The sequence below is a fragment of the Varanus komodoensis genome, unplaced genomic scaffold (genome assembly GCF_004798865.1).
Source record: "Varanus komodoensis strain SLA01 unplaced genomic scaffold, ASM479886v1 scaffold18_3, whole genome shotgun sequence".
In the NCBI taxonomy this organism is placed as follows: domain Eukaryota; kingdom Metazoa; phylum Chordata; class Lepidosauria; order Squamata; family Varanidae; genus Varanus; species Varanus komodoensis.
Genome location: NW_025335549.1, coordinates 1,375,820 through 1,447,908, shown reverse-complemented (window position 1 = coordinate 1,447,908; position 72,089 = coordinate 1,375,820). Strand labels below are relative to the sequence as shown.

The 72,089-nt window shown below is 42.8% G+C and overlaps 1 protein-coding gene across 9 annotated transcripts; it reads right to left on the bottom strand.

Annotated features, from left to right (window-relative positions):
- Window positions 1-46,576: 46,576 nt before the first annotated feature.
- FMR1 (FMRP translational regulator 1) lies at window positions 46,577-66,067 on the bottom strand. Of its 9 annotated transcripts, none has more exons than XM_044427308.1 (16): window positions 65,598-66,067; window positions 61,455-61,507; window positions 59,157-59,250; window positions 58,085-58,156; window positions 57,696-57,844; window positions 57,001-57,094; window positions 56,799-56,915; window positions 55,890-56,060; window positions 55,721-55,799; window positions 54,590-54,699; window positions 52,482-52,544; window positions 51,824-51,910; window positions 51,355-51,550; window positions 49,970-50,149; window positions 49,067-49,149; window positions 46,577-48,497 (listed from the first exon to the last, which is right to left on the bottom strand). In XM_044427308.1, exons 1-16 carry the CDS (start codon window positions 65,649-65,651, stop codon window positions 48,336-48,338), a joined length of 1,764 nt encoding a protein of 587 aa, XP_044283243.1. In that variant the 5' UTR covers window positions 65,652-66,067; the 3' UTR covers window positions 46,577-48,335. The 9 variants fall into 9 exon arrangements, with proteins under 9 accessions (XP_044283243.1, XP_044283245.1, XP_044283244.1 ...); XM_044427310.1 differs by having other exon boundaries at window positions 46,577-48,446; XM_044427309.1 differs by having other exon boundaries at window positions 49,970-50,113.
- Between the last annotated feature and the right edge of the window lie 6,022 nt (window positions 66,068-72,089).

The window sequence follows — 72,089 nt, the reverse complement described above, 5'->3', positions numbered from 1 at the left end:
TATTCTCTAAAGGTGTCAGCATGGAGCATTCTGAAGAGGGAGGAGGAGAGGTGGCTTCATCAACAAAATAAAGGCATCTCACATTTTTCCACTTAACTGATTCAGTGGAACTTCTCTTCCTCGGAGCAGAGGCGGGGTGGGCCACTTTGCTTCTGCATTCAGCAGGAGAGCTGCAGCTCAGCTGCCCTTTGGCACTTTCATAATCAGAGGTGCTGTGCAGAAAAGTCAAGGAGGGAGGTGATGAGGAACTAAAGTTCAGAGAATGGAGGTGGGGAATAATCCTGACAATGGCCTCACTTAGTGCTTTCAGGCAACCCAGACTTAAATCCAAGGAGAGAAATGTTAATGCCAGTGTGGTGTAGTGGTGAAGAGCATGGGACTGGGACTCAGGCAATCCGGGTTCTAGTCCCCGCTCAGCCATGGAGCCAACTGGGTGACTTTGGGCCAGTCACAGACTCTCAGCCCAACCTACCTCACAGGGTTGTTGTTGTGGGGATAAGATGGAGGAGGAGAATGATGTAAGCTGCCTTGAACCCTTTGTAGGAAAAAGGCAGGATATAAATTGAAAAATAAGTAAATAAATAAAAATAAATAATAGTGTCAATACTATGAATGGCTGCAAAAAGATAGAAAGAGGGACACAAATTTCAAACCATTGATATTTCACAACAAAAATTCAAGTGCATATAACTCATCACAGTCTCCATGGGACTTCTAGATGGGCATGCAAGTACTCATCATCTGTATCCTCATTTTAAATCTGTAACCTGACTGGATAACAATTGGTGCCCAGCACAACACAGTAGTAAAATTCAAAATAGAATAATAAATTGTCAAAATATTATAAAGACAGGAAAAATCGATCATTGAAATCAGCTGATGGAGCACATGTCTCATTCTCTTCGAGTAGGGCTGGGAAAGATCTTTGTTGACACCTTAGAGCAGGGAGTCAAAGGATCTTTCTGGGCCTGTGGATGCATTTCTTGTTTTGGCCTGTGAATTCTCTTTCAGGATCCCTATTTCTCTCCTCCTTTCTTCTCCCTGCTTCTGCCACTTACCATTACTTTCTTTCCTTGAATTCCTCCCATTTGCAACCTCTCTGTTTTCCTACTCCTCTCACACTCCCCATCTGCACTGCCTATCTCCGTTAGGTCCTGCTGAAGCCCCAGGAAGGAAGCAAAGAGTTGGCATTTTGGAACCTGAGTCACTGACCTCCTGCTTCCTCACTAGGATGCCATCACTGCTGTGGTGAAGTCGTGTTGGTACTGGATTCCCCTTTATCTGAGTCAAGCACAGCCTGTCTGTTTGCAAAATAGCTCTTTATTTCCACTTCACAGCTAGCGAACTATAGCCATAAGAAGACAAGTCTCTGTGCATGAGCGAAATGATTGGTTGAACCCAAACTCAAAACTACTTCCAAAAACTCTCCTTCCCAGTCATCCTGGACTCCACCCCTCTGGGTGGGTCCCTCTGGAAAAGGGCCAGCCCCCTAGATCTATGCAGGCCCTCCAAATGGATAGCCCCCTATCCTAATGTTGCATATGGGGTCGGGAAGGGACTGGGCATGTACTCATCTTCCTCCTCTCCCGTGTTCCCTCCCTTCCCTTCCAAATGTGGTCTGTTCCTATGGTCTGCCTGAGCACCTGGAGGCAACAGCCTTGAGATAACCTCACCCTCCTGCACCATCTTGATCCCCACACTTCCCCTTTCCCAGCTGTCCTCATATGGAAAGTCAGAGCAACCCTGACCCTGGAAGGCATGCCAGGAATCACTGACACTTCTATTCCCTGGTAGGTTGTGTGTGTTGAGGGTGTAATGTGGGACTGTATGAGGAGCAGTGCAATGGGGACTTGCTGGGTGCTGTTGGTGGACCCCTCATTCCCGAACGCCTGGCATAGAAAGCCGCTGCTACAGCTGAGTGCAGGCTAACTCTTCCCAGTCTCCATATGTGTTTGGTGCAGCTCCTCTCGTTCCCAGGCAGGACACTCAAGATGGGGGCTGCAACCCAAAACATCAGGTTGAGTAAGGATGGGGTACAAAATACCAAGCAAGATGGACTGGCAGTTTGTTGATCTAAGGCCACTTCCTTGGTTCAAAATGGGAAGGAGTCCAAAGTCAGAGGGAAAGCACCATCGTTCTATCCAGAAGATAATGAGAACACGGTAGCATTTCTGGACCTGATGCAAACTTTGGAGAAGTGTGGAAATTGTAAAATTGGTAGCGGACAGATAGCCCATTTAAAACATAAGACTCAGCCTTAACTTGAGTCAGACCATTGACAATGGAAGCTGAGGGCAATCCATAGTGCTGAGCCCATTTTGGTGCCATGTGCTTCAGTTAGACTCTCTAGTGCTTAAGTTATTTGTGTGTCATCTGGAACAGCCAGAGCAAAAGGATGATGAAATACCAAACAACACACGCTACCAAATGACTGATACAAAATCTGTGCCATGCAAAATGATGAACCTAGCAGTCTTAGGCTAGCTCCTTCTCCATTGCTTGACCATACAGCAGCAAAAACACTGCCCAAAAGCGGCATGCTTAGGACTGCATCCAAGTCCCACCTAAGAACAGCATGGACAAAGCTTTCTGCCCTGAATGCTACAGCTGAAAAATGCAGTAAAGCCACCGTGTCTTTAAAAGAAAGCAAAAGAAAAGGTTTTCCCTTCACTGCAGACTAGACCAGCCCAGATATGTTCAGCTTCTACTTCTATCAGCCCCAGCAACTATACCCCAAGTTCAGGAATACTGGGACATGTAGTCCAAATCATCTGGAGGACAACAGATTGGGGAAAGCTCTACCAGTTGTCAAGACCAGAGTTTGCTCCCACAACTCCTCCTGCTTCACTCAACAGCAGGAAGGAAACAATTAATCTTTTTCTTCGGCAAACAGAAACCTAGAATCGCTAATATTCTTTTCTGATAGCAAAGATGTATCTTATAATTAAGTTTTCTCCACCACCACCCTTCCACCAGGCTCATTTAACTGATGGATCCTGCAGTGAGATTATTACAAGATTATAACCTACTGTCACTCAAAATGATCAATTTGGGTCTGATGAAGCTCAACATTTTGGCAATGCAGAAGTGGATTCTGGGTGGGGAAGTGTGAGTGTGTGGAGGGGGTGATACAGAATGACAAGAGGTTGTCAGTTCTTGATTAGGATTAATTGGCACCGAGGAGAAGAAAAGTTGGGAAAGAAAAAGGCCATGAATGTAAGGTCTCCTGCATTTTGAACAGAAGGAGCAACTCATTTGATGTTGAGCACAAAACTGCAATATTTGAGTATGGCTCGTTTACATTTTAGAAACCATGAAAAGAAACAACAGTCTGCCTTATGGTTTCCATGCTTCACCATGGTTTCTCTCTCCAAATGCAGCATTGTTGTTTTCATGGTCCCGGTATGCAGAGCCCTGGAAAGAGCTGCAGAAACTGCTCCAAACCATCCAGTGTGGGACTGAACCTCAGGTGTGGTGTATGATGGGATATGTGCCAAAAGCAGGAGGGCTGAGCAAGGAGGGTGGAAATCGTGCTAGCATAATCTTCACTTAATCATCTGTAAGGTTTATCTGGGGCAACCAAGCCATGATGTGCGAAGACCTTTTTATTTAATCAATATTTTAATATGTTTTAATATTGAATTTTATTGTTGTATTTTATGTTGCAGCCAGTGTGGATGGTCAATTTATTTATGTCGTAAGCCATCCAGAGATGCAAGTAATTGGACGGCATACACATTTTATAAATAAATAAAGAAACAAACCAAACCATTTTCTCTAAGTCTAAGGCATGTCATTCTGAAAGTGATTTAAGCTACCTTCCAATGCATGTTTATGCAGAGAAAAGGCAAACTGGGTCATTCTGGGAAATGTAGGTCTTTTCTCTTTTTAAACATGCTTAGGGTTGGCAGAATAAATTTTGGTAGAATAAGTTTGCCACGAGCAATCCCATGGGATGATCAGTGGTAACTCCAGCATCTTTGACCTACCTGGGGCCAGCATCCTCACCTGACTTGCATGGCCAGCAGGAAGACAAAATGGACTTCAAGGATGATGGAGTGACATGAAGTGAGTGGGCCCTGAGGACCCCTCTTGTGCCTGCCCCCCTGCACTAGTTGGCTTTTTGCTCACATGGGATTCCCTGCTGTTGCCTGCCCAACTGGATCCTTTATTTAGTTATTTACTTAGTTATTTAAAGCTTTTGCATGCCGTCCTATTATACAAGATCTCAGGATGGCTTACAATATTTAAAAAGACAATTAAAACAACAATTTCAATAAATAATAAAACAGAACCAAACAATAAATCACAAAACAAACAGAGTGACTAAACTTAAAAACTATTAAATTTTAAGATACTGTTTAAATAAAAAGGTTTTGGCCTGGTGCCAAAAAGAGTATAAGCTCAGCACCAAGCGTACCTTTCTGGGAAGTACATTCCAGAGTCTGGGCGCCACAGCAGAGAAAGCCATACTCCGAGCTGATGACCTTTTTACCTCTCTTAGAGAGGGTTCCCAGAGCAGGACTTCTCCCGCAGGTCTTAAAGAGCGTGAGGGCATGTAAGGAAGGAGACGTTCCTTCAGGCATCCTGGTCCCAAGCCAATCAGGGCTTTATAGGTCAAAACCAGCACCTTGAATTGGGCCCGGACTTCAACTGGAAGCCAGTGGAGCTGGTAGAGGACCGGCGTAATGTGAGAGTAACGGCCGGTCCCCATCAGCAGCCTGGTAGCTCTGTTCTGTACCAGCTGAAGTATCTGGACAGTTTTCAAGGGCAGCCCCACGTAGAGTGCATTGCGGTAATCCAAGCGGGAAGTTACCAGAGCATGTATCACTGTTGCTAGGGAGTGCTCATCCAGGCAAGGACGCAGCTGATGAATCAGTCGAAGTTGTAGGAAAGCACTCCTTGCCACCGCCGCCACCTGGATTCATTATGTCTGATGGATTAAAAAAAAAAACTCCTCTCCCCTATCTGTACATCCCTTTTCCTAAATAGGAAGTTCTTAGAAGACCAGGTGCTTTAAGCACAGAAACCTTACAGCATATGCAAAGAGCATTTTCTTTTGTCCTGAGCTCCCCATATGCTTTCTGTACATCAGAGTGCCCCTGCTAGCCTCATTTGGTGGCCCATCAGGGGATTGGGGAACCTTCAGTGTCCTGAAACCTTCAGGACAACAAGCTCACTGCAAGCCCAACTCCAGAACTTGTCCTGTGCGGGCAGCTTGCCCAGTTATCCAGAACTGTTACTAACACATGTCACAGCCTGCTTAAGCATGCCCTTCCTTCCTAGCAGCAAGTCCTCACAGCAATCCTCTTTTTTCCAAATAGCCACACCATTCTGTAAATTATTGGTTGTAAATGTTTTAAAGCAAATCATAAAAGGGGAAATACAATAAACATCACTGTATCCCGCTGCAATGCTCAGATTATTGACTCTGGAGCAATCTCGTGGAGCAGAACGGGAATCTCCTAAGTGAACAACCTATGAATTGCAACCCATTTAACACCCTCTGCCTTGTGCTTCTGCAACTAATAATATTGATTTTGTTTTTGTTTAAACTGTATGTTAAAATGCAATGCTGATATTAAATGCTTGCTCCCGATGGGATCAATGGCATAAATAATCTCCTTTTACAAGTGCATATCACAGTTACATAAAATCAACCACATGGAAACCCATGTGGGGAATGGATTCCATCACACAAACTTCGTCTTTTCCCCATGCAATGCCTCACTACTACTTTTACTCTCAAAGAGCTTGGTGCTGGTATTCAAGAAACTGAACGGGTGCAGCATTGCAGGGATATTCCAATCACCCCAACATACTCCCAAGTTTTCTCCACCCTGAGTTGTTGTTCTTGAAAGAGAATTACAACATGCATCCAAGTACGCTGCAAATACCCAAGCTAAGGTATGCCCTCAAACACACTCACAACTGGGCCTCTCCAAATATGTTGCTTAAGAATTGTGGGAATTGTAGGTTAATGCATCTGGCAGGCAGTGGGCTGTGGAATTCTGTCCTCTAGCAGAGTTGGGCAGGTAGATCTCCAGATATTTGGACTTCCACTCCCACCTTGGCTGGGAAACAAAGTCCAGAACATCCAAAGAACCACCTTATGCCTATCCATGTACTGGAAGATGCATGGCCACATCACAGTCGTGCCCAAACACCACACTCATCTCATTCCCTCTCACTTGCTCAACCTTTTGTTTTTACATAGTTTTATTTTAGAATACATTCTATCCAGTCCTTCTGCTGCAAAAACACTACTTAGAAGAGTTTACAATTTTGTATTATATATACAGAGATAGAAAAAGAGAGACATAACTGTAATAAGTATGGAAATGGGGCATTTTTATTGCCATTGTAATGCCTGACTCATTAGCATGTCACATTTTGCTCACCCCAAACCATCATTCTCATACTGTTTCTGCCATTACATCCTGGATTTCGGACCAGTTATAAAACATGACCGGCCATAAACAACAAAGGCCATTTGTAAGAAAAGGTGTTTGGTGACCGGTAAGCTCAGTCAGGGAGGCAGTCAACCACATTCACAAGACAAAGCATTTCATAATCTGGGTGTACCACTGAAAAAACCTTTCTCGCACCCCACTCAAACATGCTTTCTTCCCTGCATCTCCATCCCAGATGGTACATGGAAGCCCTCCCCTCAAGAAGCAGGCAAGTCAATATAGAAACAGAAACAGAGAAACAGAGTGAGTCAGAAGGGGTCTCCTGGGCCATCTAGTCTGACCCCTGGCTTCAGCTGGCTCCACTCATCACATGCCTACCATGTGCATGTCCAGCCTATCTTTGAACACCCTCACCATTGGGGCCTCAACCACCTCTCGTGGAAGCCCATTCCACACCTCGGGGTCCTGACTGTCAGGAAGTGCTTCCTGGCATACAAATGGAACCTTGGCTCCCTGATCTTTGCTCCATTGGAGTGCATCCTGCCTTCCTCTGCAGGGGAGAACAGGTCTCTCCCCACCTCCGGGTGACACCCCCTCACATACCTGTATTTTGCTAACAGGTCCTCTCTGAGTCTCCTCTTCTTCAGGCTGAAGAGACCCAGCCCCTGTTGCCGCCAATCAAATTGGGTGGGCAGGGTTAGAAATGGAGAATGGCACCATCTGAAGCATCTCTTAAGTTCTTTGTTTCAAGGCAAGGCAATGTACAATAAAAGCCTTATCAGGGACGACCTGGGATCTCCACTGTGTTGCAGCTGCACCACAACAGAAGGCCAGAAGGTGACATTACAGTAACCAATCCAGCACAATTTAGGTGCCCTAAAGAACCAAGGGGGTCTACAAAACCCCGGCTCTGGCCCAGCTCCCCTGTTTAAGCTAGGTGGTTGCTTAGTTGCAGACTTAGCTGCTGGTAAAATGCCCATCCCTCCTTTTTTTGCCTGCTGAACCATCTGCCCGATTGTTCATTTGTCTACAAGAGCAACAGCCCAGTTCTTCCTCATATACATGCATAGCACTTATTGTCCTTGGTGGAATTGGGCTTTGTTACTCTGGTCTGGGGTTGTGACCAGAGGTTTTTCAGAGTTTCCTAGATGCAAATATTGCTTTTAATGGGAGATTGGAATAATTGTAAATATAGCAGGGGTGTGTTCCTTGAATTTCCTGGATGATGCATTATTACTTCCAATATATCCCCATGATCTGTCTTAGCTTCTGCATACAGGAAAGCCAGCAACATGGACCTTAACATGGAATTCCCTCTTGACACTGATGCAGCATGGGAAAGGAGACCATTGTTGGAAAAATTGAAACTGCTTTTTGACAAACAAGAAGCATTTTTCTGCTCTCCGCAAAAGTAGCCCTGGCTGGCAAATTTACATCCCAGTTGTTAGTTGGTCCAATTCTTGGAAAGAGCCAGCAATATTTTCTCCTCCATCTTTCATCTGAGGCTTGGCATTTCAAAGGGCCCAGAACTGCTGCCAGACGCTTTGGCAAGTCTCTAATTGACTATTTTAGGGCAGTAAATTAGCATGTTTTTTTTCGCCCTTCTCCCTCTGTGTTGTTTTTCTTCTTAATTTTATCAGATGGACTGATGCTTGGCAAAAAGTGACCTACGTTCTCCTCTGTGAGAAATGGAGAAAGAAGGGGAAAAAACATTCACGGGGGTGGATGGGGAGGAATGTTTCATGTTGAAATATAACTTACATTGCAAAACAACAACAAGTATAGTTACACAATGCAACACACAAAAGAGATGTGCCAGCACCAGGCACTGATAAATGATGTGTTCCAACTTCAGTGGAGCCAGTCGCTTGGCATTGAAATATGCACCAGCTGCAAGAGTTTGGATCTTGATAAGTCAGAGAGTACAGGAAGACTGACGAGATGCTGCTGTGAAAACTCTCATGGCCCCGTCCCCTTCCTGCTTCCTAGTTCCTTCCCATGCATTGGAAGATCACAGCCTGCATCCACATAGGAAGGCTTTTTTGAGTTGGGGGATCCCAGTTTGATGGGTTCCCCCTGCTTGTTCTTTATAGATTCCTCACTGGCTTTTCATGACAAACACTTGGAGAAGTGACACTCAGAAGACCAGGCAAGAAATCTAAGCAGTAGCCTTTGCACATCTATAAAGAATATAGGGTGGTGGTGGGGAATGGACAAGTTTACGGATGATTGGTTGATTAGCATGGTGGGGCTATGGTTGGAGTCTCCAAGAGGGATAACCAAAGCGTCCACAGTCTCTTGGTGCCTGCCGGGCTCCCTATCCCTTCTGATGTTTATTTTATTTCTTAAGACTTACTTTAAGGATGAATGGGAAACGGCATTCTGCAAAGGGAAGCGCTGTTTATGCTAGTCAATAGCCAGCAGCTCTCTGGCTTAGACAGAAGGTTCTTGGGTTCTTGGGCAAGCTACTTTATTTGTAAAGTAGTCAGTTTACCTTCTTAGTAAAGGATATGATGTGTCTAGACAGCAACTGCTCCCCGCACCCAATCGTACTAATTTTGTGAAAAGCCTACCCCCATGGCATCCATTTTGTGAGAGTGCCCAAGACACTCTCCAAAATTCCAAATGGGCTCACTGACTCAAAACAGCTGGGGACTCTTGTTCAGGAAAATTGCAATGCTGGGGGAGAATAGCCTTAGGTTGTCTGTAAGCCCTAATTACAGGCTTCCCAGGAGTTTCCCAAGAAGGCAAAAGGGTGGGCTAGAGGGAAAGTGGCAAGGCTGAACCCTGGGCAGCAGCATCAGGTGAGTGACAGCCAGTCCAGAGACTATGGGACAAACCAGCCATTGGGACCAAAGAGCAAGGTGCTCCTGGCATACTGCTCCGGATGTGGGGTCAAGGAATGAGTCAGGAGTTCGGGAAAAGGGATAGCCATGGATGCATGATCAGGTTTGTGGTGTGGAAGATGGTGCAACCCGCTGGCCTGTCCAGACAAGTCTTCACTAGGAAGCCTGCCACTTTGCAGTTCTATGGTTTACCACAAGGGGAAACTCACAGAGATCCAGTCAGGAAGATGCATTTTGTCCTGAATGAAAATGGGAGGCACCCCATTTCATAACAACCAAAGGCATCTACATGTCCCACCACCAAGAAAAGGCCAGCCTGGGTATGTCTATGTGATTTACCTTTCCGAAAGTCGCTTCTGGTTACAAGGCCTCATGCCCAGACTCCTGGCCTGAAGAACAGATGGGTAATCGTCTTGTGCACCTGCCTTGGAGATCCTTAGATGATCTAGAATTGTAGATTTGGAAGGGATCTTGATGGTGATTTTGTTCCACCCCTTGCTCAGTGCAGGATGCAACAGTTGCATCCTTGACAGATGACCATCCAGAATCTTCTGAAATACTCCCTTTGAGCAGGAATGGAAAGAACCACAGCCACTGCCTCTCCAAGCTCAGGAACCTTAATTTGAATAAGGGAGAAAGTGGGTGTTCTGTGGATGACCTCTACTGTTCCTCCCCTTCTGCTTAGGATGCGCAGAACCCTCTGAATATGGGGCTCAGGGTCATCAAAGATGCAACCCTCCAGATTGTATTGATATATTTATGGATTATTGACTGTCAAATTTCTAAGTATAAGCTTGGTACCTAATTAAAGATTGAAAACACCATTTGAACAGCATATAAAATGACTGTGAATATGTGTTACATGGTGTATATTAATCAGAAGGTGTAGAGGCTACTGTACTTGGTTGGAATTTATTGATAAGTTTGAAGTGCTCTGTTATAAAGAATTAATGGAAAGCATGGTGCTGTGACAACAGTCTTAAAATTAGGATTCCTTGTATGCTGCACACACTGAGTAAATTTATTCGTATATCTATTCCCTGTTAGTGCATCCCTGTTAGTTCTATGGGACCTCTCAGTGGTTTTCAATACCATCTACCATAGGCTGGCTGGGTTCAGAGTTGAAGGCACTGCTTTGTAGAGGTTCTGCTCTTACCTGGCTGGCTGATTCCAGATGGTGCTGCTGGGGGATCGTATCTTGGCCCATGGCAGTTATGTCATGGAGTACCAGAAGGTACCATCCTCTCCCCCATGCTGTTTAATATCCACATGAAGCCACTGGGAGAGGTCATCGGGAGGTTTTGGCTGAGGAGACATCAGTACACTGATGACGCCCAGTTCTACCTCTCATTCTCATCTAATCCAGGTGAGGCAGTGACTGTTCCAAACTGGTGTCTGAATGGTGTGATGGACTGGATGAGGTCCAATAAACTGAGGCTCAGTCCAGATAAGATGAAGTGCTACTGGTAGGTGGATTGTCGATTCAGGTAGGTGAGATCTGCCCTGTTCTGTATGGGGTTGCACTCCCCTTAAAGGACAGGACACATAGCTTGAGAGTTCACCTTGACCCAGAGTGTTCCCCAGAATTCCAGGTGGCTTCTGTGGTGAGGAGGGCCTTCCACCAGCTGAACCTGGTCCATCAGCTGCATCCTTACCTGCAGAGAAAGAGCCTAGCAACAGGGACATGCCCTGGTCACCTCCCATTTGGACTATTGCAATGTGTTTTTTGTGCAGCTGCCCTTGAAGATGATCCAGATACTTTAATTGGTACAAAATAGAGCAACTGGGCTATTGACAAGGACTTCCACATGTGATCATAGCCAGTCCTGTACCATTTGCACTGACTACCAATTGAAGTCCAGGGTTGATTTAAGGTGTTGACCATGAAATATATAGCCCTAAATGGGTTAGGGCCTCAATCTCTAAAGGAACGTCTCCTTCCATGTACACCTGCCTAGTTCTTAAGATCTTCCATGGAGGTCTGTCTACGAGAGCCCTCCCTGAAGGAAGTGAGGAGGATTGTTGCAAGGAGAAGGGCTTTCTTAGAGGTGGTGTCCCAGCTGTGGAATATGCTCTCCAGAGAGGTTCATCTGGTGCCAACCTGTTATTCTTTCCAGTGCCAGACCAAAACCTTTTTATTTAATCCAGATTCTAATTGTTGATTTTAATGTATTATTTATTTCATTCTACTTCTATGCCACCCCAGATCTTGGGGTTTCTCTGGGCAGCTTACAATGCTGAAAGCAGCCTATAATGCAATTGATAAAACAGATGAAATAGATAAAAACAGTAAAATTAATAGATTAAACCATCTCAAAGTAAAATTATAAAACCAATCACAACATGATAAATACAATCAATAAATTAGCATCCAAAAATTAAATAAGCATTAACAAAATTTAAATTATCAATTAAAGAAATTAAATTAACTGAAAGCTTGTTTGAACAAAAAATTTTTCACCTGGCATCTAAAGGAATGCAGAGTTGACGCCAATCATATGTCTCTGGGAAGCAAATTCCAAAGTCTGGACGCTACTACCGAAAGTGCCCTTCCTAGCCCTTTTCCCCTTGAGCTCACAGGGGAGGGGGTATTTTGGGGAGGAGTTCAGCAGAGGATCTAAGCAGGCAGGTAGGAATAGATGGATGAATATGGATATATTTTAATATATATCTGATTTAAACTTATTGTAATCAAGTGCTGTAAATCATTTTAATTTTCTGGGACTGTAAGCCACCTTGAGATTTTCTGTGAAAATAATAGGTGGCATTGAAAATAGGCAGACAGACAGACAGACAGATAAATTTTCATTCTGGAGAAGCCACCTGGCATTGTTGGAGGTGAAGTCAAAGGGTGTGAGGCCCCAAACACCTAAAATATGAGAAGAACATATTACACATGTATCAGTTTAAGGTTTTTGCCAGTATTTTTTTTTTTTTGCAAGTGGTTTTTGCCACTTTGGCAGGGGTATCTGACATATCTTAGAATGGGGAAAATTAACTCAAAAGGTGGGAAATCTTCAAATGTTTAGCAGATGGGGAAAAGGAGAGAGTATGGGGAAAGGCTATGGCCTTCAGGGAATCCCAAGTAGGTCAGACTTAGCCCCCAGGCTTGGGGTTCTCCACCCTTGGTCTACATGCAAACCAAGTATTTGAACACCAAGTGATGGTCTTTCTGCACAGGAACTGCTGCTGTTCTGCTCTGCATAGGAATATGTACCAAGCAACAATTTTGGAATTGGCACTGCTGTGACAAAGCCCTGTTCAAGAATTTGTAGCATCGATGAGTAAACGAAGCTTGTATTATTTCCCTCTGTATTGTCATGGAAAAATCATTTCCATAACCTCTGCCTCGACCAAATTATCTTCTTGCCTATAATTTATTCATATCATATTCAATATTGTACAGGAGGATTCTACTTCTCTGAGGAAGAGAGAAAAGAGGACCCATCTCCATCTGCTCTTTTGTGTCAACAAGGTGTTCAGCTCTTTTATCCACCCTTACAGGTGAAATTTCCTTTCTTGTGGGAGGCTGCCCTTCCTGGAAAGACAAGTGATAAGCCTTATCAGCAAGCCTAAACTTTATTTTTCCTGGTGCCAGATGGGAATAAGGTCAATGCAGAACTGCTGCTTTAGAGACAGGGTCCCTAACAAGGCATCTGTGCGTGCCCATTGCCACCTCAGTAATGCCAGAGAGGCGCCCACAACTGGATGCTTGCAAACTCAGAAGCCTTAGCATTTCCCCCATGTTTTAAACATATCTACATGGGTTTATATGAAACGCATGCAACTTTCTAGCAGATTGTGCTTACTGTCAGCAAAAGTGGATCAAATATCCAAATCAGCACCCATTAAAGTAACAGTAATGAGCTCTAGGGTCCATATGTTTGCCTCTTGACTTCATCTTCCCATGCTTTTATCAGCTAACCTTGACAGAATAAGTTTGCTTCATGCCCACTCCAGTTTCCTTCCCTTTCCAGGAAAGATGGAATCCCCCAGTGGGCCAGAGTTTGTGTAGTAGTACCTCTCTCTCACTCTCATCTCAGATGTTCCTTTAGATTTCTTGGCTATAGATTTTAAAAAAGACACAAAAGCTATCCACCTTAATGCAGGGTAGTTTGTCGTGCTATCAGTGGCTTAGACACAATAATTGAGTCATGCAAACAATTGCACTAAGGGAATGGCAGTGAAAATCAAAGTCGTGTTTGGCTAACTGAGCAGCTGCTGTCAGTTGACATGAAAGAGGGGAGAAGTCGGTTCATGCAACCCAGCTTGTTCCATGCCAAGGGCTATAGGCAGGATGATCTCCCAATAAGGGCATATGCTAGTAGGAAGCATCAGATGTGAAGGTCGTGTAAGCATCTGTTTTGTCAAAAGTGCACACAGGAATCCTGAGTAGATCCCCTAGTGAAATTTCCTAGTGTTAGCAAATTAGATGGATACACAACTGCATGTTTTGATGTCACAGGGTCATTGGCACTGCTTGGTTGATTCTTGCTGTGGTAAGACTCTAGGGAGAAAACCTTCATCGTCAGACAGGGGCACTGTAGATCCTACAGTATAAGCCTGGGTATGCCAATTGCACGCTGGCAAAAGGCAGGCAGAAATGGTGGTGATGGGGAACTAAGTGTGACTGCCACCTGCATATTGCTAGAGCACGAGTCTAGAACTTGAGAACATCAGAAATGGCCTTATGCTAGGTTAGAACATGAGTCTGTCTAGCTCGGCCCCATCTGCTTCCTCCTTCCCCAGCTTGGGAATCTCCAGATGTGGTGCACCACCATTCTCGGTATACCCATCCATCACGTAGAGGCCACCTGCTTGAGGAAGCTGATCTCCTTTCATGAGCTCCGCAGGGTCTCAGCTGATCTTCCACATCTTCCACATCTGCTGCCCCTGGAGCTTTTTAACTGGAAATGCTGGAGAAACCTTCTGAACCAGATACCTTCTGCATGAAAAGCCAGTGTTCTGCTAATACACTATGGTCCCTCCATCCAGCCATAGGAGAGCGGTTGAATCCACTTTCCTTCCATGCCCAAAAGGAATGGATTGCATAGCAAACATCAGGAAGCACATGCTTCTGTTGTCAATACTCACTTCCGTCCTTGCATGGATACCAAGAATTCATGGATATTTGTTCTTGTACATTCTTTCTACCTGAACAACTTGCTTTTCATGAAAAAGTTTCCAGCCACAAGCAATCTCGACATCTGTTTCAAGGATCTTGCCTGGAAAGGCAGTTTCAGGACGCCAAATTGCTTGTGCTTCTATGGAGAAAATGGCTATTTATTTTATGCTGCCATCTGGGCTCTGAATAGCATCTTTTGTCATTTGTGGCCTTGTGTTTGAGCTTTTGTTTCTTTCTGCCAGAGATAAAATGAGACGCCATCCAAATTAAGAGTGTCGTGTGTATCTGTGCATGTTTGTATATGTATACACATATTCATATATTGCAAAACCAAAATGAAAGGTGCTGCTCCTACAATTCCTTGGGGAGACTGAGTTGTCCAAGAAAGGTTGAATGAGTCCACCTACTCAGCATGCTAAATATCAGGGTTCTGCCAAAAATAGTTTGCTGAATTCCTGGTGAATTGTATGGCTGGGAATCTTAAGGTATGTTAGACAAGTCTGAGATTCTCCACCCAGTCTGTGCCAAGATGGTCTGTCCCAAAATATGAGGTTAACTGATCTAAAGCAGATGGAGATCAATATTCCACCGCACCTAATTGCTAAGGTCTATTTTGTGTGTTCTATCAGGTCTAGTGACAGCTTGGGCTAGAGCAAAACATGGATTAAGGCCATGTGGAACCCATGTCTACCTGGCTTTCATAGCTGATCAAGTTAAATTGGAACAGATGGACACTAGCAGATTAGCAAAGAAATGTTACTTAGAGCAGCTAAAAGGTGGTAATGTTAACAACTAACCATGTAAATGCAACCATAAACTACATTTTGGGGAGGGGAGGACTAGATCTGAAAATCCTATCAAAGATGGATTTAAGATGTATGCAGGAAACCATTGACATTGCATTAAGGAATTATTGTTTTCTGTAGGATGTGCGACAGTTCCAGATGCCAGTCTTTTTCCTGATCTTTGGCATGCTGAAGAGGCACATGGGCTGGATGCTTATGCCTGTGGATGTTTCCAAAGCTCCTCCCTGCCCCCACATTCCCAACTGATGCCAACTCAGTATTCATGGGACATCATCAAAAGATGCCTATGAAGTGGAGAACATGGGCTGCCTAGTCCACAATCTTCCTGTGCGCTTTATGTATAGGAGAATCCTTATTTGACATTTTGGGAGAGGGCCATAGGTAGTGGTAGGGCATGGACTCTGAAGCATACGGCCCTACCTTCCAGCCCTGGCCGCCTCAAGTTAAACAGGTCAAGAAGTAGGTGATCACAAAGAGCTCTGCACGAAAGCTACTGCTAGGCAAGGTCAGCAGTGCTGAACTTGGTAGTCCAGTGGCCAGCCATTCTTTTCTATGGTATGGTTCAGGCAATGGGGGGCAGATGACAAGAGCAACTGTGACTTATTCTGCTGCAGCAGCCCCACAGCTCAGACTGGGATGCATGAGAAAGTTGTTTCGGTTCATTTTTGATCAGGATTTACTCATGTTGCCCCTTCTCTACCAAACATGGATTTGGACGCAATCTGCAGTTGAAAACCATCCATTTCCAGTCTTGCAGTACCATTTGTGCACAAAAAATAATGTGCTTGAGACCTTGCATTCTGCAGAAGAGTGCCCCCAAATCTGCTTTAACCAATTGGAGAACTTTTCAAAAGGGTGCTCAATCAATATGCATAGAATATGCACAGATATTCATGTGGAACACAAGCAATAAAGCTTGCAATCTGTTGCAGACGTAAGGCAAACAAGCTTCAAGGTGGAGTTCAGAGAACCTTAGCCAGCTCAAATCTGGCTCATTCACTCATCCTTAACTAAGATGTGCTCTAGGAAAAGGAAATATTGCTAATTCTGGGGAGGGTCATTTGTTTCCATACTGTTATAAAACACTTTTATGGATGGGAGTTTTCTTACTATCATTCAGAACCAACATCAAGTCTTCATTTCTATATGCCAATCATTGGATTGAATTGAAAATAAATTGCATTTGTGAATTGTATTCCCAGTTGCCTTGAGTGTGGGATGCCCGTTTGATATGCTTAGGGCCTGGATATCTAAGGGAATGCTTCCTCCCATATACACTTACCCAGACCCTGAGATCATCTATGGAGGTCCTTCTCTGTCAGCCACCACTAAAAGAAGCAAGGAAGGTATCCCCGATGGGAAGGGCCTTCAAATTGTGGTGCCACATCTGTGGGACCAACTCCCCAGGGAGGTGCACCTGGCACCAACACTATACTTTTTGGCCAGGTCAAAATCTTTTTATTCTCCCATCATTTTAATTGTTGAATAGATGGCTTTGATTTTATATTGGTTTTTATTCAAATTATGGTTGAATGGCTGTAGTGGATCAGATTTCTGTGTTCTGGGTTGTTTTGCTTTTCTTGTTAATTGTGGTTATCCTTGAATTTGTTATGATTACTATGGATGTTATTGTTATTACTGTGTTTTATGCTGTAACCTGTTCTGAGGGCATTTGCTATAGAATGCTCTATAAACATAAATAAATATGCATGGTACACTGGTTGCCTGCCCATGGCTGTGCATAGATGGCAAAACAGGCACAATCAGTCCTTTTGCAGACTTTTGCTGCCCTGCTCCTGGCTGCAGAAGCCCCTTTGCAATGAAAACCATCTGGGAGGAGGTGGTGTGGAAGGTCCCTACAAGGAACCCGAGGGAGCCCCTCACCCTCAGAGTAGGTAATGCTATGTCTGGCGGGTCACGTTCAGTACAAGGCAGTCTCCTGTTTTCTGTTATTTATATTTTGGGCTTGGCCATTTTGATCTCCTTGCAGTTACAAAAGTGTAGTGTGCCCAGGGACAGGAAAAGGTGAGCCATGGGGGATGAGATAAAGGTACATAACGTGATGCATGAAGATAGGGCACTGTTTCTCTCCTTCTCCCTTAACACTAAAATCCGGGGCCATCCTGTCAAGTGGAATGGTGGAAGATTCAGGGTGGTTGAAAGGAAGCATTTCCTCATGTAGCCAAATTTGCTTTGATGAGATGCAGTGGGGACCACCAATATCTAAAAGTGGATCGCACAAATTCACAGGGAAGGCCATCAATGGTCGCTTGTCCTGATGGCTATCAGGCGGTGTTTGCCTCTGGACACCAGTGGCTGAGGAACATGGAAGGGAGGATGTTGTGGGCTCAGGTACTATTTGGAGGATTCCTGTGGGCATCTGGTGGAATACTGTATAAGTAGAATACTGGAGTGGATCGGTGCTTGGTCCAATCCAGCAGGGATATTCTTACATTCTTATGAGAATAGAATGTTTACCCATTACAGTCCTTTCTCGCTCATACTGGACTATTTTCCAGTTCACCTGAATTTTGGTTTAACTAGGAGAATTTCTACAGTCCTTTAGATATTGGAGCAGCTGCAGTTTGGCCCTGCTTCGTTCTGTCCATCACCCCGCCCCCAATTCCAATGAACTCACTGCATCGAAAAACACGGGAGGAAAGCAGCACATGCAGGAGAAATGATCATGCAGAAGTCACTGGGAGCAGGGGGACAAACTGAAGGGAGGGATCCAAAGCTACAGGCAACATTTGGGCAACAAAATACAAAAAGCAAAATACAAACCCCAGAGCAATTGAGAAATGTAAAGCATCAGGGTGTGCTTAAACACATGATCAGGAAATTTTTAAACAACCCAAATTCAGGACATTGGAGGGAGGAGAATTATGAAAGCATCTCTGAACATGTCAGTCAATCCACTGGACATTCTGGATCCATTGTGTCCACCATTAAAATGACTGCATCATCAATCCCAAAGCCAGGGGTCCAAAGCTGGTATCAAAACAGGTGAAGGGCCAACACCTTTTCCAGAGCACTGAGAGCTGACAGGGCCTCTGCCAGGTACATATGTGATCAAGAAGGCTAGAAACTTGAGGCCAAGCAGGTGGGCACATCACTGATACCTCTTCCTGCTTCAAGGTGTTCCTTGTCAGATGTTTCTCTAGGTCTGCAGACAAAAAACACAGTTCCGCCATTTTTAAACGTTCCTCGCCCTTTGATAACAAGGCATGTTGAAATCTTTTAGCGAGTGGGAAGGATGTCATCACAATAAAGTAACATCAAATGCTGGAAAAGCCCATTTTTAAGAGGATGTTTATGAAGCTTTTAGAAACTATGAAGGGCAAAGAGTTTGTGTGAGCTATGCATTCTATTTATTTCCTGAAATCATGCTGCTGTGCCTTCAGGAAGCCAGATAACCCGTCTGGCTGGGAATTTTCCAGAGTCTTTTATAGTTGAGTAAAAATGAGTAAATCGTATATCTAGCTCATATGAAACAACTAATGACTCACAAGGAAGCAATATTACCAGCAAGTCTACCTGTGAGTGAGTGCCTAGCTTCATATAGAGATAAAATTAAACTACAAAAGACTCCATTAAAATAACAGTAAGAGTCCTGGCAGAAGCCCATAAAGTAAGGGAGATTCAAAGAGTTATGGATGAAACTACCTGTATACCCCTTAACTATAGTTTTAAATTACAGCAGATGGTGGGGGGGGGTCCTTTGCACCCTCTGTGTTGTAAAAGCTCTAGCGCTTCATGGTTGGAGAGGAAGCTGTAGATTTAACTCTGTACTTGCTGACCTGGTTAGGCCTTTTGCTGCTTGTATATCCACATGGGAAATGTCCTCTTGGAGACACTGTGTTGCTTGCAAGTTGGATGAAACACTTCTTGGAGCAAATAATCGTGTTGCTTCTGGAAGGAAACCAATGATCAAGGGAACCACTAAGGCCCCCAGTAGTTTATTCTCAAGGTTGCAGACAAGATAAACATGTCCTGTCTTTTATACAGGATGGGCAGAAGGTAGACAGGGATCTGTTGACAGATCTTTGGGGGATCTGCAGTAGATTGGGAAGGGCCTCTGATTCCCTGCTGTTGAACAGCAGCAGCAGCAAACTAGGCTCCTGCAATACAGGAAGTCTGAGGGTACTCAGGAATAGATTTTGATGCAGAAGGACTGTAAGCTTCATACATTTTGAGCACAGTATGCAAAATTAATCCCTGCTCTCGGAGTTCTTTCATCCTATGAGTCGTAATTATGTCTTCGGGACTTGTCCTGGTTGGTAGGTCCTGGCATTCTAGCAAAAAAGCCAAGTCAGTTCACAAAACTCAGTTCGGCCCAGGCTTGCTTTAAAGTCAATGATGATACCTACTATCTTTCTTTATATATTTCCATTCACAAGTGACAAGGATAGACCTGTCTCTTCTTCACGAATCTTGAAGCTGCTTTGAGAGATTTGCCCAAGGGATGCTCCAGCACTGGAGGCTTAGAAGAAGGCCTTCTGCCCAAGACGCCTTCTGAGAAGAGATTCAACCAGTTGACATTTATACCTTTAGCTAGCTAATTAAAACAGTCTATCCTGCTAAGCTTTTGATCCAGAAGTTTTTAAACCGCAATTTGCTCTTCCACAAGGATACCTCTTATGACACATTCTTATCATCCCGAAACAGAGAAAATGCAGAAATAGTATTTTACTCAGATGCAAATGTAATTGGCCAATTAAACGATTAACAGGCTAAACCTAATATGATGAACAGATCTAAAATGCCTTTCAAAAGTGGCAGCCCCTGCACTAATTCAAGATGACTACGCACACATGAAACGCATAGTTGTTCATTTGTAAGGGCATAAACCAAATGGTTCATTTTCATCCTAACAGATTTGAAAGGTTAGAGAAATGAGATTAATACATTCCTCTCATGCGTTTTATCTGGAGAAAGACCCCCCCACTTCCCCCCACTGGGAAAATCTTTTTCTCCTTTCCCATTCATTTTCCTTGCTCCTTAAGCTCACTACTTCAAGGTAGGGCCTTTTAAAAACATGCAGGCACATACAACAAAGAAACCTCCCCACAGACGACGATTTCCGAAGGTTCTTCCAGCCCGATTGCCATGCTGTTTTCCTTCAACATTCCTGTGGAGCCGACAGATGAACCTGCACGCCTGCTCATCTCCCTGCTTCTAATCTTGATATCGCTCATCAGCAGGGAGGGTGGACAAATGGTTCCTAGCAGTTGTTGGCAAAGAACAGCCAAGGCAGCGAGATCGAAACAGAGGACACCACTGCCTAGCTCAAGCTGCCTTTTCAAAAGTGCTCTCCTCCTGAGCAAGGATTGTGTTGTGCTTATTTTTAGTCAGAGACAAAGGACGTGCTTTCAACTTCGATATTTCTTTGGTACTTTTCCACGCGGTTCATATCCTCTGGCTTAGATTGATCGTTGTGCGCACACAATGCTAGCAGCAGCCATAGTGAAGGACATGAATGCAGAAGGTCTGTAGGCAGGGGTTTGAACTTCAGCTGTACAACTTCCAGAGAGGTGGCAGAGTGTGTTGGTTTAGCTTGCCTGGCTAGCCAGGAGCCTGTGATCTGGTCGGCATTCATTGTGCTTTCCAAGAGACGTAAGAGGTTTTCTCATTCATTTTCCTGTCAGACAGAGATTCTTCTGTTTAGCCTCCCAGGTAGGTGTTTCTAACCTTGTTCTGGATGGGGTTGCACTCCCTCTAAAGGACAGGGTGCGCAGCTTGGGAATGCTCCTCGATCCGGAGCTGTCCCTGGAATCCCAGGTGGCGGAGGTGATGAGGAGCACTTTGCTTTGGCTGATCCATCAACTGTGCCCCTATCTGGAAGGGCAGTGCCTGGCAGCGGTGATCAAAATAGTGCCCCAAGATGTTCTGATAAGCAAATTAGCAAAAACTGGACTAGATAGAAAAACTATTAGGTGGGTCCAAAATAGGCTGCTAAATCAGACACAAAGTGCTGATCAATGACACCTTCTCATACTGGATGGAGGTAACTAGCGGGGTGCCACAGGGTTCAGTCTTGGGCCCAGTGCTCTTCGCATCTTTATTGATGGTTTAGATGAGGAAGTACAAGGAAAGATAATCAAATTGGGAGAAAATATAAAACTGGGTAGAATAGCTAACTCCCTGGAAGACAGAATGAAGATCCAGGGCGATCTTGATAGACTTGAACACTGGGCTGAAAGCAACAGAATGATATTGAATAGGGACAAGTGCAAAGTCCTCCATGTAGGAAGAAGAAACCCAAGGTATCGATAAAGACGGGGGATATGTGGCTCAACAGAAATGAAAAAGAAGTTCTGGGATTATTGTGGACAACAGGCTAAATATGAGCCAACAATGTGATGCAGCCACCAAAAGAGCAAATGCTATTTTGGGATGCATTAACAGAAGTATTACTTCCAAATCTCGAGAAATAGTAGTTCCCCTATACTCCTCACTAGGCAGACCTTACCTGGAATACTGTGTCCAGTTCTGGGTACCAAGTTTGAAGAAAGATGCAGGAAAATTAGAAAGGGTCAAGCAGAGGGCAACAGAAATGATCCAGGGTTTGGAAACACTGCCCTGTGAGGAGAGACTGAGAGAACTGGGCTTGTTCAGCCTTGAGAAGAGAAGACTGAGCGGGGACATGATATCCTATAGAAGTACCTCAAAGACTGACACAAAGAGGAAGGTCAAGATCTCTTCTTGCTGATTCCAGAGTGTAGGACACAGAATAATCAGTTCAAGCTGTGACAACCCAGACTCAGGCTGGACATCAGGAAAAGTTTCGTCGCTGTCAGAGCAATGCAACAGTGGAACTAGTTGCTAGAGAGACATTCAAGGTGAAATTGGACAGCCACCTGAGTGGGATTGTGCCCTGCAACAGCAGGGGGTTGGACCTGATGGCCTTCTTGGCCCCTTTCAACTCTACTATTCTATGATTCTGGAATTATATACATATAAAAAGAATGCATTTTCTTCAGATGCAATCTAGGAAAAGAAGGAACTTGGCATGCATGTATAGCATATCCACATTGCAAAGCCAAACTAATTTGTAACCTAAAGCTTAACTTGCCAATTCTACCACAGGGAGACAGGAATGACCTCTCCAAGAATCCAGGCATGAGCCATGAATATTATTCCCACCAGTCAAAGAGTTCTTCTCAGAGAGACTGCTGGATTGATTGTCATGGGTCTCCCACACCACAATTAACAAAGTTCCTTGTGGTTGCGGGTCCATCTGTTCTTCAGGTTGAGTGATGTGGTTAAAAAGCACAAAGCTCTCTTGTTTTCTAAGCAGCCCCAATCACAAGCTCACAGCAGGACTGCCATGGGACAATTTGGTCACATGTCATCCCCCCTCCTGCCTCTCCAAGGAGCCCAGAACTGCATTTTCGGTTTCACCAAAAACCTATGAAGTGGATTAGATTGAAGTGGCTAGCCACTTAGCCACTTCTGCCCTGCTGAAATTCATGGCTGTGCAGCCGCTTCAGATCAAACATGATTGAAACCATGTTTGAAAAGTTGCTTTGAATGGTCTTAATTCTCCAATCCTAGATATATGGAAACCTGGGAATAAGTGTCATTAAACTCATTGCGATGTACTTCCAAGTAGATTTGTAAATGGTTGCACAATAAGGAATTTAGTTCCATAATATTGGATCCAAAGATTGGAAAATTAGAAACTTTGGGTCCAAACCAGTGTCTGTGAGCATTCGCATTAATTAGGGTGTCCAATGAAGATCACCTAAAAAGAGTAAATAGGAGGACATGGATTTGCATAACATGATCATATGTTGGTGTATAAGTATAAATACATATTTAGAGTTGATTATCAAACAATAAACCTCACTGAGTGTGGAGGAATGGTTCAGAACAGAGTTGCCAAGTTGTTAACAGGGACTGGCAGGTATGAACACATAACGACGGTCCTTTTCCACCTACACTGGCTTCCAGTTGAAGTCTGGGCCCAAGTTAAGGTGCTGGTAATGACCAATGAAGCCCGAAATGGCTTAGGTTACCTGAAGGAATGTCTCCTTCTATAGGTGTCTGCCTGACCCTTAAAATCTGGGGCAGACGTCCTTCTCTGGGAACCCTCCTTGAAGAAGATTAGGGCCTTCTCTGCAGTGGTGCCCCGATTGTGGAATTTGCTCCCCAGAGAGGTTCACCTGGCACCATCACTTTATTCATTTTGGCACTAGGCTAAACCATTTTTATTTTCCCAATATTTTAAAATTTGACTGTTTCAATATGGGTTTTATTGTTGATTGGCTAAGAATTTGACTACAATGCTGTGTTTCATTCTATTTTGTCTTATTGTTAAACTGTCCCACAACCATGGTAAGAGATGGTCTAAAAATGTTTTAAATAAATAAAGAAACAAACAAACATATAAGAATGTGACCTTTCCTGTCCATTTTGCCACCTGGGTGCTATGGATGGACAACCATTCTGGATGAAAACTTTTAAAATGGGGACAGAGAAGCCAAAATCAGCTCTGTTGATCTACTATTCTACTTGCAGGAGACCAACCAAGCTTAGGAATCTCGGAAGCCAAACAAACAAACAAACAAATCTGAAAGGTTTCTGCCGTAATATTATAAACATTCAAAAGAAAAATATGCAATATTTCAGAATATGCCACAAATTTGACCTGCAGCAATAAAACCTCTTAAGTACCATATTTCCCTGAAAATAAGAACTAACCAGAAAATAAGCCCTGGCATGATTTTTTTGGGATATTCGTAATATAAATCCTACCCCAAAAATAAGTCCCAGTTAAGATCAGATGAACGCATTAGGTGGACATATTGAATTATAAAATAATAATATTAATATATAAATAAATATAAATAAATAATATTGTGGACATTACTACTTAAATAAATGATAATATAAATTATAATTAAGTATTTGTAAATACCCAAGCAGGTGTCTTTGGACGAGAGGTAAATGCCTATGCAACCAGATGGACTCAAGACGTGCTGCCGAATGACCAGAGTACAGACACAATGCACAAATAATGTCAATACGTTGTGTGTTGTGACAGACGTACTTAATGCACTTGTGTGTTGCCACTCCTGTCTCATAAGTCTTCAATGAACCCTTGATTTAATGGGAATAATATTTTGACCCCCAGACAAGATGAGTGCAAAAAGAAAGCCATTCCATCAGGTACAAGAAAGGAACTGTGGAGGATCCTCGGAGCAAGAATCTTACAGCTTTCATAAGAAAAAATAAGACATCACCTGAAAATAAGCCCTAATGCATCTTTTGGAGCAAGAATTAAAATATAAGACCCAGTCTTATTTTCGGGGAAACACGGTATATCAATTTCCTGAAATAATTCTCTACTAATTGGATAGTCTAGACATGCATATGGTGGGTATGTTGTGAGCGGAGCCGGCTGGAGCCGGGGGTCAGACTAGATGGCCCCAGAGATACCTTCTGACTCGCTCTGTTTCTATGTCTATTGATGACAGCAACAAAATAACCTGGTATCAGTTAATATCCAGGATGACAAAACTGATGGATTTTGCTGTTATAAGAGGCCTTAAATTGGGAACAACTGGGACCAATTAGCTCCAAAAGAAGAGGTTTGCGCTCACCTGCGAGTGTTTATCCTGAAGCAGAAGGCATTGTTTTCTGCATAGGACTACAGAGGTCACAAAGAGGAAGTGGAGTATAAAAAGTTCAATAATGAATACAGAGTGTTCAGCCAGCCTTTTAAGTATATGGAGTACTTGGGTAGGCGTGATTATTTATTTATTTATTTATTTATATGCTGTTTAATAGCTGAGGATCTCTGGGCACTTAACAAAAGTTAAAATTAAGCAGAAGTTTAAAACACACACACAAAACAACTAAACTAAAAGAACAAAACCATAATAATTGGTTTATAATAATTGGTTTATAATAATCTACAATTGCAATTGCTATTATTTGGCACAGAAGCACAGCAGTGGTAGAGAAATAAAATGGGATAGGCAAAAATAAAGTTTAAAAGGTGGTTTACATGGGATGGGAGTGGGATGGTGTAAATGGCAGCCCCCTTCACAGGCAGGGGGCTGGACCCAATGGCCTTTTTGACCCCTTCCAACCCTACTATTCTATGATTCTATGAGAATGCCAGGAAAAATACTACAAAGGTTAGTTTCACTGGAGAGCTGTCTGTACATGCTGGATTCAGGAAGAGTTGACTATACTTTCCTGGCTGGTTGGATTGTGTTCTCTTACCATGATGGTACTCCGCATTGGTAGTTACCATTGCATGGGTGCCAGATTTTACTGGAAAGACACTCTCTGTGAGTCTGTGTTCATAACAGTATTGCTACCAGGTGATGTTATGCTTCAAGCCTTTCATGTCTTTGCTGCACCTGTTTGCTGGACAGGTGGAGAGCCAGGGAGCCAGAAGTTCAAGGCACTTTTCCATGGTGCCTGCTTAACACCATCATCATCATCATCATCTGAGCCAAGGTGAATCAAGGGTGAAGAAGGAGACAGAGGAGGAGAAGGTCAAAGTAACCCTCTGGGTTACAGGCCTTGGGCAGGTGCTCAAACTTGCCAGCTCTCGGCAGACAGACATGTACACACCACTCTCAAAAACATTTGAGATGACGGGCAGTACAGAAATGAGAATAAGGGCACAGCTCTGTGCTTGCGTGTACAGAAAAAGGCCTACATCTCCCAGTATGCCTTGAGATCTGGACTTTATTATGGCTTGATCTGTTTGTCCAGACATTGTTATGTGTGAAGAACAGGCTGAGTTGAATGCATTTGGAAAATATCTTGCAAATTCATCATCAGTTGCTTTAAGACTTTGTTTCTCCCCATTGTTTGTAAGACCAACACTGCTTGTTTTGCGTGTAATTTTAAAAATTCTGTTTACTAAAAGTTTGGAATTTATCTCCAAACTCATAATTTTGCTTGATATAATGTAGTTGATTGAATTCTTGATATAGTGAATTTAATACATTCAGTTTACTTTTGTTCTAACCTGTTCAAAATAACATTACTTCCTGACTTTTTGAGCTTAACTTTTAAATTTTGGTTTTCTGAAAGTAGTTGATTTTTTAGTGTATTGTTACTTTTTTTCTTCTTGTCTAAATTCTTTTATACAATGCCCCTCATGATTGTTTTCATAGAGACCCATAGTATGAATGGGTCTATATCTGGAGCATTATTATATTTACAGAAGTCATCTGGTCCTTTTCTCAAGCATGCTTTCTTTTAGTGACTGCTCTGAAGGGACATAAGAGCCCAGGGCTTTGCTGACCCATTTTGCAGAACTGGAACTGGGAGCTGCCCAGAATCCCTTTGCCCAACCCAGTCAACTTCATTACCACTGCCTATCAATTGAGTCTGTCTCATTGCATGACTTCAGAGCTGCTTTACAGCTCAGGATCTGCCTTTGTAAGGACTGGTAGCTCACAGGATAAAAGAACTGAAATCAGGGTTTTGAAAAGCTTCACGAAAGGAGCCCGTTGTCATAACTGCTCAAACCTATATCTTGCAGAGGACAAACTAAACCCTGAGGATGCTTTGCTCATACCCCCATCTTGTGGCTGTTCTTTGCAAAGACAGAGGAGATCTTTCCCAAAGAGACACAAAAAATTATCATTGCTGCTGACAAAGAAGAGAGAGTCTTGTTGGACAGCCCCTTAAGGGCACATATCTGTCAACTTATGGAATGACTTTACGTCCCAGAGATAGTTTGAGCAGCTCAGAAGTAGGGTGGCCATCTGTGGATGGCCAAAATAAAAGTCCACGCATGACTAGAAAGAGAGGGCAACTAAAAACCCAAACTTCGCACATGCCAATTTCTGGGTATAGATGCACATCACCACAGCATTGTTGATGGCAGCCAGATGATCTATGTGGCTTGCTCTGGCTTCTGTCCAGGCGCTGTTGATGGCAACTCCGAGGTCCATCTCTACCTTCTGATGGCTCTTTATATGGGAAGTAGACCGCGCAGCCATTCAAATGGTGGATGCCTTTAAAATACAGGACTGCCCTTCGAATAGAGGACTGTCCTTGTCAAGAGAACAAATGGCCACCCTATTATCAAGATGTTAAGAAGGCATCACCAAAACACCAAAGAGAGGTTTGAGCCACAGACTGAGCTAAGCCATGGGCAGTTCCAGAAATGGGGGAAGTCCGTGGAAAATTGGAACAGCACTATTATCATTATATTACACTTATATGCCACCCTTTGTCCTTTTGCAAGGAACTCAAGGTTTTATTGTCACAACAACAATCCTGTGAGGTAGGGTTGGCTGAGTGTTAGTCACTGGACCAAAGTCCCCTGTGTACTTCATGGCTGAGAGGGACCTAGAACCTGCTTCTCCCAAATTATGCCTCTCCCAAATTATATCCAGTTATGCCAGCACACTATTGAGTGGGCTCCCAGATGATCTAAATAACAAAATATCTGTTGTTGAAGGAATTCAAATATCTTCTCTGTCGATATGCTCTGCAAGTGTTAATGAGGACATTTAAATAATCAACCCATCCTTCATCAGTAACTTGCTTCCTGCTTTAGTTTTGGTGACTGACTCTGTTGCTGAGACTGCTTTTTATATCTTTGGTATCCAAAATGCCCCTTGCAAATTTATGAGAGTTCCTGAGCAGTGGAAAAGCGAAATACAAATATTTATATTCAATCAATGGATCAATCATAGCAAAGGAATTAAGTAGGTAGCAGTGAGTGGCTGGGTTGCACCCCTTTCTCATGGATTAACCATCACTGCTTTCATCGTTCTCATGACTCTCTTCTTCTGAGTCGTCTTGTTTTGGGGCTCTCCTCAAAGGATTGACACATGGGCTGCAAAACAATTGAAACACAGAGAGAAAATGAGCCGCCAGCACCTAATGAAGTTTAGAAGCTGCTACAAGAAGGGCCCGTCCATTTCACCTAGCTCAGCTTTTAAGCCACCTATAGAATCCTGTGTAATTCTGGAAATCACTGTTAGGAGGCAGACTAAATTATTTGTAATTTATAAACTACCAGTTAGTAAATAAACTAGAATAAACTACTAGTTAGAATAAACTACTAGTTAGTAGTTAGTAGTTTAGTAGTTATTCTAACTACTACTAGTAGTTAGAATAAATGGCTATTGAGCAGCCATGTACACATTCTGCATCTAAGGAAAGCTTGGAATGGTGGTAGCTGTCAATGGGGGGGGGGTACATTACTTTCTATGGGGGATCAGGCTGCTGGTCCACAGAGGCCAGAACTTTCTGTCAGACCTTGTAAGAACTCTTCTTGATCTCAGGAAAAAAAATCATTTCCAAGCATCATTCCTAGGTCAGCCTTTTGAAATACCTAGTTTTAATCTTCTGATGATTTTTACTCCTTGAGGTGTTCCTGTTTTTATTCTTTGAAAACTTTGTTTCAGGTTAAAGCAATATCCTTGGTGACCTTTTAGGATATGAGGCAGTATATGGAACTCTTAAGAATAAATGTAAACATCTGCAACTTAATTATATATTTATGTTGATGGAGGTTTTGGAGCTGGGGACTCCTGTGCTGTGTTCCAGAGCCGTGTTTCCTCTGCATCAAAAGGTGAATTAGGAAGTAAACAGTTTGACCCACAAGCTTCATGCAGTCCTTGGTTGTCCCGTCACAGACGTCTTGCCACAGCTCCACCTCCTGCACCACCACAACTTCTCTTCCTTGATGGGCTTGTGCAAACAAAGCACTCCAAGGAAAGAGGTTGTTTGAGGCATGTGCCCTCAGCCCTGCAAAACCAGGAGAGGAGGAGGCATCATCTCAGAATGCAAAGTGTGTGTGGGTGAAGCTCCCTGGTTCTGCACACTGACAGAAGAGTGGAGTGCATGTGCGAATGTGTGCAGGCACATGGAATAGCATGTGCATGTTTCTGAGTGGATGTGGAAATATGGAGTGTCTTCGCTTCTTCACAGATGTGCTCCAAGACCCATTCGCAGGTATGGATCTTGGGAACAAACAGGTTTGCCCAGCCCTGGATAATAAGCAAACAGTTGCATCTTTCCTTAGCTGGAAGGATGCTGACATGGTTGCATGGTTCTAATTTCTGCACATGGCTTGCACAGACTTGAGTGTAATTAGAATAGAAACATAGAAAAATAGAGACAGAGCGAGTCAGAAGGGGTCTTCCGGGCCATCTAGTCTGACCCCTGGCTCCAGCCAGCTCCACTCACAACATGCCCACCATGTGGACGACCAGCCTATCCTTGAACACCCTCACCGACGGGGCCTCAACGACCTCTCGTGGAAGCCCATTCCACACCCTCGGGGTCCTGACTGTCAGGAAGTGCTTCCTGGCATCCAAATGGAACCTTGGCTCCCTGAGCTTTGCTCTGTTGGAGCACGTCCTGCCTTCCTCTGCAGGGGAGAACAGGTCTCCACCCATCTCCATGTGGCATCCCCTCATGTACCTGTATGTCGCCAACATATCCCCTCTGAGTCTCCTCTTCTCCAGGCTATTAATAAATAGTTTAACCTACTTCCTAATAAGGACATGCTGAATTATGATAAATCTTATAGCCAACCCAAAAGCTGAGTTAATTAAAAGGTACAAGCACAGGGCCTTTTCACTAGCAGCTTCAAAATGGGAGGATTCCCTTCCTGACATCTCTTTCCTTCAGTCCATGCATCCGAAGGACCCTGCAAGACCTCTCTTTTCAATGCTGCCTTTAACTAAGCTTCATCATTAGCTTTCTGTGCCTTGACTTTAGAAGATCTAGGCTCCGGTTCACCACAACTCTGCCCCCAAAGGATCTCCAACTAATCAAGCTCTGCTGGGAGAGCTAAAGCTACACAGGATCAACCTTACAGCATTCCCCAGATTTTGATTCAGTGCAAAGACTTCCTGGAATGTTGTGCTCAGATCCTGCAATACCCCTCAGAGCCCGCAAAAAGCCCAAAGAATACTTTCCATGAATCAGCAGTGGTGGCCAGTGGTGTGCCGTATCCACTCTGGGTTTTAGTCTGATATTGAAGGCTCATCCATTGTTTTGCTCAGCACCAAAGAGAGCTCCTGTGCAGTGCAGACTAAAATTGCCCCATCTGACTCTGGAATCACCAGCCCTATTCATATGCCTGTCCTTTTGTGCAGCAAGCAGAGGGTGGAGGCGGGGGAATGGCTGCAATTCAAGGCAGAACAGATGCGTTCGCATGCTGAAGTCCCAGGTGCAGCTCCTGGCATCCCAAGGTGAAAGGGTCATCTGGTAGCAGGTGGTGGGGAAAATGCTATCACAGTGCATGATGCTTTCCCAGATGAACAAATAGTCCGAACTGCAGTTATTTGTTCTGTAATTTCTCTGTTCCTTCAACAGCAATAGGGGGGTGAGGGTTATGAATGTCAAACTGGGAATGCATAGGAGTCTGTGTGGCGCAGTGGCTCAGTGTGTTGGACTGGGCCTCAGGGGATCTGAGTACTAGTCCTGGCTCAGTCATGGAGCCACGTGGGTGACTTTGAGTCAATCACAGACTCTCAGCCCAACCTACCCCACAGGGTTGTTGTTGCTATGGGGATAAGATTCAGAGGAGGAGATTTATGTAAGCTGCCTTACATAAGGAAAGAAGGTGGGATATCAATATACTACATAAATTATAAACAAGCATTCTGTTTCAGCAGTGTTTTTCAGGTCGTCAGACGCTCTTTGTTCCATCTCCACTCATTTTACCCTTTTCCTGCAAGGAGCCCAAGGCGTCATCATTCATAACCTTCCTCTTCCTCTCTATTTTATCTTCACAACAACCCTGTGCGGTAGGTTGGGCTGAAAGTCAGAGACTGACCCAAAGTCACACAGCAACCTTCATGGTCAAGTGGGGCCTGGAAGCCTGCCCTGATTCCCAGGCTAACTCTCCAACCCCTACTTATGCTTGCTTTCAATGGGATGCATTTTTTAAACCAGAATTTCCTTCCACTTTTGTTAATGCACATTAATTCATTGAGCTTGTGCCAATGTGCATGGAGTATATTTGCACAGCGCATGAACACTGATCTCCCCAAAAGTGAAGAACTAGACTGTGGGTTTGTGGAATTCTTCTTGCTCACATAAAGATGATCCACTGCAGAAATTGCAAACTAGATTCACAGAAATCCAAGCCCATTTAAGCCTTTGCCATTTATGTCGGCACCCCTGTTCAATCCTTCACCTTTCTGTATCTCACCTTCCCTGGCTCTGCTCTAGCCACTTTTTTCTTCCCATTCCCGTTCGGGTCCAGCAACTGTCTTGACCCCCTAGTCCTCTGCTTTTGATGTGACCAGGGCAGAAATATCACTGTGCCACATTCAATTTGGCCTTCTAAAACCAAGTACTAAAACAGCCACGGAATTCTTTACTTGAGCCGTGTACCTGCAAGTGGGCAAAATGCATGCAGCCTTCATATCGTAGCCAGTAAATATCATTTCCTTGCAGATGTGCTGAAAAAATGTATTGGAAGCCTATTTCCAAAATAGGCATCATCTTGAAACTAGAAAAAGCAATGCCATCTTACAACATTCACTTCCATTCATGCATTCAAAAAATTCAAATACAATATGCTGGAGCTTTAAATGATTTCACATCTACTTAATTAGGGCTTTAAAAGCAAAACCTTTACAGCAACTCAGATTCAGCAATATTCTAGCAAGAGCAACTGTACATATGACCACTCCAAAACTTCTCCTCACCACCCAATCACACTAGCATTGATGCAAACCCTCTCCGAACAAATTTGTTTTCTGGGACTTATCTTGACTGACAATTTCTTGCTAATGCTTGGTGCTGGGTTGGAGAGTTGCCAGTGGCTTTGCTTGTCTATCCACAGTTTGAACACTGGGTGCTGAGAGCAGGGAAGGTTGTAAATACAAAGATGCGCTCAGCAGGAGGTCTGTGCATGGAAATGTTCAAGAAATAACCATCTGGCAAGCTGAACTAAAGAATGTGAGGGGGTGTGTTTCCATATGCATGAGTGAGGCCAACTTCTTTCGTGGTAAATGATTTGATAGCCAAGAAACTTTGTACTAAAAGTTTGTATAGGAATAAAGACAACTGCCTTAGGCTGAGGCCAGGTGCTGATTCCCTTCATCCAGGTTTGGTGTCTACTTATGAACTGCCAAAACGGGGGATGCCCGCATCTGCATCGCCAGCGCACAACTTTACCCAGCTTTAGAAAGAATTGAGCTGCATTTCTATTTACATCGAACATTCTATCAAGGTGCTGGAGTTTGTGGCTACATGTCCAGTGTGATTGTCTGTCCGGTCAACTCTTTTGGTGCTAACTGGCAAGGGGCAATGGTTCTTAATGGGTTCTTCATTTTAATGTGAGATTCAATGGAAGAATCCTTCAAAAAGAGGATGCTGTACTGGCAGTCTTTGAAAGAGAGGACTATTCCCTGTAAATAGGAACCATGGCCAACCTGTATTGTCTACTTTGTCTGACAGGTCTTCTCCAGGTTCTAAGGTGGAGAACAGTCTTTCCCATCACCCACTGCTTGACCATTTTAGTGAAGAAGCTACAGTCTAGATCTGGCTATCCACAACACTGAACACATTACGAAACAGGTGTTCTACAGTCATCAAAAGCGTCCATTGTATTTTGCATAGCACGGTATCACAAGGGTCACAACATTCTTAAATGCAAAGGTCTATGCAGAGCATAGACTATGCAAAACATAATTTCTTCCACTTATGTGTGGGGTGAAATATGGAATCACAGATCACTTTGGTTTACAGCCAGAACTTTATTGAAGCAATCCATGGTGCCAAGCCTAGCTCAGGGATGTGGGTTGGTACCATGGATAGATCCTCAGAAGTGTAAATTGAAACCAAGAGTGGACACAACGGTCCACAGACTTTGGAACCTCCAAGCTTCCACTGCTGCCTACTATGATTCCAGCATCCTTCCTAATTCCCAGGTGGAAAGAAGGTTTCCCTACCATGTGCTACCTGAAAAGGTTGGGGATTGAACTGGTGACCTCTGCATGCAAAGCAGGTACTCTGTCCCCGACTTTCTCCCATAACACATTTAGCTGGCCATTGTAGTTTGCATAATCTGCAATGGATTCCAGATAGTTTGGATGTCTATGAATCTATGAGGATTCTTTGGTGGACCAGTCATGGGGATTTCCACAGACCTGCAGACCAATGTTCTACTTTCAAGGTGGGAGGAAGAGTTGTTCCAGGGTGCACCCTGTTTCAAATGCAAGTTCAGGAAATTGCAAAAATGTTCTGAGACTGGTGTTCCTACTCTTGCTCATCTTCAGGGTTGATATGGAACATGTGCTCATGATTTGCAAACAGGTACAAAATTCACATATCCCCTCACAAACCCAATGCGATACATTCCATCAGTGGAACCAAAGCTATCCGATGATCTGTGCAATATGAGAAGAAAGAATTCAACCCAGACGCTACATCCATGTGAAGCCCTTTCCAGCCCCATTGCCAAGCCACATTTTTGCATGGGAGAAAACTTTTCTTACCTCATCTCCACTATAAAACAACAAAATGGAAGAACAGCGATGATCATCACTCCTCCAATGCCAACACAAAACATCCGCAGGACCTGTTGGGGGCCTGTGTAAGGTTCAAGCAACAGGAACTCAGCTTGTATCTGACCTGCTGCCTAAATAGTGAATTTGGCTTTGTAGTCACATTAGAAAAAGATAAGTGTCAAGAAGTGGGTGGACCAGCTATCAGAGGAATCCTTACATTCACTGGCTTGCTCTTTTGCTTGAAACGCCATGATTCTTGCAAATGTCATGTGGCCTCAGTCAGAAGACCAACTGAGTAGCCCTGGTGGACCAGTCTTGAGTTACATCAGCCCATCACCCAGCCAGAATGATTTGGGCACCCACAGTCATGACCTGGAAGTGAAAGCCTTTGTTAGGCCATTGTCTAAAATGGAAGAGGAGAAAGCAAACAAGTTCAATGACACTAAGAACCGAGCAACTGAACAGGGGAATCAAATTGCCAATTACCCCATTGCAGAAGGAACCAGAGGTTGTCCCAGGAGCATGAGAAACAACCCCAAGTCTGTGCTGCCTGCAAAGCATTGGCATGTTGTCAACAAATTGTTGGAAAGTGCACAGTGGGCGCTCTCTGGGACATAAGCACATGTTGTCTATTGACATATGTTGCACATTGCGAAGCATTGGAGTGCTGTTGTGAAGCATTCAAGTACTAATTGCTCTACTGAAAAGGTAACTTGATGGAAAAGATGCTGTAGCAAAGAAGTAACCATAAGTATCTTGAATTTTATACAGTGATTTAAGGGGTGTATTCCAAGACAGGAATGGAATTGCAAGGTTCATGCATATTGATATATATATGACTATACTGACTGATGACAGTCAAGTACTATTCACTTTAACTTGTGAGATACTCCAAGTACAGAGAGAGATAATTTTCCCAGTACAGCAAGATGGAAACCCTTTTAGGGCCAAGCAAGTTCTAAGGATTGTGAGTACAGGGATGAAAGATGATATACCCAAAGGGCGTTTTTCCCTTTATAGGGAAAACAAAACTCCACCTTGAAGTAGTGGCTAGGCTGTCTTCATCAGCCTGCAGGTGTTGTGTAGATTTGGACACAAGCCCCTCTGGGGAAGGTGCATTATGAAATAATCCCCAATTATAAAAATAAAAAATAAAATAAGTAAAGTAAAATAAAGTAACACTGTTAGGCTGCTGGGGAAGCAGCCAAGCTGTTGCTTTAAGTTGTGACAAAGCATTTCCCTGTCTCCATTTAAACTGAAACAAAACACTCAATCACCTAATTATTAAATAGTCACCCCACCCACCCCATCTAGGGATCTGATCTTCAGGAGGGGGGATTTTCCCTCCAACTTGCCAAAATGCTTCCTTGGGCCAAATTCGTCAACTCCAGAACATTGGAGATGCTGCTGGGACCTTTCATGGCTGCCCACTAAGCTACCGCCCTGTTGCAGAGAAACTTCTTTCCACGGAAGGTCATGAATGGTCTGCTTTATGGAGCTAGTTTAGGCCACCCTTTTCTGTCTGTCATTTGGGCATTTGACTTCCTTTGCAGTCCTGCCAGCTCTTTGGGTGAATGTGCAAACAAAGGCAATGGTGAAGAGTTGATGATGGAATGACCATAGGAAGAAAATAAGATGGTGCCTTATACTAAGTTAGATGATCATCTCGTGTCATCCAGACACTATGCTCAACCTCTTGGGCCTTCCTCCAAAGGCTCAGAGGGGGAAGGTAGGGGGAGGGCCTTTTTTATGCCCCCCCATCTTGGAACAGCCTTCCTGCTGCAGCCTGCCTGATGCCAAATTTGCCAGCACCAGATTAGGACAGCTCTCTTTGCGGAGACTTTAAAGACCTCCCTGGTCGTTCAGGTATTTGATGTGATTGTGCTTTTATTCTTGGTTGGGCCTTTTTATTGTCTTTTCATGTTTTAAATTAATGTGTTTTTATTGTTTTTATACATTGTTGTAAACCAGCCAGAGAGCTTTGGCTATGGGTGGTATAGAAGGGGCAGTAATGAAAATGATCCAATATTGACCCATCTAGCTCAATACTGTCTGATGCCAGCAGCTCTCCAGGTTTCAGGCAAAGCCCTTCCAGGAAATCAGGGATGGTGATGCAGGGAACTGTACAAAACCCCCTAACTTGGAGGCACATGACCCATCACTGAGCTACAGTGAGGACCAAAGTGGACACGGTCCTCTTCTTGTCAAGAGCCAATGCCCCAGCAGAAGCCTACTGACAGAAGCCCCCTTGAGCTGCCCCTCGTCTTCTGCATGGCAACCTCCTTGTCCCCTCGCCTCTCGTTCTGGCCCAGTCAAGGGTGGCAATGGGAAGGAGCAGCAGGAGATGTCGTGGTCTAGTGACTGCATTTCTGCCATCAAGCAGGCAAGTGGCAATGATGGGAAAGGGAGTGGGGAGAAACAGTCAGTGGAGCCAAGAAGGTAGATTGTGGGAGAGGGCCACTGAGAGTGCCTTACCCAAGGGCCCCCAGAAACCAAGAGCAGCATTGGCTATGGCCCATGTCCCATGGCTCCTTGGAGTAACTGTGAAAGCTAACATGAAATGCTATATTGCAAGAGAATGTGGACATCCATAGACTTTGGCATCTAAGGGACAGTTCCATAGCATGCTCTTCTGCCTAGTGAGGCCATGTGCCCTATATTAGAAGGGCTCTCAGAAGACAGTCCCCAGTAGCTGCTCAGTCCAGGTTTGGTTTAAGAAAGGAAGAGCTGGCAAGGACCTTGATATTGTCCATCACCAGGTTGGCACCTGGACAGCAGGTGGGCACGAAGGTCACCTAGTTCCATTGACTAGGATGAATTGCTTCTTCATTCGCCTGGGAGCTTCCAGTGCACCAGGAGGACCCTGGGATGTGACTACCATGAGGGTATCATCCACGGAAGAGAAGACTTGGAGTTCTAGACTGAGTCAGAGGCCTCCTTGGAAAGGAAAGATCTACTTTCCTTCAGGGGACCTGCTCACATGGAGACCTTGTCAACAGCAGTCACCAACAGTTCACTACTAAAGCTGAAGAAATCTGGCCAAGGGGCAAATTTGCTAGTACATCCTAAGGCACAAGTCCATATAAAGTCAAGGAAAGAAAGGTTCTAACAGGAGGATAGTCATCCATATTATTACATATTATTATCTGATGAAAGCATCATCAAGGTCTAGGAGGATGAGAGTAGCTTCAGTGCTAAAGAGGAACATGAAAGAATGCATATTTTGTCTATACAAATGATGCAACAAGCCAAGAGACTGAATGCCACTTACGGTCTTCGAGTGGAGTGTAGCAGTCCAACTGAGCATGCTTTTTGGAAGTGACACAACACTTATGTTTCAGACACAACGTCTTGTTGTTGATATACTCTCCAGCTTGGCAAGGTGCCACTGCTTGATTTTCTTTGGGCCGACATGCTTTGGGAAACGAAGCAAGCAAGCAAGCAAACAAACAAAAGAGGACAGATTTCAATTCCAAGATGAATTTTAAATCGCACACACAATACTGCTCAAGGCAACACCTGAGGCATTGTATACTATGGAAAGTTCTTAGTATCACTGGTTCTCTCATTTTTACAGAAATCAGCTGGGAGCCCCTTCTTGTTTATGCTGCAGCATTACATGGGTGGGAAAGAAGGGGGCAGAACCAGAGTGTCCAGAATGTCCAGACCACACACTGGAGATTTTGAAAACACATTTTTGATTGAGCTCTGGGAACCAGAGTACCAGAATAACATACAGAAGGTCCTTTGCCCCTGAGCAAGGGACATGGTTGAATGAAGCTGAGGAATCTGCACCCGGAGAATGACTATTTCCAGGTGTTACACTGAAGTCTGCTTCTTTCTGTGCTCTGCTCATCAATATTGTGGCCAAGAAGTAGAAGAATTCTATGGCAATGTTGAGACCCTGAAGATCAGCCCTCCATTATCAGTCCACAAACAGCTCTGGGCATGAGAAAAATGGAATTTGCAGACGGACCATGGAATATCCTTAATCTAAGGATATTCCATGGTCCGTCTGCAAACTACTGAGAGCAATTAAGCTTCTTTTCTGGAGGCTCAACAGGTGACCAGAGGGACATGAAATTTCTCTGTGGTGTTCCCATCCTCTGTGGAATGCCCAGATGTCTTCAGCATAGAGATTTAGACCTCCTTCTTCCTCCAGACATTTATTTTCTAATCTCTGGTTCTCTCATGATTAACTTGCCTCATTAGTATTCTTAAAGCATGTCGGTGTTCAAATATTTCAGTAATTTGATAATGTCCACTGTTGTGTTTATTGTCTTGTTCATTATTATGGGTGGGGAGTGTGTTAATGATTGTAAAGCAACCTGAGGAAATCTGCCAGCTTGATAAATGCATCATAAATAGTTAACTCAATAAAAAGAGAGTGTACTCCACCAGTCTTGAATGAATTCAGTAGCCAACAATGTGTCCAGTTACTACCTTGTTTGGCCTGCAACCCCTATCATCCCCAATTTGCAGTGCTGGATGGGTCTGATTCAAGTTGGAGGTCACAAATTGCTCACCCTGGCTTAGCAGAAGATGAGGGCAAGGTCCTTTCTACTGCTCGCCTGGCCGAACCCCAACTTCCTCGAATGCCACCATCAGCAAGCCTTAAAGAGCAAAGTTCCTCTTTAACAGCCTTTCTTGGCCAATTACATTCCAGATTTGTTTTGTTAGCCAACTTTACTTTTTTGCTTGATAGGACTTGACCCAGAAGGGCCCTCCTGGGAACTAAAGAACACCTCTGGAGTCAGATCCTTGCTTTGAACTATCAATTTTTGGTTGTCTCAGATGTGTGAAAGGCTGCAGCTTTGAGCTGTAATTTCAACAGGCCCATCTCGCTCATCTGGAGAGCACCAGGCTGGGGAAGGCTGGATAAAAGCTTGAAGTCAGATTAAGTCTGTAGTAGGAGCATCTCACATATGGATCCAAAGAGCTGATTAAACTACTTTTGTGCATTCAAAATAACTTTGGCCACGCATTCCCCAGACAAGAGAAACAGTGCCATGGAACTCAAAGAAAAGGCCATTTCTACAGTCAAAACCTCTTCATTTCCATGCCTAAATAGAGCTAAATGCATAGAATTGCAACCTTAGTGTCACCCAGCCAAGTGATCTTTCAGTTAAGTTTTGCAGTGGCAATTTCCATATTTCACATCCACAATACAACAGGGACAGATCCAAGATAATGCCACAATAGCACTTACTCACTGGATTGAAGAAGTTCACCACCTTTTCAGACACCTCTTGAACACTTGTCCTTGGCTCATTGGGAGCCACTTCAGGTTTGTTTGAAACTCGTGGCCATCCAAAACCTGATGGGCTCAGCCCAAATGAAAGTAGAATTGCACAAGTCAAGGAAGCAGCTACAAATATTCTGCCCAAATGCGAACTGTTGATGAAAACCCTCAAAACGGCAGCCCACTTTGAAAAGAGAATCAGGCGGGGTAGCACCTCAAATAGATGAAGCCTTCAAACAGAGGATGGACTTGAGTCAGCCCTTCAAATGAAGGATCATTATCTGTAAAAAGGACACGTGGCCATTCTAGTTTGACTCGCAGCTGTATAACAAGAATAAGTGATCATTTTATGGCTTCCTGGCTTTTGTGTAGACTTCCCCCATTTAAAAGGTCAAAATGCCTTCCCCTAAGGCTTAGTTACTGGAAGGAAGAACTTTAACCACATATATTTGTCCCCCTCCTTTTGCTTTGGTCCTGCCCATCCTTGGAATGTGAAGGGTTGACCAAATATGAGACGGATGGACTCCATAAAGGAAGCCACAACCTTGAATTGAGAACATTGAAGCAGGGGTGTCATGGATAGGACATCCTGGAGAGCTCTCATTCCTCAGACTGCCATGAGTCATAAGTTGTTAGAGCCATTCTGATGTTGCCTGCTAGCTCATGGCAATCTCTAATATTAGAGTGCTGCAAGTAGGTGACATAACAGCATTGTCAGATGTTTCTAAACAATTCTGTCTATCTCCTCCTCCATTGCCAAAGCGGCTTGCTGCCTTATTTGTAATACTCACTTGGGCTGATAACAGGATACAACACACAGAGGCAATGTGCTAAAACCTGGGTCACAGGTATCATCCCCCGATCCTGCAAGAACAAAAGCACCAACAGCCTGTACAGCTCTCCATCGGGGTGGGGACAACAAAACCACTGCTGCTTTGGGATTACTTTTGCTTGCAGCAACACATGAGTGTGGGCAGGAGCTTCTTGAGCCAGAGAAATGCATTCCAGGGTCACATGCACTGTGGATGATTCCATGCTGCAGAATCACACTCGTCTGCTCAAGTCACTGATGTTATCTGAGCCTAGCAAACAATCTCAGCTTGTGGAACGTCAAGCTACACTCCTTTCACTTCATGAAATGGCCTTCACATGGAGGCGCGCAGGAGTAGTGGTTAAAGCAGCCTTCTCTAACCAGGGCCCTCCAGAGTTTGGGACTACAACTCCCAGCAGCCCAACTAGCATGGCCAAGGTACAGAAATGATGGGACCTGTCATTCAAAACAGAAGAAGAGCATCTATAATGGAGAGCGGTCTTCTAACAATTACACCCATTGACCACAGTCTAACCCTCTTCCATACACATGTTTAGAATATGCAAATTTGAACTTTATGAAGCTGGCGAAAGCTGGGTTGAGCCTAGACTTTGCTAAGGTGTTCCAGCTCAAATCCCCATTAAGCCATGAGGTTAGTTACATGGCCATACACAAGCCAAGGGATGGAAGGAACTGCTTTCCGTGCTTTTAGATACTGAGCACAGCAAGATGCAGTACCATGAAAGAAAAAGAATGGAGGAAATGACTCATCTTTAAAGAGAGTGCCTACCACTGTAGGTTTTTAATCCTTATCCCTGCATTGCAGAGTAACTGCCATCTCCCTGGCTCACATTCTGTACTCTAATTTACACAGAAGTAGTCCTATACATTTGTCTTTCTAGGACATTCTCATGAAGTACCTGGCCTATAAAATGCCCAAAATTCAACCTCCTGGTTTTTACTTTCTTTTCTTTTGTAAATCAAAACATGTTCAGGGCACAAAAACTTCCCAGCATCTCCATAGGAATAGTTCTATGGGGTACTCTTATACCCCAAACAAAACTACAAAAAAGGTATAATACAAATCTTCTTGCTGTCCCTTTAAAGCTAATATTCTTCATTAAAATCTCCAGCAAACAGAATTAAAATCCATTGAGGAGAAGCATTGCATGATTTTTTAAAAAACTCAGTATGCCAAAGAATCTTTATGCAGAGAAAACATCAAAGTTCAAAGCATTTGGTGGGCACCTGGTTGGGAAGACTCTGCTTCTCTCATCTGCACCAGAGGAGTGACACTTAGATTGCTTTCTAAGGCCACTGCAGTCAACGGTTGATGCATATTTATGATTACCAGCTTCATCAATGTTTAATTGATTAATCTGATTGGATGGAGTGAAGCACTTAAGCTCTACATTTAACAAGAGAACCCTGATTGAATTTTAGGCAGCCAGCCAGAAAGGTGACTTCTAAGCTCATCATTGTTGAAACAGTTAAAAAAAACCTTATTGTGGTCAAAGACCAGCTGCATTCAATACAAACATAGATTTAAAAAAGAAGATAATACATAAAAGATTGTCTATATTAAAAACTCCACTCAGATTAATAAATACTTTGACACAATATCAGTCATCTTTAATTGGTGACGATCCCAGACTTTGTCCTTGCAATTCACATGAACCACAAAGAAAGAAATCTTACCTTAAAGGGCATTCTTCTGATGATGGAAATAATCAAAACACTACACTAAGAGAAATTTCACTCCCTGCCACTTTTAGCTTCAACTAATTCTGTTCTGGTCACAATTTCTAGCCAGAGGTACACTCAAGCGTACTATTGCAACACAAGTAAGTATTCCTCTGTGTTGGCAGTCATTGCAAACCTTCCAGCAAATCAGGTTACTCATGCTGAGTAGCATTCATCACTATGGGGATCTCCATTGTGACTTACTCATTTGCTAATAGCTTTCAGAGGGTTGGCTGTGTTAATCCATTTCAGCGATAAGTCTTGCAACACCTCCTAGACTAACAGATTTATTACTGAATCTACTTATGCTACCATAAACGCCAATCTTTAACATGTCTTTAAGGTTTCTCATTTGGAAATAGGCCATCATAATGCATCAAAATGGCCAGAGCTCAAGAAAATGATGTGTGTGTATGAAATGACGCGGGCGAGGGAACCCAAGAGAAACGAAACAGGGTCAAAATTCTTGGTGATGCTTAGCTGGAAGAAAGGGTGCATAATCATTCACCAAAACATTAGATCATCTCCTTCTCATGCCAACATCTTAGGAAGCACAAAGCGTTATGAAATTGCAAGGGAAGCCATAAAATCTCAAGCTTTCTTTCCACCACATCCCCCAGAAAAAAGCTCAGGGCTAGGAAAACATGTTTTGTGACAACGATGTGCTGATAGTTCTAGGTGAGTAAAGGGGACAACCGAAGCCTCAGAATTCTTCTTGTCTCACTACTTCTACACCTACTGCTTTTGCACCTTTTCATATCATACGAGCTTAAAGAATTATAAAGAGGTCTTTTCCCCTTAAATTGAAAAGTGTGCACACTTCAACAAGTCTAATGGGAATTACCGGAATACAAATGGAAAACTCCACACTAATAATTGACTTTAATTCTTGTAAGTACATAGTATGGTAAAAAGCAGAGAAAGATGATCTAAAGCTTTTGCAAGGTCTTTGGCTTTTTGCATACATTTGACCCATACATAATTTTGGTTTTAAATTGATTACATTTTAAACCAAATTATAAGGAGGTCCAGTCATATTTATAGACCAGCTCTTTGACTAGTGAGACTGTGGGAACTGCACTTAGGCAGGGTGACTGCAGAAAAGTTTCGAACAGTGGTAGGACACCCTTTAACCATGGGAGACCCTTCTTGGCACGTACAGAATCCTTCCCTTCCTCTTCTTCAATTAACAACGTTTCTTCCAGACAAGTGCATTGCTTCAAAGCAAAGTAGGGGTCCTAGTCATTCTGATCTTCTTTTCCCATACATGTCTAGGGCTCGGAGACAATTTCCATTAGCATTTCCACCCCCAGCACTTGTTTTGCGATGGTGCCCAGGACAGGTTTCTGAATTCTCCGAGATTCCTTACAGGCCCAGAAGAGGCCCACCCTTGGGCTATAACTCAGTAGTGCAACTTGTGCTCCCCATTGCCTTGGCTAGTTTCCCCTCCTGCTATTCTTCACACCAGCAAACATGACTGTACTGAGGACTCGAAGACTAAGTGATGCTTTGACAGAACGAATATATTAGGAAAAATCATACATTTCCCTGCCATCAAAGCTTTTCCCAGTCCTTTCCAGTTGACTTCTCACATGGAAGTATCTGTGTGCATCCCAATGAATAAATGCAATCTAAAAATTCTTTTGGGTGAGTCCCTCACCCAGCATGCCACTCTAACAACTGGCTTTTGGAAAAGGAGGGTATTTTCAGGGGTCTGCTGCTAAGAGTCAGAATGTTGGTAATGCCTAAAGCAGTTCTTTCAAGGAAGAGGAAGGAAGCCTTCCCCGGGCAGGGAAAGCGGAATGCATTTATGGCCTTCACTCATGGAGTAGGGTTGTCTTGTAGCGGCTGGTTATTGGTGAAGGTGAAGAGATCTACCCAGAGTACACAGAAGCTGCCGAAAGGCTGTCTTGTTGATTCATCCAGCTTTCATTCCTAGGAGGAATCTTGGCTAGTTCTTGAGTAAGGGAGATAATATTTAAAGGCACCATACCAAGTAGTCAACATTACATTGGAAGGGTCTTCCACCAAGTTTCATTCAACCATGTCCCTTCTAACTGCACTGCTGGATCTGACCAAACAGGCAATCCAGACATTTTGGATGTCAACAACAATCCAGACATCCTGCTTAGGATTATCTAGAGCAGGGGGTCCAACACATGGTCCATGGGTCACATGTGGCCTCCCAAGGCCTTGTTCTGCAGCCCTCTTGTCGCTTGGAGCCCCTCCTTCCTCCTCCAGTCCGGATCCTAGTGATGGCACGGGCACAATTGCGGCAAGCTCTCCTGAGGCCACCACCCCATCCCACGCTCAGCGAAGTCAGCAGGAGCAGGCAGGGCATGCTGGGGAGTTTGTCAGCTCAAGTACAAGAGGCTCCGTGTGCCAATTCCAAGAGGAAGGAAGGGCTGAGGGTCACACATGGGAGGGTTTCTGGGTGGGAGAAACAGGGAAGAAATGGATGGGCCATCCCAGAAAAGTAGTCATTGTGCTTGAGCTGTGGTTGGAGGAGCTACCTGTGATCCTTGCATTCTTTCAAATTGTAATAAAATCATATTTAAATTAAGCAGGGGACACTTTAATGTATGATACAGAAATGTGATTCTGAGGTTTCCAAGTTCTGTGTCAAAATCCTCTTGGGACCCCATGAAGTTGAACTGCCAGATCGAGAGTGACTGGCAACTGCTTTCCAAGGGGTGAGACAGAGCAGGGTCTTGATTTAGTCCAGGAAGTACCAGGAATTAAGCCCTGGACTAAGAACTGTGGTCTGTCATTGAACTATGGCCATTCAAGAAAGGGGACTTGCTTAGCTGTTTGCCTTAAGGTACCTGAGGCTGATGTAACTCTTTCTTCCCCAGGGAAGGCCAAGTATGCTGGAGAATGGAAGCACTACATACCTGGAAATTAACATCTGGAAAGAGTCTGGCAAAACGCAACTTCTTCCCACTCTTAGGGTACTTGCATGCTCTGGTGAAGACCTCTGAGTTGATTCAGCTAAGGAAGAAACTGAGTGGATGTATGATCCCCATCTTGCCACTACAGGGGAGGGGAGCATGGGGGCATATGCCATCACGTCACCTTCGCTGCATTGCCCAAGAGTTCATTGATGTACTGGCATCAGTGCATTAGGGGCTCAGACACCAGCTTTCCTGGACTCTATGGACACCCCAAAGAAGCAACAACTAAGAACTCATTCAAGTGAGAATACGTCAGGGCTGCAGTTTGCATCTGGACTACTCTGAGATACTGACCTTTTCCCTTCCAGATGTAGCATGCCAGAACCATTCTCATAGGAAAACAACGAACAAACAAAAGCTCTCTCTTTCCTTCATGTTCTCACTTTAGAGAACAGAAAAACTGCTTCTTTAGTGCTGCTTTTCTGTCAGTACAGTATTTATGATTTTCACAATTCCTGTACTTGGGAACATACAATAGCAGCTTTTCCAAAAAGGGGTTGTTTCTGGATGAAGGCATTAATTACCCTTCCAGAAATCTGGAGGATTGATGACCAAGGCATTATTTAATGTGGGAAAAAAGCTTGGCCTTGATAAAAAAAATAAAGAACAGGCTGGAAAGGTGTAACACAGAGAATCTACTGACAAAAAGCAATCCTAAATGAGAACCATTGTGGTGGTTGGAATGCTGGACCCTTTCTAGTCCCCGTTTTGGCCTGTCACTCACTCTCAACCTTGTTGCACTGCTATGGTGAGGATAAAGTGGAGCTAGGTAAACTAGCTTGTGTTCCTCAGAAGAGGAAACAAGGAAGGATACACATAAAATGCAAAACCACTGATGGCCTTTGAAGAAAGATCAGTGCAACAAGAGAAAAAAAAAATCTTTGGTGGATCCATCATAAATTGCACTATTTCATTACTCTTCTTGCTTAGGAGCGAACTCCTTATGAGAACTTTGAATCTAGCTCTCTTCTCCAGCCTCTCAACTCCAGCACAAAAACTAACTTGATGAAGAAGCAAGTTGTTTGCAGCAACTTCTACACTCTCCCCGATTCTCATGCAAGTTCATATTCTGTGAAAACATTTGCAATTCTGTTTGCGTTTGTAAAAAGCATTTTCTTAAAATGCACAACTTGTTTGAATGAAGTTGAAAAAAATAGGTTTCAAACAAGAATGGGAATAAGGCAGCTTGAGCTTTAAAGGAAGAGTTTGGAAAGATTCCCTGGTTTCCCCATCCATAAGCTGCGGTGTTATAAAATCTTTCTTGAAGCAATGATAGGACAGAGAGAGCTTTCACCTTAGCATTCCTTTGGACTATCTTCTGTTAAAGCCAAAAGGAAAAGATTGCAGTGAGAGGGGAGGTACAGACTTGTATATGTCTCTCTGGGGAATAAATGTAGGCATTCTGAGTTTATGCTCCCACTTTGGATAGACTGGCATGAAAACATTTGGTTACTTCAGCTTCAGAAAGTCATGTTCATGGAAACTCAAGGTGTAATTTTTGTCTTCATCACTGCCCTTCCTTCTTGCTAGGGAGAAGAAAAAAAAACTAACCCTAATTGTTGTTGTACTTTAAGTTCAAGGTGGGGTCATCTATCCATACTGTATGTGAACTTGGTGGCCATTCACAGATATCTTTCACTCTTTAAAAAAACTTTATTTTTTTCAAAATAATTGTAATTTATTAGACCATATGTGAAGTTACCAATAAGGAAGTGAGCCCAGACATCAGACATTTGCTGCACTTTCAACCTTCGTAACACGCATGATTCTCAAAATGAGTCTTACATTTTGATTTACAATTTTTAAATGTACGAATACTTAAAAACAGTGGATTTTTAATTGAAAGGGATACACATTTAAAGCACAAAAATACTGCAAAATGTCATTTGAAAATGTGATTAACCTATTACAGTTTTAGTTAAGTCAAATCTAGTTAGCACCTTACTGAAGTCAGCCTTGAGTGTAAAATTAGTGCATATAATTGCTAAACAGGTATGTTTTGACCAGTAATAGCACATTACCAGCCAAATTCTTGAAACTGGAAATGCTTCAGCTTTCACACATCTGGAATAAACAATGTTTCCAATTCAACACAGAAAAAACAGGTTCTTGCTTCTTTTAAGTTGATTTGTTTAAAGCAATCATTTATAAAGATTGCATCAACATCCATTAGCAGAGGAAGATCCAACTTTATTGAAACTGCTTGCATACAAAATATATTGCACTATAACCAAACAAATGTCAACATAAAATCCAATCTGTTGTAGCTAATATGTACAGAGAATATTGCCCAAGAGCAGTTACATTACAAGGTCATTCTACCTTGGTTAATTATCTACAGTATTTTAAACCAAACAGCTTACAGATGATGTGTGCAAGGTACCAATTTCAGTTTTCAAATACTATACATTCCCCCAAAAATAAATAACTAGAAATCAACATTTAATGTTTGGCAATATTTAAGACTTTTTAATATTTGTTAAGTTGTGTGCAGCTTGTTGCCATTTTTATATGCTTGCTTGTATGCAAGGAAAAAATAAAATGAGAAAAGCTGAGAAAAAAATGCACAACACAGACAGGGGCCAGGTTTGTACAACTCTGTACATAATCAGCAACACTCCTACTGGAGTAAATTTAATAAAAACAGAATAGCGCAAAATGAAGGTCCTACTGCACTTTTTGCAAGTAAATGTAATTCATGATCAGGAATAGAAAGCACCCACCATCCCCTATTTTGGGCAACGAAACTTTGCACCAACTTCACTAACATGTTTGAATCTACTTATGAGACCTTGTAAGACTGTTCTGTCTCCGATGCTGTCAAACCACACTATCCCTGAATTTCACTAGAAGTCGCATATATTTTTCCTCTCTCATCTGAGATAGGTTCTGTATTTAAATACCAGAACTGTAGGGGAACAGAAAAGAAAGCTTTTCTTTTAAATTGGTCCTCCAGCCAAACAGCAGGCACACACTATTAGCTTATGAACAAGTTTACAATTTGTTCCCTCGGTAACCATGAATTGTTTTCATTTATCACAAATGGAAATATGCATTTAAAAAACTTTTCTTGTCCTGACTAAAAAGGAAACAAAAAACAACAAAAACAAAAACACCATCTCAGTAACACGATCTGCCGTTATCTTCAGTGCAAAGTAAGTTTCCTATTCTTATAAACTGCCTAACTTGATGTTTATGTAAGGAAAAATTATGGAAAGCATGCATTCTTCTAATAAAGTACTAATTCTGGAGAAGGTTTGCTACATATATTGTACATTTAGTGTTTCCAACTCATCTTCCCTGATTTCTGCATCCAAATATAGTATTCCTACCTGCCAAGATATAAAAAAGGCACAGATCATACAACTTTTTGCTAATGAAAATGACAATTTTGTTACATTACACATATATCCAGGTTCACTAAAATACTGAAAAAGTGAACCAAAATGTGAACTGATACAGGACATAAAACATAACTTTTGTATTTTTAAAATGAGGAAGTTTTAATAGAAAAACAGAAGCCCAATTTGATTACCGCAAACACTATTTATTCTGAAAATTGAATTTAGCAGTGATTTTGACCAGATGCGTTAAAATGGTACAACTGAACAGAAATACCAATGCACAGTTCAGTATTTTTAAAACAAACAAAAGGACTCTCTCATTGTTTGAAGTGCAATATGTACTTGAAAGCAATTTCTCAGAAGTTCAAGATATTTTAATGCAAGTATAATGTCTTATTTTGAAAAAAAAAAAACAAACAAACTGCATACTGCTGATGTTAAAAAAGGCTAACAGAACTTTTTAAATTCAATTCATGCCCTGCGCCATCTTGCCTACTATTTGTCTTTGGCCTAACAAGTTTCTCTAATGTGGAATAAGATTTACTGAAACAGTTTAGGAAATATGACTTCTCAAACTATGCAGTTTAGGGTACGCCATTCACCAACGGTTGCTGACCATCGCCACTGTCCGACTTCTCTTTCTTCTGGTTACGATCTTTACCCGTGCGCAGCCGGTTACCTTCGTTGGAGGTATTCTGTAATGTTTTAGTGTGGACACTCCTTTCATTATTGCAGTCAATTCTGATCTGAAACAAGTTACAGTTATATAAAGCATACTCCTTCAGTAATTGAAGGAGGAATACTTGAACAGCTGCTAAAGAGGCCATCCCCACAACCTGTCCTCCTCTGAATGAAATACATCTAAAGGAAGTGCATACTTAAGAGAAAATAAAAACAGCCATCTCTGATAAAGTATTCAGGCATAAACATTATTATAAATATAAATGCGTTCTTTACTGGATTATAATGTATGCTAGGTATCAGTTATTTTACAGCACTTCCTTCCTATACAAATTCAACAATGCCTGAAACTTTCTTTCAGATAAAACACAAGGTGCTATTATATGCATAAGAATTTAAGTAAGGGCTGTACGACTTTTATTTTGGAAAAGAAGTTAATTTTGAATTCTCTTCAAAAAGTATTACTCTGAGACTTCAGAAACACAGAAGTTTAAAATTCTAAGTAATATAGTTAATGAAGCTGATGAATAATGGCTGACACAGGCACAAGCAGGTGGCTATATCACACCATGGCACAAGTGCAATGCCATGTGTGGATGGTCACCAATCCATAAATGAAACAAGCAAAAATTACCTGAAGAGACCCATCCGTTGATCTCCCTTTAGTATCTCTTGAATTACGCTGACGGTTATCAGTCCTCGACTGCTCATCATTTCCTGCGCATCAAATTTGTTCTTTAAAATCATGTATTTAGTAGAAAAATATGCCCATGTCACTCTCTGGGATACTGGAAAATTTGGCTTTTATGAGCTGTATGAACAAAATCCCATTGGTCCAACATTCGTAGGCAGAAAAGACAATCTAAGTGTTGTTACCTGGAGTCTAATCAAAATACATATTTTTTTCATGGTTTATAATTGCATTTTAAAGTCTCGATCACTGCAGAAAGCTTGGCCAAGAACTTCTCTAACAGGCAGCATACCCATATTAAAATAATAAAATAATTCAAAAGCAGAGTCAGTCACTTGCAGGAGTTACCCTTCATTCCTGCCTTACAGCTCAGATCAACTGCTCTCACCGGGGCTGCCATAAATGCATAGCCTTCATTGCTAAATGATGCAGAGTGGATCAAAGGATCCCACCTGCCGCCTGCTAAAAGTGTCTGACTGCAACATCTATCCTGCCTGGCTCGTCCTGGCCTCCTTCCTTAAGCTGCATAATAATCTATCCCATTGTTTTGCCTTTTGTTATCTTTTAGTGGGTTTTCAGTGAAGTAACAACTCTTACTTGTTGGCTTGCTTCTCCTCCGCATTCTCACTCCTGAAATTGCCAGGTGCTACTATGCCTTAAGTAAAGGCTGCTTAGAGATTTCAATTCCTGAGTACGTATGACGTATGGTTATGACTGCTGTGATGGTAGAAGTGCTTTTATTACATGTTTTGGCAAATCTATTGGCTCCAGACTTCTGTTTTAGACATACAGCAGCTGCCCAGGGCTTAGTCAGAATCCCAATAACTCATCTGCCCTATTGCTCACCTTTGAAACCTCCCCGACCTCTTCCTCCTTGACCACGTGAACCTCCACCACGCCTTCGCCCATCTCCTCTGCGAAGGTAGCTATCACGTTCTTCTTCTGCTGGGGCTAAAGACCAGTCGCTAAGCTCATCTCTGTGATCAGACTCTGTTTCAGAAGCATTTGATGCTTCAGAGTTAGTTCCTATCAAGAGTTTAAAAAAACCAAGACATTCCAGTCTATTTTCAAGATATTTATGAAAACCATCCAAGTGAAAGAACTACCAGTTTCACCTAAGGAGATTTCTGATTCCTGCTGTAGTGCATTGTCCTTTTCTTAGTGAAAAGGACAATGTAAAATCTTATTTGGGTGAATTAGTGCAGGGTTTTCCATTTTTATTTTTTGGTTTTGTTTCAGGAAAATTATTAGCTCTACTCATTTGCATTAGGAAAAAAAATCTGTGATTCAGTTTTTCAAGTTTACATGGAACTACAAAGCAAGATCTTGACTTACAGTGAAGGCCTTGCTTATGGGCAAGTGTCTGGTGGCTGCTCTGGAATAGCGGGGACGGCATCAAATGAACGGCTTGGCAGGTGGACTAACCTTATCACAGCAGCTATCGTGTGGGGTAGCACATAATAAACACTGAATTATGTTCACAGCCATTTGTGAGCACAGACCAATGCAGCTCAAGCAACAATACCAGGACTTTAGGTTTCGGGCTCTTCTTGGCATGCCTGCTGATTCGTAATGCATGCCAGCGAAGTACGGACTACTGGAGAAGCATTTACCTAATCGTGTATTCACTGTGTCACACGCTTACAGGCCAGGGACTCACAACGCTTGAGCTTGAAGCATCACTTCCTCCCTTCTGTGTTGATGAATATGCTTATGAGGCACCCAGGATGGTGCTTGTGTAAGAGCCTGATCTGTATCATGTTTCAGAATGGATGCTAATTTGATTTAAGATGAACTGATATCTAGTTTCAATAAATAGCTGGGAACAAAGTGGCAGGCATTCAGGTGAGGAAGTCAGAATGGTAAAATAAATGGGAATGACAGACGTGGAACTTGGGAGGCCTGGGTTCAAATCTAAAACATGGCATCACGGCCAGCTCAACCTTACCTCACAGGATTTTCTGAGGGGACTGGGAAGGAAAGACCCACCATATAAATCAACCTTGACACCCTGGAGCAAGGGCAAGGCAAAAAAAATATAACAACTGAACAAGTCAGACAATGAAACATTTCTTTAGCTTTGCCTATATCTTCAGCTTATTCATATTTTCAGACAGGCTGAAGCTCAGTTATTGCATGCCTGACTAGAACTGCAGAAGTAAGTATTCCAAATAAAGGCAGCCACATAACTAATTCAAGGTGAACAAGTCTGCACCTTCCAAGCTACTTACCCGAAGCATAGCCTGGTCCACGCCGGCTGTGCCCTCTGTTTCTGTAGGGTCGGCTACCTCTTCCAAGGCCAGGGCCATCATCAGTCATATAGCCTTTTTCTTTATCTGTGCGGTTTGGTAGTGGTCTAGAAGTAGCCCCAATCTGCCGAAGCTGTTCATCAATTTGCAATCTCTCCAAACGCAGCTGATCTACTTCCTATAGAATGAAAAAATAGTTACAGTAAGTTGTTGCCACTTTGAATCTTGCTTAGCATTTGGTAATGTATGAGTCTTGAAAAGCTCAATTTAAAACTAATCATTTCCCCCTAAAAACAGGTTAATAAAATATACTCAGCACTTAGCTAACAGTATTCTTTGTTAGTTTAAACTGCAAAATTCAAAATTAAGTTGGAAACTGAGAAATACTGTTGTAAAGTTTCTCTTAAGTCTGCACTGTCTTCCCCAGGAAGACAATTAGTATGATTCTTACCTTTAAATAATTGAGGTGATAATCCAAAAGAACTGTTGCATTTGTGATGCTGTCCTTGGTTCCCACAAAGACAAAAGGAACCATCCCCTAGAAAGCAGTTTCATAATTAGACAATTCAGTGATACAACTAATGTCACAATACAACTACACCAGTCCTAATTCCATTAGTTAAGCAATTAAGATAAATGGTCTTTACTATAAATCAAGTATCTACCAGATCACAGAATAGCAACAACTGAGCTTTCTTAAGATCTATCCTTGTTACATGAATCTTGAAAGGTCAAAATAATGTTCTACAGCTTAGAAAATGCAATGACAGAATGCGTGTTTTGTGCAGGTGAAGCTCACATCTATTTAAACAAGAAACATTTAAACAGTTTGGCGCAAAGGTAGATAGCTCTTATAGCAGCCACCATGCATAAGTTACTTATGTGGCTTCATGTAGTGAGGATGTTTGCAGGGGTAAGCTAACACAACTCAACTTGTAAAGCTCAAACTGAAAATCATCCTTGGCACACTGCTCTGAATAGGAAACTTGTCACCCCAGTATTGGTAGTAACAGATGTTACATCATTTACCTAATCACAAATGTTGATTACAGTCAGCAAAGTTCTTAAAAAACTTAAAGGAGAAGTTACAAAAAGGGAATGCTTCTTACCTGCCAAGTTTTGAGTTCAGGTTTTTGCTTTCTCCCTGGTACAGTTGATGACACAACTAACACCTACAGCATAAGGAATGCACGTGTTAGTGATGCCATTAAACATACACAGGAGTTAACACAGAACCTTCAACTCAAAATTTGACAGGACAAAAGGACTCAATCCATCTTTTAAAGCTGCACTGTGGAAACTGCAAATAAGCCAAATTTACAGGTTATATGGTAGCACCACTGTGAGCCTGAAGTATGTGGGTACAGCCTTGCAGAATTATTCACTCTGCTTTGACTTTTCACATTTGTTGTGTTACAATCAAGAATTGAAAAATTTAACTGGCATTAGTGCTACTTGGTATATACAAACTACTCAGTGCTGTGAAGGTACACCATACTTTTATTGTGACAAACAAGTGAAGTAACCAAAAATGATCTGGGACTTCCTAGTTGCTTAAGTATTTCTTCCACCCCACCCACCAAAGTCAACACTGGATAAAAGCACCTTTCACAGAAATCAAAGCTGTAAATCTTCTTGGGTAACTCTGTCCTTTTTGCACATCCGGATCCTGCCCTGCTTGCTTGTTCTTCCTAGCAAGAGTACTCTGGCATTGTCAGGCTGGATGTGGACAACTCATGAACAGCAACTTTTAAGTCTTGCCATAGATTATCTACTGGATTGAGCTCTGTGCTTAGAATAACCTATTGAACTCTTCCAGTGCTAAATTTGGCTGTGTGTTTAGGGCTATTGTCCTGCTAAAAGATGAACCTTCTGCCCTGTGCCAGGCCCCTTGCAGAATGCAATCAGCTTTCCTCTAGAATCGCCCTGTATGTAACTCCATCCACCTTACCCTTGATTCTGACCATTCCCTTTATCCTACCAAAGAGCAGCAGCTTCCTGCCATGCTTCATGCCCCACACAGCATCTTGCAGCAATGCAACCGGTTTTATTTGGGTCTCCTCAGGCCAGAGGGTCTCTCTCCACATTTGCAATGACTCTCACTTATCTTTTTATGAGTGCTCTTTGATGAGTTTGCCCAAGCAACCACTGCCTTCTCACCACTCTTCCTTGAAGCCCAGCTTGTGTGTGAAATTTGTTTCATGGATGGTTTCTCTCATCTCAGCTGTGGTTTTTTCCAGCTCCTTCAGAGTTCCCATTGGCCTCTTTGGTTAAGGAGGGTATAAGCGAAGCAACAGACAATGACTTTTGGTGGATGGCCTTCTCAGGGTTCAGCCATATTCTTCCCATTCTGTAATAATGGACTTAACACTGCTCTGAGAGGTGTTCAGTTTGGTGTCATTATTCTTTTAATCTGACGCTTCTGCAATATTTCATACCACAGTTGTTTTTATAATCCCTTGGTCCTCATGTTTGTTTTGATACATTATCTCCAAAGTGATACAAGGTCTTCCAGAAGAAGGTGTCATCTGAACTCATGTGGCCCTGGAACTGGACTGATGAACTCCATTCAACTACTTACAGTATGTGACTTCTGGAGGCAATAGGTTTGACTAGAACCTGTCACAGCAAAGGGGGAAAATACTTAAGCAGCCATCAAGTGCCAGTTTGTTTTTGTTCAATGAACTTTTGTGCCTCAGTAAAAAATATTTTGTACCTTCACAGCACTGACTATCTTGTGAACGTCAAGGGGTAACAATGCCAATTAAAGCCTTTTCAGTTCCAGGTTATAACAAGTATAACTTAAAAAATCAAAGCAGCGTGAATACTTCTGTAAGGCATTGTACCTCTGTGTAGCAGTTCCTTTATGATTTTCCAGACATGGCCACTGTTTAGGCATTATACATGTTACAAATTGCACAGAAAGACACCTGTGGGCTTCTGGATCACAGCCAAGCTGTCAATATAAAAAGTGAGATATTTTCAATATCAAATGCTGTCTGAATCTGGCATTCACAATTTCTGACCCAGCAAGCTAAAGAGAACCTATTGTCCACATTCTCTACACCCTCATCACATCATGAAGACAGGATTACAAAATGAGGTCAAGACAACCACTTAGAACCTGGAGTTTTAACAAACAATGATAAAAGAACACACATTTTTTTCCTGTTCCGATGAAGCATCAGCATGTAGTAGTCCTACTTTTTTAACATACCTCTTCTTGTGGAATATTTTTATCATTTTCAGCCTCAATTCTCACTCTCACAACACCTGATTTATCGACAATCTCCTGAATGAGTTTTCCATTTTTTCCTATAACTTTTCCTAGATAAAGAAAAAACAGAATATCCCATTTTTAGGGTATCACTGCAATGAGTAGTAGTTTAGCAAGAACTGAAAGCAGCTCAGTATCCAACCAACTGAAACTTTCCTCCATATGTTGGACTCACTGTTCTTACCTCATGCAACCTTAAATGCAACTTGGGAATTTTTAAGGAGCATGGAGAGGAAAAATTTCTACTTGGAGGAAGCAGCCATTCGATAAACTTGGTTGAAAACTCATGACATAACAATTTACAAAAGTGAACAATCCTGTTCTGAATGAGACTATAGACCTCACTATTGCAAGAGCAACCTGTGCCGAAATAGTATTAAGTCTCTGATTTGTCAAAAAAAAAAAAAGATAATAGGTTTAACATTATAACAACAAAAACTATAATCAAGAGGTTTAATATATGTACTGATAATTAAAAACAAATTAGGCAGACGCCAGTCTGTGAAGCCCTCTGATTCACCATGGCACTATCAATGTAAATACAAAGATGTGTTTGAAATCTCAACTCACTGGAGTGCTCAGGTAATTGAAGAATATAAAATAGAACAATAATACAAACTATAAGAGCTATGTGAATGTTCCTGACAATTTACAGCATGACATTTCCTGGATTTACTGCTTCTGATTTGCTACACCCTGGAGCCAGTAAAAAACTGAAAATTATTAAATATAATACATGGCTTCTATCATTTATAATGTATAACTGTATATATCACCAGGTTCTTTATTAGATTGCTATATTGCCCAGTAGCTGAAGTATTCTCGACAAGCCAGCCTCTACCTCAGATCTGTTTGCTATACAGCCATGACTCAGTTTAAAAGTCAACTGTAATCAGTTTTAAGAACTAAATACAAACATTAGAATGCCTGTATTTAGCTAGGAACTAAACTAAAAAAAGACCATAGCTGAAATTTAAAAAGTTATCTACACTAAACAAGTCTCTTTGATTTGCATCCAAGGGAATATCTGTAAGTATTGGAAGCTTCAAAATTATACCCTAACTTACATACCTACTAAGTTTCTTGGGACTTGGATAACATCTTCAGCAAATTCAAGATAGCTTCTTGCCTTTTTCACCGCATCTTGATCCTTCAGAGAAAAATAAAGTAAAATAGGTATTAAAGTGTTGCAGTGTTGCAGAGAGACCTTCTGAAATGCAACGCTACAGAAGGAACTCACCTCCCCATAAATATGGAATGTACAAGTGTCTTCATCAAGATCAATTGCTGTCACACCTGGTACTTTCCTGGCTTGCTGTATATTAGCACCATGAGTACCAATGGCCAGACCCATTAGATCTTCACGTACAACGAACTGTTCATGGAATCGTGAAGCAAGCTGCCTTGAACTCTGCAAACATGCATTCTTAGTTAGAAAGAAAACACGGGTACAAAATCATCGAAGGAGTGTATAATTCACAAGTTGTTCCCTCTTGTACATCTGGGAATCCATTAGGAATACCAGATAAAATCCCTATTAACCTAGGAAAGCAATTATATTGATATAATCTGTTATGATTGTGGATATTCACCATTCTTAGTAAATGTTTTTGGTTGACATGGTGATCTGGTTTATTTGGAATATTGAGCTGGATTCAAATTATACAGACTCAATAGTTGTTCCTGGGGAAGTCGGCCAACATCAATTTCCAATCAGTAAAATGCAAGACAATGACTCAAGGGTTATTTGCAACAGTAAATTTATTACAAAAGTGCTACCGGCAGTTCTGAAATTAGTAATATATGGTAAAGCAAACGGCATGGCTGTACTGCTTTCAGACTCATTCTCTAGTGTCTTTGCCACAAGTCATTTCTTTGTAGCTATGAGAGATTCCCAAAAAAGTCTCCACAAAGATTATCAGCAGAGTATACCAGATGAGTTTGAATAGTTTTCCAGTTTTGGGCAATGAACCTATATATTTCAACTAAAATAGTCTTCTGCAGCACCTTAAAGGCAAACTTTAGTAAATGAAAGCTTATAGAGTAATAAATTTACTAGCCTTTTAAGGTGCTGCGAAACTTAGGGTTTTTTTTTCCATTTTGCTCCAGAAAGCACAGCTATCCTTGTAGAAACTGTAATCTTAAATACCTCTAGCTGTTTGCTTGCTTCTTCATTTCTCATGATCAATGACAACTTGGTGCGAAGACTTCGAAAGTGCATATCAATGAGCATGTTTGCACGTTTTGTTGTTACTTCATTGACTGACTAGATAACAGGGTGGAGAAAGATATTTATCAGTTTCATATTCAGTACAGGTCTGCCAAATACTTTTCAATGCAAAAAAACTTACCAATATGATAAGCTGATGGGCCTCAGAATCATATGTTACAGAGAATGCTCCAACTGCCTTTTTGAAGTCCTTGTGTGCAGATTCTTTAGCACACCTAAAATACAAATTATTTTTAGCATTTTTATAGCATTCAACATTATCTAGGTATATAATGCATGGCTCAGCCATAACATGTAATGGACATACATGCATGTATTGCCCAGCTGTTTTCTGGTGACCTAGCCTTCATAATAAACAAGAATGAAACACCACACAGAATACCAAAAGGGCTCCAAGTCACATCTGCACTGCCTGCTTTGTAACATGAAGTAGTTTAGGTACATTTATGCTTATATATATTATTTTATTTATTTATTAAAACATTTTTATGCCGCCCCATTCGCCGAAGCCTCTTCTGGTTTGTGCAAGTTCAGACAATTAAACGGTGACACACTTTATCATCCTAACAGCTGAAAGTCTTGATTACCTTACTATAAATAATGTATGCTTAATTAAATGTCATGTTGCTACATATAATGGCTTTTGGGGACTTTCATAGACCACTTAAATTGCAACATATTTATAACCAATCACATATAGATCATGCTTGTGATTTTGGAAAATACCAATAAAATCCTATAATGTTAAGCCAGTATTTTCAATGTTAGGGTTAAATAACACAGATTACAACTTTTACCAGGAAGCTTTGTACTCACATTTGCCTTAGATCTTCTGGCACATCAAGTTTGATCTTGTGAAAAGTATCCTTTGTTGCAGGTTTGTTGGGATTCACAGATCTTAAACGTTCAATTGTGACAATTTCATTGTAGGTAGCGTCACAAGCCGCATATTCTATTACATAAAACTAATAAAAAAGAACAAAATAATCCAAGACACTGTTTAACCGAGTAGTGATGATATGCTAAGCCTATATCTTATATATGAAAGGGCCCGTTTCTTATTTTTCCTTTTTTGGCTTCAATTATGATATACTTAAGATTCCAGTTAAAGCCAAATGTCCAGCAGAAAAGCCCAGAAGAATGTAGAACCCAAAAGTTTCACTTATCAGATCAAAGACAGAATATTAAAATATATATATTCCTACCTCACCCTTTATCATTCTCACTTTTGCCAGCCACCAGCAACATGGTTCCTTTTCATTAGCCCTGGAATAAACCTAAACACAAAAGAATAGTGTAGAACACTATACTGCCATGCAGTAAAGAAAATATCATCTAGTGAAAAGCAATTACTCCATAATGATAATGCAAGTACTATATTAGAACTAAGAAGGTAAAAAGGGATATTATTCTCATGCCTCTACCCTGTTACTGACTTCCATAACTGCTTTAATGTCTTAGATATGCAAGGCAGGGCCAAATTCCTAAAGCTACTAGTATTTTAACATAAGCCTCCAAGTATTTATTCTGAATGCTTGTATAACAATTTGCTTGTTTTACCCTCTGCTGGGAACCTCAAACAATAGTTTGTCAAATGTATACAGCACTGCATAATAACTACCAAGGTATGTTTAGTAACTTAGGTGCAGCAGAGGAATTACTTCTTCATGTGAGAAATTACTTTGAATTTGGAGTTTGAATTTCCCTCTTTGGGAGCACAGGGCTAGCTTGCTCTTTGCCCTCGCAAAAAGAGATCTAAAATAAAATAAAAAAAAAAATAAAAAAAATCCTATGGTTCCTTGTACGCCTCCCTAGGAATGTTCATAATAGTAAATATAGAAATTATCATAAAATAAAGATTCCATGTATTTCAACTTACTGAAGTTCCGTTTCTTCTGGAAAAAAGTATTCTGTCCCCAACCCACCCACCTCATAAATTCCAGTTACAACATGAATGTGAGAAGGTCTAGTTGTGCTAAAGTTAGTACATGAATACCTGCATTTCTGTTCTCAAAGATTGTATACAGTAAATACTTGGAAAAAACCATGAGGATATAAAGTACTAATGCAGCTATTTTTATCAAAAAGGCCAACTTTATTACCATTTCTACTTCAGCTAAAAACATTATTATTATTATTATTATTATTATTATTATTATTATTATTATTATTATAACATTTCTATGCCGCCCCTTGCCGAAACCTCGGGGCGGCTTACAACATGATAAAATACATTGAAATACAATAGTACATAACATGGATTCAAACAGCTCTTACCTCGACTTCATCACTTTCATTGATATCTTTATTGTACCCCACAGGTGGAGGAAACCTGACATCATGGAATGGAATCTGTCTTTCTGGCTGCCAGCTAAAATACAGAATAAAAGCTTAAGGTATTAAAAAGTAACTGAACCAAGAGGGATATAGAACAGAGCACTTCAGTAGAGACTGGGGACTGGTGATTATTTACCAGGAACTTAACCAACTGAACTAGGATAAGCCAAACCACTATATGACAGCCCACAGGTTAAAGTCCACAATTCATTGTTAACTGCTGGACTGTTTGACCTCTGAACAAACACCAGTGCGGGGTCACACATTATACTCCATTACTTATGAATGAACCTGTTGTGGGGTGCCAATAAAACTGGTGGCAACATGCAGGCAGGATGCTTTCTCTCTTCCATTTGTTGTCAATGCCCCATGGTTTAAGTAAGTGTGCAGGACAGTGAAGGAAAAATAAGAAATACCATCCTTGCCCTGCACTCACTCAAGAGACCAAGAGCACTGTTTGACCAGGGGAAGCCCCTTCATCTGCACCAAGTATAGAAATGCGGCACCCTGGCAAAGGAGAGTAAGGGCTCTCTGTCCTTTCACCAGGCCTCCAGCGGACCAGTATCATTTGCTGACTTATTTATAAGCTGCTCTTATGAAGGCACCAAGCTGGAAAAGTGGACAATGAAAGCAAAGGAAGGGCTGTGTTTCTGTAATTATGACTGAAAGTAGATTTTAGGGTATGGAATGGGCTTCCACGGGAGGTGGAACACCCATCAGTGAGGGTGTTCAAGGATAGGCTGGACATGCACCTGGGAGGCATGTCATGAGCAGAGCAGGATGAAGCCAGGAGTCAGACGACATGGCCCAGGAGGCCTTTTGACTTGCTCCTTCTATGTTTGTTTAATAACTGGACACTATTTTATTAAGTGCTTTGAGATTTAGTATTTCCATGCTTCACTGACATAGTTGAAACAAACACGAACAATTTAAGGCCTGTAGGTCATTCATTTCACCCTTTGCAGAAACATATGTATGATCCACCCAACCCTGACTATGCTAGGGACGGAAGAATGCTTCTGTCAGTGTATTCACATTGTTCCTCCATCCCCTTGGTTCTGAGCTTAGGGGAGGAATTATGCTACACTTATAGCAAAGAATGCTGAAAAACTATTAATGTCAAGTAACTGAAAAAAAAAAAATCTGAAAAATAAGATGCCAGAGGAAGAAAAAAGAGGGGAACAAAGAGTAAGGTCAATGCACAGCTTGCAGAGGCATGGGGTTGGGAAAGAGACTGCAGAAATCGAGGGGAAATATCAGCAAGTTCAATCTGCTTCTCACAAGCCTTTGGTAAAGTTCTATGGTTTCTAACACAGGCCACTCATCGGATTCTGTGAAATTCTGAAGCATGCCTGATTTAACAAAATGAAGCAATATGGACCTCTAATCTAAATACGGTGAGTGGTGCACATCTGGCTTACTTCCTTTAACAGCAGAAGCCCATTATAGTCTCTTTCATGATATAATACATGATAATACATGTTTTAGTTTTACATGTGACCTGGCTTAAGATAATAAGAGGCATAATCAGGGAACATTAGTGAGTGCCTGATTCTCCATGTATAATATGGAAATTTCACTGATTTCAATGATCACTTGGACAAGTAGGAACTGTCTACTATAGACAACAGAGATGCAGATGCAACTTCAAAAAATTAAACACATGTATAACTGGGTAGCTTTTCTAAAGGGATAATTAAAGCTGCAATTTGAGTTTCTCAAAGTATTAAAGCAATCCAGCGAACTGGACAGGAGTTCTCTTAAGAAGTCCACTTTTACACTATAGGTATAAAAATGGATTAAGCTTTTAATGGCCCCAGTGTTTTTAAATAAATTAATCTTCCTATGTGGAGCTCTAGGAACACCTTTAATAGGACAATTTGCTCCTCACATGGAGTATGAATTCCAAGAGCCAAACTACCTGGTGGATTTATGCACAATCCTCTTGAACTGTAGCAACAAAACAGGAATCCACTGCATTTAGCATCGTCATGTGTTTAACCGTAAGGCATCTTTGTGCATGTGAGCAGTTACAGCATGCATTTGCAAATGACTCTGCCTGGGACTAGGTGCTTCCACAGCACTCCCCAAGACTAGAAGGTAAGGCTACAAGATGATCAAAATCAAGCTTTAAAGATGAGGTCACTGAGGTTCATATGTGTCCAAATACATTTTATATTATATACAATTATAAATAAATCTATTACAATTTTGTGTTAGTATTAAGACCATACGTACTTATTCTCAAATGCAACAGTTATTGAATCTTCATGCACATCCTTCACATATGCCTGTAAAAGAGAAGTGACACTTAATAGCAGATACTAGCATTTTAGTGCCATGCAAAGATTTCTTCTTTGCACTGCCACAAGGCAGAAAGTAAGCAAAAATTGCAAATATTCTGACCACTGTAGATATTGGCCACACCAAGTATTTATGTACTTCTGAGACATGTTAAGATGTGCTGTGTTCAAAAGAAAAACTACACAAATGCAGAACGAGAGGACAAGCATGAAATGAACAGTGTATTGCTAGTATGCTTTGCAGCAATAAATATATAAATATTAAGTCACTATGATTGTGGTTTTATTATCCAGTCACAACCACCCCAGAGTATCTCTATTCAAATATCCAGAAAATAAGTGGCAGTGTCTTATAATACCTCCAACTATAGCATGATAAATGCAGTTCCTTTATTGCTGTGGATAGTTGTGCATGATTAGCACCACACAGGACAAACATAGCATCTAAGTTTTAATTTGGGGGCTTTCACATGATCTCCTACACCAAATTAACTATTTTCAATGGTAGCTCTGAAAACTTAGTTGCCCCATAGTAAATACACTACCTAGAAATACACACAATCGTCTTGCCTATTATATGGCAATTATTCAACCTAAATCAAATACTTTTTTGAACTAAGTCATTGGAGTAGACTTTTCCAGCCTGGCATCCTTCACATATTTTGGACAACAACTCCAACCTGCCTGAGCCAGCATGAACGTGGGACAGGGATGATGGGAGCTGTAGTAGTTCAAAACATCTGGAGCGCAATTGACTGGGAAAGGTTGCACTAGAAAAAGAATTTTTGGTAGAACTGTGTCCCCTTATAATTTCTTCTAGTAAAAAGCATTTACTCAAATGATCATCGTACTCGAGGTGAGAAGTCTCTGCATGTGCCTATTCTGCAAATAAATATTATGGGCTCTGAATTCCCTGATTTGATCAAACTATAAAACCAACTTGAGCTACAGCATGGGACAGAAAACTTCCAGACTATTTCCTGAAAAGACATATATAATGTAGGAAAAGTATTGTAGGAAGAGGCTCTCACAGATCTCTTTACAATTAAATCTTCTGACAGCGCTTTGACTATGAGCAAGTAAAAAAATAAAATAATTGTTCCAGGACAGAGTCAAACCTTTTAAACGACAGATACTGCAGTGTAACAACCATGACATTAAGAAACATACATTTTTATATAAAAAGCATGCCTATAATGGCTGGCAAAAAGGAGGAAAATATTATGAACACTCAAATTAGACTAGGGCAAATTGATTCTCAGCTCCCCTGTCTATAAGGTTTTTTTTTTGGGGGGGGTGGCTTTTCATTTGGTAGGCATAACTTTTAGCCTTTATTAAGAACAGACACTTTTCAAACTAATTAACTTTCCCTAGCCCTTTACTAAGTTTAACAAACTGGAGAATGGGATTGTAAGCTATGCAGTATGCAGCAGAAATCAACTGATGAACTTCCTTATAGTAGCAATAATGGTGTATTTCAAACTGATAAAAATTCAAAGTGGAACCACACTGTCTTTTCTACAAAGTGTTAGCTGGTGTTAATCTCATTAAATGAAATAACTGTATCAGCAACTTCCACTAATAGCTAATGGCAACTGTCTGGTCAACATGGAACAGGCCACTTGATGTTTGGAAACATCAACTAGCTAATTTCTGCAGAAATCAGCTGAGACCTCTTCCTTGTTTTCATCCTTTAGACAGAAAATTCTGTTAGATATTGGTGGCAAGCAGCCTCCATCTAGTTAGATTTGGCCAATGTCAGTAAGTTTAGTGTTAAAAACTCACTTCTGAAGCTAGGAATTAAGTTTTCTGGGCAAGGTTTGAAAGCAAGAGTAGCCCAGACATTACTTAAGAACAAAGAGTGAACAAGTGAGTGATGCAATGCCCAAGTAATGAATATCTATATTATCACCTTAAAGGCTATCTTCTCTACATCAGCATAACATGAATAATCATGGCAAAATATTTTAAGAACTGCAGTTTGGTCTTCTGAAAATCTAGGCCTAGCAACCTCAAAATTAAGATTCCTACCAGTTTTTACAATATCTATAAAGTCCGAGACTTGTTTCCATGACAATTTAGTTCAAAAAACAAATCAAGATTTGAATAGTGAATTATCTACCAATTATATACTGAATTCACAAGCACCACCACAATAACCAGGGTCCACTTCATCAACATTAAGGCAATTTCTTTGTCAAACAGAGTAAGTCTAATATTCCATATGGCTACATCTCAGAAGCTGCCACTGATTTCAAAGTACACCCCACTTAATTGGGGGGAAGTTCCCTCCCTTTTTTGGCTGATAACTTGTGGGAAGCAAGCAAAAAAGGGCCAAAAGAACCCTGCTGCCTCAACAGAAAACAAGCTAGGCCCAGTATAAGTGCATCATGTAGACCACAGATGCAAGTGGCAGTGTTACGTTACACTATTTAGTTCACATGACTAATAACTGTACTTTCAAAGTGTAAAGTCTTGCAAATTGCATGATGAATTTTGTTGCAGAAAAAGAAATGCAGGTATCTCACAACACAATTTTAAGTTAATTTCTTCCTAATTCTCCTGTTTTGTTTCTCCATCTGATGAAGCAGGACAAGACCTTCTCAGCATCATCTTTCCTTCATATATTCTTAAAACTCTAGCTGCCCTATTTTCCCTCAAGATGCCTTTCTTCAGAGAAAGCATACCCACTTGGAAGACTCCCTACACAAAAAGTTTAATAGCCTCCACCAAAAAAGTTCCCCAACCAATTCCATGCCTTGGTGTGGGCTACTTGTGTAGTTCTAGAGCTCCCAAATGTGAGCTGCTGTCCAACTCTCTGACAACTCCTTAAAGCCCTTCCTTGAAGACCAGGCCTTTGCACTTCTATTAGCGACTACCCAAATCCATATTTCTTCGATCCATAAACTCTCTCCTTAAGCCCTTCCTGGTGTCTATAGCATGCAAGGAGAGAGAGAGAGAATGGTGGTGGTCTTCATTACAGAGCAAGTTTAGCTTCAAGGTACTTGATCAACAACTAGTTAACGACATCTGCTCCTTTCTCTGCATGTGCATGCCATTTACTGTCTTTACTATAGTTATACCTCACCAGGCAAAAAATGCAAGATGGATTAGACAACACTGTCCCTTTTTGTCTTCACAGTAACCCTGTGAGGTGGGTTGGGCAAAAAATCAGGGGCAGGCCCAATGTGATTCATGGCTGAGTGGGGGCCAGAATCCAGTCCAAGTTTCTTTAACTCCTGTACCACACCACTATTGCCTTCTTTATTGCCTGGGGGCTGCTGAAAGCATCTAGACAACGGCTGCGTGAACCAGGATGCCTTTGTTCAGATCCTGCTGGGCCCTTTGTGCACAGTGAACAAACTTAGCTGAAATGAAAGCTTTTTGTATGGCTGGTCGGCTGGTGTGGGAGCATGGCAAGTCAGGAGAGAACAGAAAACAAGCTCATGCCGATTTGAAAAGAGGTCCATTTCATCTCGAGGGCCACAACCCGGTTCTCCCAACTCCCAGTCCTGAGCTGCTTGTTCCGCCACCACGGCTTTTCGAGTCGGCCACTGATTACGGGCAGACTCGCTCACATTGAGAGCAGGCCCAACTAAGTCAGAAGCGCCGATCTCAGCCGGGACATAAATCCCATCAATTCCAACGTGCCTACCGTAACGACACACGTGTGTGCGCGGATGCAGGGAGAGGAACCCCATCCTGCCTTGCAGCCTGAGCAGGCTCCCCACCAATCGAGTCCCGCACCGCCACTGACGAACATTGTCCCCAAGCCCCATCCCAATGGGAAGCAAGCCAGAGCGATGAAAGGCCCCGTTATGGGGGGGGGGGGGCTCAGTTTCCCCCCTCCCCCCTTCGGAAAGGCAGGCCTGCCTGGGCAGGGGGGGGGGCGGACAGAAGGGGGGAGGCGCGAAACGGCACAGACGGGGAAAGGGCGAGGCTCTCCCGTCCTTCCCTCGCCCGGGGGCCCGACGCCCACTCGAAGTTGGCGGGCGCGAGGGAAGGCTGCCTCCCGGCCGGGCACAGTAGGCCTAGTCCCTCCATTGGGAGCGTCCGGGGCGGGCAGCGCTCCGGTTACCTTGTAGAAGGCCCCGTTGGAGCCGCGCACCTCCACCACCAACTGCTCCTCCATGGCGGCGGCCGAGGCGGCCGAGACGGCGGCGGGCCCGCGGCCGAGGCGGCCCGTCGCGCTCCCTCTCGTGGGGCCTGCCTGCGTTTCCCTCAGAGGCGCGTGGCGGCGGCGCGGCGGCCTTAAGCCGAGCAGGGGGCGCGGCAGTTCCTTCCTCGCCTCCTCCTCACCCTCCTCCTCCTCACGGCCGCTGGCCGCCGTCGTCGTCGCGACGGTCGCGGCCCGGAAACGAAAGCGAAACGGCCGCCGGGCGACGGCGGGGGCCGAGGCGGGGAGGAGGGAGGCGGCGGCGGCGGCGCGCAGGGCCGGGCGTGGGGGAAGGGTGCCGCCGCGGGCCGCCCGCTTCAAATGTAAACATGAAAGGCCTGGCGCCGTCACGCACGTCACGTGATGCGACGGCCCCTTCCTCCCCCCGTGGCGGCGGCAGCGACGACGACGGAGGAGGGAAAAGCGACGAGGCAGGGTGGGAGGGGCTGGCGGAAGAACGAGCAAGGGGAGGGGGAAGACGTGCGTGCGCCTGCGCGCCCGCCCGCGCACGCGCCGTTCTCCCTCCCCACCTCTCGCTCTGCCTGTCGAGTTCTCGCGAGACTTGTCCGCGGCTTGAACCCTTCCTTTTAAGCCGTCTCAACGGACGCCCTGGCGGAGGGCTTTGCGCACGCGTACTCGCGCGAGACTAAAAGGCCGAGGCGCCTCAGGCCGCCCGGCGGACGCCTTCACGCATGCGCAAGAGGCGCGCGCTCTCTGGCCAGCTCCGCTCCTCCTGTCAGTCCGTAAGACGCGCTAGTCGCCGCGCCCAATGAAGTGTTCGGCTGGTTGTCCAATCGGCGGGGAGAGGCTGGAGGCGGGGGGAGGGGGGAGCCTGCGCTTTAAAAGGCGGCCCCGCCGGAAGCTGCTCTTGGACGTCTTTGGGCGGGCGGAGGGGGTGGGTCTCTGACCTCGTTGGTTTTGCAGTACGGGGAGGCGTTTCTGCAAGGGGTTGAGTGTGCAAGTGTAGATTTTGTGCATGCGCAACCCTAAGAGGTGTGTGGCTTTTCATTTTTATTTATTCATCTGTATTTATTTTACTAATTGCCATGGAGCGCGTGTGTAGCTTCCAAACCATCCAGGAGCGTTCCAGGGCACCCGAGTCTTTGTCAGAGCGGAGCACAAGGCCTTTCTCAAGCGGTCTGCCTAGTGCAAAGTTGTTTAGGGGGTAATCTGGAGATCAGTGGCTTTGGTGTTCTGCTATCACACAGCTCCTTTTTCAAGCATTGTGTCTTTGCTTGGTAATTGTTCAGAGCTGCCCAAAGAGCAGTGGCATAGAAGTGAGTCTCAATCTAGAGAAGATGGAGGTGCTGTGGGTGGGTTGGCCTTCCAATTGGGAGATACTCAGCTTATTCTGGATAGGATTGCCCTCCCCGCGGAGGACAAGGTTTATAGTTTGGGGGTGCTCCTGTACCTGGAATTGTTGCTTGAGTCATAAGTGGACTCAGTGGCACAGAGCAGCTTTTATCATCATAGGCTGATATGTGGAGGGACAAAGCCTAGGTACAGTAATGCATGCTCTGATAATCTCTCATTTGGATTACTACGTTGTGTTATACCTGGGACTGCTTTTGAGAAAGGTCTGGAAATGGGGACTAGCCCACGAGATCATATTATGCCAGTCCTTTTCCAGCTGCACTGGTTACCAGTTGAAGTCCAGATTCAAAGTGTTAACATTAACAAAGGCTTAGGATTGATATTTAAATCCCTAATTGTCCTGGGGCCAGGTTATCTGAAGAAACACCCTATCCTGTGTGTACCTACCTAGGCCTTAATATTGTCCTCCTTAAGGAGTCCCCTCTAATGGAAGTAAGGACAGTGGCAACCAGAAGAAGGGCCTTCTTTGTTGTGGCACCCTATTTATGGAAAGAGCTCCCCAAAGAGGTACACCTGCTACCAAGTATTTTTTTAGTGCCAGGTGAAAACCATTTTTATTTTCCAGGTCATTTAATAATTAATTTTTACTTTTAATATTATACTTTATTATATACTGTTACTGTATCTATATCCCAACCTTGCTTACAGTTGCTGTGGTCTTGTTACTGTGGTTTTATTGGTTTTAATTTTTAATTGCTTTATATGTTGACTTTTGTACACTGCCTAAAGAACCTTTTGGTAGTTGGGCATTATAAGAAGAAAATAAAGTTTTTAAAATGCTGTTTTAGGCTGCATTAATGGAAACATTAGTTCCAGTTCACATGAAGTACTAGTTTCCCCTTTATCCAGCACTGGTTAGGCCTCATCTGAAGCACTACATTCAGTTCTGGGTACCACAGTTTGATGCAGACAAGGTGGGAAGAGTCCATAGGAGGGCAACAAGGCTGATCCAGGCACTGGAGACAAAGCCCTGTGAGGAGAGATGGAAAGAACTGGACATGCTTAGCCTCAAGAAGAGAAGGCTGAGAGGAGAGAGGATAACTCTCTTCAAGTACTTGCAAGATTGTCACACAGAAGGCCAGGATCACTTCTCCATCACCCCAGAGTGTAGGACACGGAATAATGGGCTCAAGTTACAGGCAACCAGTTTCTGGTTAGATACCAGGAGATATTTCCTGACTGTTAGAGCAATGGAACCAATTGCCCAAGGTGGTTGTGGGCCCTCCCACACCAGAGGCATTCAGTCTGCAGCTGGACAGCCACCTGAGAGGGATGGTTTACCTTGGAGTCCTGCATGGAGCAGGGGGTTGGACCTGATGGCCTTCTGGCCTCCTCCAGCTCTACTGTTCTATGATTCTGTAAAATCCATGAACAATAAAATGGTTGAATATGAGCCAAACACACAAGCTCCATTGTTACAAGGGGCGGATCTTAGCTATTAGGTGAAGGCCCAATAATTTCTTCCTCGCTTATGTGACTTCGTCAGAGCATCATCAGCACAGTAGTTATTACAGGTTTTTAAAAGCTGCATTTTATTTATTGCATCTCAGTTTAAAAGGTTTTAAAACATCTGTATCGCTTATGGCAGCTGTTTTTCAGTATAAAAGTGCCCAAGGTGGGATTTAGGTAGCAGCTCCCACATGTATTCTGAGCAAAAGCTACTTTCTAGTTAAAATGTATTATGTTCCCCTTCTCTCAGCCACACAGTCTGTCCCCTCAGCTTTTCCCTCAATCTCATGGGGCAGTTTAGGCTGAGAGTGGCCTAAGTGAATGGACTGGAGTGGAATGAATTTTCATTTCTTCATCAAAAGTACATAGTCAACTAATTAAATCCTCAGCTTTCCAGGCATTGCTGAAACTAATTTCTTTTAAGATAACCATCAATGGTCAGTCACATGGTTGTGTGGGAGATACTACAGGATACTGTAATTTTGGGAGGCTCAAAGGAACCTGAAACCTTGGTGTATGAAGCGGATGTCCCCATATCTAAGCATTTCTGTTCGGTTGATCTATCTAGCAGAGTTGTGAAGACATGGTCTTATTTGGGGGAATGAGCTATAGTGGTTTGAATCCTCTGCTACACATGTTCGTGTTGGAGCCGTGTGGCTTCCTGCATTATGCGAACTTGTAGCAGTAGACGGTCTTGCAGAGCCCACAGACTGTCATTGGGAGCTGGGCTGCTTGTTCATAAAGGGGACAAATCTCCTTGGCTCAGCCCACGAGCTGCTTTGGCAAGAGTACTTGGGCTATCCTCCCAGCTTGCAACCAGGATGTACAAGGTAGTCGTCAGCTATGTTTTCTTCACTGCCTCATGGAAACAGATGTTTTTACTCCAGTTGTGTGCACTGCAGAGACAAAAGTTGGCCCCATGTCCACATTGCATTCATGCCTTGCACATGGTAGATTCTTCACTCGAGTCAGAATCGGAAACATGGAGCTATCTCTGCATTGTTCCTACCTCTGCAAAATCCACGTAGACCATCCAATGCGCAGCGCTCAAGCTTTGCGGCAAGGTGGCTCCCCAATAGAAATGGTAATTTCAGTGCTTCTGAAATAATGGCATTAAGTTTAATGATATGAAATATGAGAAGATGAATCAATGGGTTAGAATGCAAGCATTTCCCCCACATCTTTCATTATTTTCTGAAATAACTATTAAAAGCTTTACGGTCATTTGGAAGGCTTGCTAAAGCCAATAGCTGCTAACAATGGTCAAGGGGAAGTAAGGGGATTAGTTTGCTTCCAGCCCTTGTTATCCAATGATACTGCCTGGGGCCTGGCTACCTAACTCATGTTAACCAACGTGCCGCTAGGCTTTCCACTGTATATTTCCGTTTCTGTTAGGTGAGTGGGGCCTTACAAAATGGTCAAGGTTTGTGCATCCTGAGCTCCAGTAAGTGCGATTCTTTTCTGGGCTCGAGTTCACATTGGAGGAGCAAGAGCCCTGGGTGCATAGATGGGAAAGAAGTTTTAGGGCCTCAACCATCACAAGGCTGGTTTGGGTTTTGGTCGTCTTTGCTCATTTTGCACATTTTAAGTTACAAATGTATAGGCTTCAGCATTGAGAAGTCCTTTGTGAAAGCTAATACATGAGTTATGGGTTGCCGTGATTTGCTTTCCCAGGTTTTCCTCTCTCCTTTGAAGCCTCCACCGATGTTCCGCAACATCTGCTGAAGGACCAGCCTCACCAGTGTGTGAGCTCTGATATGTTCTCCATATTTATTAAGTTGCCCGAATATCCCTTTTTCCAGATGCTTTCCAAATGTCTCTGAATGCTGACACTTGATCTGTCCACACAGGCCTTTCTTTCTGACTGAGGATGAAAACATTACTTGGAATACTTTCATCACAGGTTCCTCCTTCACATTTTTCAGCAACAATCTTGCAGCTTGCTAACAAGCAATTTTCTCTGTTAATATTCTGCATGTGCTGAACATGCTCAGTCTTCAATAGACTGAGCTTCAGTGTTGTGTTTTATTTTTTGTAAAGATGTGTTTTTCTTCAAAGTTTGGTTCTCGCACAATAAAATACCAATCATCCTTTCTTTCTCAGTGGCTGGCTTTTGTCTACAATACCAGCAACACTCACTACCTGAGTAAACTATTAGGAAAGGTACTTTTTGATGCCTCTTTCTGGCTATAGAGGTGGGAACTGCCAGGTTCTCCTATAGTCTGCCAGAGCCCCTCTGAGGTCTTTGATCACTGAGACTTTTGTGGCAAGAAAGTTCTATTTGATTTGATTAGCACTGGACCAGTTTTGGCTATTCTCTGAGCCCATGCACAGAGAGCCGCTTCAGGTGTTCAGGATCAAAAAGCAATTCCATATGTTGCCATTTTTCATTTAAGTGTTAAAGGGAACTTTGTGCAGTGGAGAGAATGTAGGAGACCCTTCTTGTTCTCGTTATTGAATCTGTAGCATGCAGACAGACCTTGAGCTGTGGAAGAATCCGTTGTGGCACATCACTCAATTAGGAACCGCATCACCTGGAAGAAGAAAGAGGATTAGCAGGGTCAAGAGGTCGTGCTATGCTGACATCAAACATACTGGAAGGTATTGACAAAGGGTGGTAAGGAGCAGGGAAGAGTGAGCCAGAAGAGCTTAAGGAAAATGAAATCATTTGCCACCGAAGGCATACAATCGCAGTGCAAGACTTCCAGAGGAGAGGTAGTTTGTTTAGCTGATGTGAGAGCAGCAGCTTAGAAAACTCTGGGTTGAGGCCATAAGATCATAAGAAGGGCCTTGCTGGAGCAGACCAACTCCTGCGTTTTGCTCCCACGCATTGGCTAACCAGCTGCCTGTGGGAAGCCCACACAGGCCGTGAGAGCACCCCTCTGCCATTCTTGCCTACGAAGGGGAATCGAGAAGCATCCTGTCAAGAGCAAGGCTTCAGGTCCAAAGCCACTGGCCTTTCTTGAAAAAATTTCTTTATTGACCAAAGCATTTTCTAGAAGCGCGTTCACCTTGAATGAATCTCTGAGCATGCACAGAGCAAGTTTGTTGAACCCAATCGAGTATTTACTTCCAGGAACTCTCCTTTCACAAGGGAAATGGGCACACTTCCTCTCTGCATGCTGATCCTCCAATTGGGTAGCCCTCCGCTCCTAATGTTGTGCCGCGGGGCCAAGAGCCATAATGACTTCATCTCGTTGAGAAACTCCCCTGTTCCAAGTCTCTTCCCCATAGCTGTATATCTTGGTTATTCTCAGAGGCTGCTGGAGCACCTGGGGGATCTGCTGCTGAGATGGGTGCCTGCACTTATCTCGGTGTCGGGAGGCGCCCCACATTCCAAGGCCGCCTCCAAGTCCCGATCAGCAGGCCTGGGGAATGGGCACAAAGACCAACTGTCTGTCTGACTCACAACACATCTTTCCTTGGGTTCTGGAGGTAATATGTAATCCTCATGAGAAGAAGGCCTAAATAGCACTATCTGCATGCATTTATCTAATCTCCCTTTGAAGTTAGGCAAGTTGGTGGTCACTGAGACAACTGGTAGCAGTGAATTGCATAACTGAGTTATCTGAAGTGTGAAGAGGTGCTTTC

What these genes read in the sequence shown, in the direction of transcription:
- FMR1 (XM_044427308.1), bottom strand. Translation starts at nt 65,651, where the DNA reads ATGGAGGAGCAGTTGGTGGTGGAGGTGCGCGGCTCCAACGGGGCCTTC. An exon ending in CCAGAAGATCTAAGGCAAAT is followed by an intron (nt 57,095 to 57,695) that starts GTGAGTACAAAG and finishes TTTGTATTTTAG; the next exon opens with GTGTGCTAAAGAATCTGCAC. An exon ending in TGGACCAGGCTATGCTTCGG is followed by an intron (nt 50,150 to 51,354) that starts GTAAGTAGCTTG and finishes AACTCTTGATAG; the next exon opens with GAACTAACTCTGAAGCATCA.